This window comes from Myotis yumanensis, unplaced genomic scaffold (assembly GCF_028538775.1).
Source record: "Myotis yumanensis isolate MYYU_CA2020_CCGP unplaced genomic scaffold, mMyoYum1.0.hap1 SCAF_1, whole genome shotgun sequence".
In the NCBI taxonomy this organism is placed as follows: Eukaryota; Metazoa; Chordata; class Mammalia; order Chiroptera; family Vespertilionidae; genus Myotis; species Myotis yumanensis.
In genome coordinates this window covers 232,399,376-232,471,464 of record NW_027223752.1, presented here as the reverse complement: position 1 = coordinate 232,471,464, position 72,089 = coordinate 232,399,376, and the positions used below count along the sequence as shown (strand labels likewise).

The following is a 72,089-nucleotide window of genomic DNA, read 5'->3' as shown; positions in this document are numbered from 1 at the left end:
TAAAAATATAAATCTTTGTTTTACTATGGTTGCGAAGATCAAAAAATTTCTATATGTGACACAGCACCAGAGTTAAGTTAGGGTTTTTCAAAATGCTGACACGCTGAGCTCAAAAGGTTCGCCATCACTGGACTATGGGATGGAAGCCATGCACTGAGGAAACAACAAGATGGAAGGAGCCGAGGTCCTTGACTGTCATGGGATGACTATCCCAGACCTGGCTTGGATTCATATGGACTGTATTATTACAGACATAAACGTCTATCTTGATTGTTATTTTGAACATTATTATAGCAGTTGAATAAATATCATAATGATATACAGATGACCACCTACTCCTGGGCAGAGATTCTAAACTGGAGGTTTGGGGATTAGATTTGGAGAGAGTCAATGTCCTCTTTGGAATTCCTAACAGCAGCTCTAGAGAGCTTTTGCTGATTTGATACCTTTTCATCCCAGCACCTTGCCCAGAGATTCTGAAATATCCCCCACCATAGTGGAATGATTGGAATAACTGTGGGAATGATGGCACTGACTGACAGGTATTGGATATGGTAGCAATACAACGGCAGGAACATCAAGACCAGTTAAGCTAGAAGGCTGACGGTCACCTGGGCAGAATCAGGAGGGCAAGAGGGGAAGAGGCCTGAACTGACGACATTGGGCTTGGACCTTCGGGGGCAACCATGTGGTGATGCCAGTCAGAGCACCCACCTTGGAAGCCTCTGCAGACAAGTCCTGCTTAATGTCTGAATAGAAAGCTGATGCACATGGAGAGGAGACACGAGAGGGAACTTACCCCGGGGGTACATCTAGGATTGAAGAGCAGAGAGGAAGTCAAGCAGATGGAGCCAACGGAAGAGATAAAGAAGCAGTAGCTGGAGAAAGGGGCAAACCAGGGCCCTGCAGAATGGCGAGGTTCGGGGTGGGAAGGAGCAAAGGAGTGCAGGCACCAAGAGCTCCAAGGCAAGGTGACTGAGGAGCACAGAGCAGGCGTGTGGGTGTGGCATTCAGAAAGCCTATGGTGCCCACAGAGGGTGTTGCTCAGGGGTATCTTACAAGTGGAGCAGGTGGTACTTTCATTTAGTCTAAGTAAAAATAAATACTGAAAACACAAGAGGCAGCTGTGAAAATAACTTTGATGGACTGGAAGATTTGTTAGTAAAATAAAGGTTATATGCAGCCCCTGCATTTGCATGATGCTTGACGCCTTTCAGGACAGGCTACATAACCTGAAAAGCCTGGTACAAAACTAGACATGGGTCCCTTGCTCATAAATTATTAAGAATTTCAAGATGGTGACAGTAGAGCATGAAAACAAGTATGTGGTCCAGTGCACATATGTGAAGCCAGCTTACTTTTAAGCAGTTTCCTTCTATTCTTTAACTTCTGACCATCTAACACATTTGGAGTGGGTAGCTTTTTTGGCTGCTCAGCAACAGAACACCCCTCCTATTTGGGGGATGGAGGGATGTCCCATTGTATTGATCCAATGGGAGACATGGTCCCTCTACCACAAAAACCCTCTTCCAGTCCCTAGGAAACCAGGGAGCAAGCATGTGATCCAGACTCGGCCAATCAGATGCTCCCTACCAGGATTTCAAGTCTGGAGGGAGTGATGCAAAGATGCAGGGGCCTTAGGGACACTTCTCTGTGTTGGTGGCAGGAACAAGGGCCTGGGGCAGAAGGAGGAGCAGTGAGTGTCCAGTGGGAACCAGGGTAGGGACCATGCCACTTTCCTGGGACCTGCTCTTTCATCCTCTGCCACTGAGCCCTCCTTCATGTTGCCCATTTGCCAAATGTCAGTTCACCGGGGCCCCAAGACCATCTTAGGTTCAATAATTCGTTAGAAGGACTTGCAGAATCCAGCAAAGCCGTCATACTCCCAGTTGTGGTTTATTCCTGCAAAAGCTCAGATTGTAATCAGCAACAAGAAAAGGGCAGAGGGAAGGGGCCAGGGGAGTTCCAGGTACCAGCTTTCTGCTGTCCCCTCCCAGTGGACTTATGGACAGCGCTCACTTCTCCCAGACCATGTGAGACAACACACGCAGTATTGCCAACCGAAGGCATCCTCCAAGCCTAGGTGTCCAGAGTTTTATGGGGCCTACCATGTAGACACAGCTGATTACCCACATGTCTGACTTCAGTATCCAGCCCCTCTGGAGGGTAAGTTGAGGCTGCTTGGCTCAAGGGCCCCACCATAGATCACATTGTTAGGGTAGACAATCTGGCATAGCCCCAGACCACCCCAGGTAAAAACACCACTCATCAGGCAGAACATTCCAAGGACTTCAGGTTACCTCCCAGGACTGGAGGCAAAGCCCACACTTTTCTTTGGGCAAGGTTAGTCCTTCACCTCACACCAAGCCTCCTCCTCCAGCTTTCCCATCCATTTTTCTGGTGCCCCAGGCCCTTTTGTAGGAAGTCTTTACCAAAAGCCCTGCTGCCCAGAAGCCTCCTGAGGCAGGCACAGGGGATGCTGTGAGCTCGGTTCCCCAAATGACTCAGCTGAGGCACAGAGATCTAGGAGTGTCCCAGATCCACCCAGGTCATCCCAGCGCTCACCTGTCGTAGGACCTACCCTGCTGACCTCTTGGCTCCCCCCAGCTCACGTCAAGTAGAATCAGTCACTGGAAAGGCCAGAGGATTGAGGTCAGCTGAACTACAATTCAAATATTTGTGGCACTGAATTCTCTTAAAACACATGCACGCCTGCTGAAATTAGCTGAGACTTAGCCATCTGACAGTATTCTCAGGAGAATACGAAGTTTGTAATTTCTGTAGATCTTTACAAGTTTCCAAAAATAACCTCCTCTCTCTGTGTTTGGGAAACAGCCAGACTTCTTAGGAGATATGGCAGCATCTAGGGTTTTCCCTGCATCCACTCAATGGGAAGCAAGCCTTCGGCACTGAGGTGACTTCCCTAAGCCACTTGTCCCCAACCCTAACCTAGAAATAATGTCCTTGGAGACACACAAGGTTGGTTTCCCAGCCAGGGGACGATTCACCTAGCCCTGGGCCAGCTGGTCACATCTGCTGCAGGGAGCCCTGGGAGAGAGGGGATTGCTAAGGTAACCACAAGGCCCTGAGGGTGGGCAGACGCAGACACACAGCAGCTGCCACTGCTGGGCACACAGCCTGTGCCCTCCTCCAGAGGAAGTCCCGGGTCCCTCTGCCAGCTGAGGCCTCAGATCAGGGGGTGCAGGGCTGCCTGGAGAGCTGCTGGGAGAGTCTTCTTGGTCACTTCAGTGCTCTTGTTGGGTCACAGAGGCCCCAGGGACCCTGGAGACCATCTCTTCCAACCGAGGAGACTGAGGCCAGGAGCAGGAACTGACATATAGCAGCAAAGCTGGGACCTAAACTCAGTGGTCCTGACACCTCCGCCTCCATTGGGGGTAACTCTAGATACAACGGGCTCTCCAGGATCCCACAGAAAGGAGCATATATTGCTGCAGCGGATGAGGCATTCATTCATTCATTTGGCAAATGTTTACTGAATTTCTGCTGTATGAGTTTCCCAGGGCTACCGAACAAATTGCCACAAACTTGGTGGCTTAAAATAACAGAAATTTATTCTTGTACATTTCTGGAGGCAAAAAGTCCAAGGTGTTGACAGGGCTGTGGTCCCTCCTGAATATGGAGGTCACAGGGCAGTGGCACCCCCTTTCCTGGGGCCATCTGGGTGACAATGAGGAGGAAGGGCCTCAAGGGGAGCAGCCTGCAACCCCAGCGGTTGCCCAGGCCATGGGTGTGTGAATTTTCTTGTGCGCCAAGGAAAGCCAAGGAAGGAACCAGACTAGAGCCATCCTGGAAAACCCCTGCCCAAGAGGGCTGCTTGTCAGGCAAGGGACTTCCAGGGTCAACTCTTGGGCAGGAGATGAAGAGATGAGAAGGACCTGTGAGAGGTCAGACAGAGCATGTATCTCCTATACCAGGAGGTCCCTGGGGATGGCAACGGTGGGGATGAGAGGAGGAGGATATCTCTGAAGAACCACAAAAGCACCCCATGAAAGAGAGAAGAGAAAGAGGGCTCTTATGGGTGAATTGTGTCCTCAAACCCCCAACCCCTGTAAATATGATCATATTTGGGAACGGGGGTGTTCTTAATGTAGTAATTAGTTAAGATGAGGTCATGCTGCAGTCCTGTGTACTGTGAGTGGTGTCCTTATAAGAATAGGGAAATTTGCCCTGGCTGGTGTGGCTGTTTGTTGAGCGCCCTCGCACGACAGAAACAGGAAAAGGCCATGTGAAGACAGACACAGAGACTGGAGGGATGCTGCCACAAGCCAAGGAATGCTTGGAGCCCCCAGAAGCTGGAAGAAGCAAGGTGGGATTCACCCCAAGAGACTTCAGAGGGAACATGGCTCTGCCAAAACCTTGATTCTGAACTTCTTGCTCCTAGAATTGTGAGAGGATAAATTTCTGTTGGCATAAGTCACCTAGCTTGTGGTACTTTGTGAGGACCATCCTAGGAAATTAGCGTAAGGGCCAACCTCCGGCCATCTACCACATAGCAGGTCTCAGGGGCCAGGTACTCATTCCAACAGGAGCTCAACTGGACTTCCCTGTTGTCACATCTCTAGCTCTGCCCATGCTTCTCCCCAGACTCCGGAGGAGCCAGGCACAGCAGGGCCTATGGGGGAGAGGGGTGGAAAGAGATGAGCTTAAGGGCACACACCATTCTGACCCACCTGAGCTGGGGGAAGGGCCACTGCTTCGAATGAGATATGAGCTGAAAAAAGAAGACAAAAGAAAGTTCGAGTTGAGACTGGACTGGAATATTTTTTGCAATCTGAAAATGACCAGAATAAGATCTCACCATCCATTTGGGCTTTCCCAGAACACTCAGCTCAGCTTCTCAGAAGTCTTGCATTCCTCTTCTCCAGGGCCCGAAGCCTAACCTGGAGCCCAGGTCACTACAGGGGAGTGATCCAGGCTTCAAGGAATTTCAAACACTCTTTTAGGCAACAGCTTTGCTTGGAGGCTGGCCAAAATAGGTCACACACTGGCCCGGGAAATGTTCTGTGTTTGGGGAAATGCTTTCAGAGAGAGGAAGACTTCTGAGCCTATGGGCTGTGGGCCAGCTGCCAGTGTCGGTAGAGCCAGCTTCCTGTTGCAGGGCTTGGGTGCCTGAGGCCAGGCTGTGGGCTTTTGTCCTGGCCGGTATGGGGAAAGTAGCTTACCATCAAGAGTAACTGCAGGCAACAAAAACCCTCTAGTGGTTTCTAGACCAGAAGCAAGACAGTGCAGGAAATTAGGTGCTTACCCAATTATCTGAAGGATGTTGAGGACAGGGTCTCTAGACTGGGTTTCCAGACGTGTTTGAAGAGTAGCTGGGATTTGTTTAACCAGGTTTGTAAGACACACCATCATGGAAGTGACTGTCATGAGGAAGCATATTATCCTCAGATCCCTGGAAACTGTAGGCGTGGGACACTATGCGGGGCCACACAGGGCCAAGGTCATCAGGAGGCAGAGGGGACAAGGGAGAAATGTGGACAAGAGCCTCTACCATGGTTTTCACAAGCCTGGAGGTGGCAAGTGAGAGTAATTGCAGTGGGCTCTGGGACACAGGGGCTGACCCCAGCTGTCTAGTGCCTGGCCTTGCATATAAGAGCCTAGAGAAGAAGTGGTTGAGGGCATGGGCTCTGGATTCACAGGTCATCCATTTGCTAGAATTTTCCAGCTCTGGGAAGGGCAATCCCTCCAGAGTCAACAAGGCTCAAGGTGTCAAAGCATCAAAAGTACAAAATAAGCCCGGCCAGCGGCATGGCTCAGTGGTTGAGCATCGATCTGTGAACCAGGAGGTCAAGGTTCGATTCCCAGTCAGGACACATGCCTGGGTTGCAGGCTGGATCCCCAGTGTGGGGCATGTAGGAGGCAGCTGGTCAATGATTCTCTCTCATCATTGATGTTTCTATCTCTCTCTCCCTCTTCTTTCCTTTCTGAATTCAATAAAAATATATTAAAACAAAACAAAACAAAATAAGAGCCCTAGTCAATATGGCTCAGTGACTAGAGCATCAGCCTGCAGACTGAAGGATACCGGGTTCGATTCCAGTCAAGGGAACCTGCCTGGGTTGCAGGCTGGATCTCCAGTGTGGGGCATGTAGGAGGCAGCTAGTCGATAATTCTCTCTCATCATTAATGTTTCTATCTCTCTCTCCCTCTTCCTTCCTTTCTGAAATCAATAAAAATATATTTTTAAAAAATACAAAATAAGAGACATGGTTAATACTCTTACTACTGCAGAATTGACCAGCTGGGTGAGAAATGGCTTCTGCAACATTCTGAACGGTGAGGAAATGGAAAGCCACACGAGTGGGTCCGAGACAGAAAAGGGAACCAGACAGGTGCAGCCACTGTGGAGAATAGTACGGAGTTTCCTCAAAAAACTAAAAATGGAACTTCCATTTGACCCAGTGATTCCACTTCTAGGACTATATCCCAAGAAACTAGAAGCACCAATCAGAAAGGACATGTGCACCCCTATGTTCCATAGCAGCACAATTTACAATAGCTAAGATTTGGAAATAGCCTAAGTGCCCATCAGCAGATGAGTGGATTAAAAAACTGTGCTGTAAAAAGGAAGGAATTCTTACCATTTGCAGCAGCATGGATGGAACTGGAGAGCATTATGCTAAGCGAAATAAGCCAGTCAGAGAAAGATAAATATCACATGATTTCACTCAGTTGTGGATTATAATGAACAACATAAACTGATGAACAAAAACAGATTCAGAGACAGAGAAGCATCGATCAGATGCTCAAACCTCAGAGGGAAGGTAGGGGAGGGTGGGGGTAAGGGAGAGAGATCAACCAAAGGACATGTATGCATGCATATAAGCCTAATCAATGGACACAGACTTCCAGGGGGGTGAGGGCATGAGGGGGGTTGAGGGTTGGAGGGCAATGGGGGGATAAGGACACATATGTAATATCTTAATCAATAAAGAAAAAAAGGGGGGGGGGGAATAGGTACGTATCAAATTATGAGCCAGGTGTGTGGTTAGATGCCGTGGGGCTCCAGAGAGGAGGAAGGGCGTTCTCAGGACAAGAACAGGTGTTCAGTAATCAGTAGTTTGCCCTGCCCTACTGATAGGTCAGAAGGTATCTCTGATCATCTCTCATTATGGGCCACTAATTTAAGATCTTCTAGGTAGTTAAGGGTCAGGGGTGCAAAATTTCTCTAGAGACCACAGGGTCTCAGTTGGTTGGCTTTAGCTCAAATAATGGCAGTTTTGCGGGAAATTACATTTTGAAAGAATTGTAACTCCCTGCTGCTCGTCCAATCCTGGGAATGTGTTCCTTTGAACTTGCTGCTTCCCCCGAAGCCTCGAAGTCTTACCTATAAAAGTAGACATGACAGAAATGTGAGTGCAGGATGAAGGAACTGAAGCGCCTACAGTCCTTTAGCGGTGTCCAGACGTGGGGAGAAACCCCACAAACACAAACGAGTCCTACTCCTTACAACCTCGCAGGCCCCTGGAACAGCCCGTGGGCTGTGGTTGCAGGCTCTTGGTGAGCTGTAAATGGCTAGTCTACTCAAAAGTAAAAGCTTATTATCCTTTGGTCAAAACAACAGAGGGGAAATGGCCCCGTCTAGGGTGACCCCCAGGGGCTAGGAGGCTGCCTTTTGAGTGGAGGCTGAGTTCATGGACACAGAGAAGGTTCTAATCCACAGTTATGGTCTCTTTTCTGCGCTGAGCAGCCACAGCCTCAGCTTTTTTAAACCAGGTCAGCCCTTGCCAGGGGGCTGTTGTGCAACCCAATTAAATAGTTGGAAGTAAAGGGACTTTTGCAAAGAGGAGGAAAGACGACATCAAGAGCAGTCATCTGTGCTAAAATGACAGCTCATTAATGCAGGCTTAATTAGGTGATCGTAGGAGTTTAATTTTCAGTGGTAGGAGGGTGTTCTCCTCAGGGGACCCTGGGACTAACTCAGGGTGGTGGGTAAGAGGCCTGGGTTTGTCTCCATCACTAGCCAGGTGTGCAGGGCCGGTTGTCCAACCTCCCAGGCCTTGTTTTCCTACTTGGAAAAATGAGAGTCATTGAGCCGATTTCCTCCATTAAGCAATGGATGGGAACACAGTCCAGAAAGTATCAGGTCCCCCAAAAATACAAGGGTTAGCATCATCACATCATGATCATTTGTTTCTCTCAGCTGGCAGTCCAAGGGAGCCCAACTTTGCCAGAGAATGGAGGTTTTGTTTCTGCTCATAGGCAACACAGTGCAGTGATTTTTTTTTTTTTGGGGGGGGGGGGGGGTTGTCTTCCTGCTTCGTTTGTTGAGTTTATGAATGGGAGATAATAAGTAAGATTCCTTTGTTCAGGGAGTACACATCTCTGCAGTGTCCACAAAATGTGTTAGATAATCTCCCCTTTACGGGCAGAGTCGCAAAGGCATCATGGGAATGGGACCCCTTCTGTGTCCATCCTCACCGACCACCACCTTCATGACAAGGAAGCTGACACCTCAAAGGGACAGGAGCCAGATTTCACTGTGCTATCAGGAGGGGGCACCATCGAAGACGCGGTGGAGTGCTCCTTCAGTGGACGGCGAAGGCCACCGGTGAGAACAGAGGTGCTTCACTTCTGAACATAAAGGAGACTGAGCCCAGCCCTCCTCTTAGGGGGTCTTGTGTCCAGTCTAGACAGAATGTGGATCATTTCGTGCCCGACTGCTCTGTCCTCAGCCTGTTGGGGTCCCGACGATGGAGGGGAGTGAGAGGATGCTGAGTGCTGTATCGCCTGGGCAGCACCCAATATGTCCGATGCTCTCCATCCTTGGCCCCTGGACAATGACTCAAGTTCAAAACCATTGGGGGAAATATCCAGAGGACAAGTGTCAGCAGAACTTGGTGGAGCATTTGCAATGACTGTGTATGAAAAGACACCAAGAAAATGTGTCCTCCAGGAGAGAAAATCGCAGGGACACAGTCTCAACGTGAGCACAGCTGGAGAAACAACGCCAAGCCAGGCGAACAGCCCTGCGGTGGGTCGGCCTGTGGGTGGAGAAATGCACTCTGGGAGGAAAGGCTGCTGGAAGCTGGGCCTCGGAACGCCTGACCCAGGGTAACTCTCTGCTATGGGCCGAATGTGTGTGCCTCTCCCCACCCCCCTCCCCCATGTATATGTTGAAATCTGTTAGTACACACAGACCCAAGAGAAGACCCCTGGCCTGAAACTCTACCTCCACAAGCAGAGGGCAGGGAAAGATGGGAGAAAGAGGCTGGGCACTCCATTCTGATAATTGACCGAGTTTATTAGGGAAACTTAGGTACAAGGCACACTTTGGCAGCTGCAGGATGAAATGGGTGTCTGCACCTCTTGGCCAGAGCCGAGGAATAAGGTAAAGGGTTGGGGGCAGTCCCGGGTACTAGTACGTGGATGCTATGAGGTGCACGAAATTACTTGACTTGTTTGACCAGGTCAGGACACTGACCTGTCCCAGGATCCAGCTCAGTGGGTGGCTGAGAGGGGGACTAGTTTATGTCAGGACGAGCACTGATTACGATCAGATACTCACCCAGCTGCTGCTGGAAAACACCTGCTCACTCTCTCCCAGCAGCTTGAACTGCTGGTCTCTGCCTGAATGAGGCTCCTTCCCAGCTCACATATCTATCACTTTTTTTTTCTTTCTCTTTAAAAAATATTTTTATTGATTTCAGAGAGGGAGATAGAAACATCAATGATGAGAATCATTGATCAGCTGCCTCCTGCGCACACTACACTGTGGATAGAGCCTGCAACCCGGGCATGTGCCCTGGCCGGGAATCAAACTGTGACCTCCTGGTTCATAGGTCAACACTCAATCACTGAGCAACACTGGCCAGGAATGTATCACCTCTTAGAGGCCTCCCTGACCAGCCAGTGTCAGGAAAGCATCATGTCCCTATTATCATATTACCTTGTTCTCTCCACAACATCCATCAACCTCCTCAAACCTCAACTGCTCCCACGTGTATTCTCTGGTTTCTCCACTGTAATACATGCTTCTAAAGAGAAGAACCCTGCCTGCCTTATGTGCTCCATCTCAGGATCCTAGAGCAGACATCACACTCTGAGAGCCAAAGGAATTCTCAAAGGGTGCTGGTGCTCACCTGCTCCACCTGGTGGACTGTGTCCTTTCCTCCGTCCTCATCTTGGCTTGGTGATCAGAGCTCTGGAGCATCATGTGGTGCCTGGACCCAGTGCTCTGTGGGCTCGGCATGGCTAGTCTGGAAGGTTCCACAGCTGTGGGAGGGGTGGAGCCTTGAGGGTATGGTGGGCGGAGCGCTGGCGTTTGAGGACATCTGGAAGCCCTGGTTCTGTCCAGTTACTTGGCCTTGAGCAAACGACATTAGTCAGAAACAGAATTTGGCCCCAGATTCTATTTCCGTCTCTCTAATCTTTCCTGTGAGAAGCAGATGGAGCTGTTTTTGGCCCCCTAATTCTCAGGTCCAGATCGGGGCCAGCGGTTCTCAAATTTGAACATGCGTGTGAATCCCCTGGAGGGCCGTAAACACAGGTGGTTGGGCCCCCTCCCAGTTTCTGACTCAGCAGGTCTGGGTGGGACCAAGAACCTGCATGTGTAACGTGTTCCAGATGTTGGGCTGCTGCTGGTCCAGGGACCACACTTTGAGGACCACTGAACTAGGCTCTGAGGCTTCAGGCAATGATGGTCAACACAACGTGGATTCATACAGTACTGTGGCATTCGTAACCCAAGTTTCAGATGCATTCTCTTTTGCTCCTCCCCAAACCCTGAGAAGTGGGTATTAGGCCCAATTTACAGATGAGCAGACTGAGGTTTGCTGTGTCACACAGAGCAAGTCCTGGCTCCAACACCAGCTGGCCCTCTCCTGTACTTCCTGGAGGAGTGAACATCCTACACATTTGATATCCACAAGGTCACTGTGCCCTACACCCCAAGTCCTATTAGTCTGGCATGAATTACGGCAGTTGCCTCCTTAGGGGGCCTGTGCTACCCCTCTTCTCACAAGCAGCATACAGCACAGAGGAATGGATGGGGTTTCACTCTGCTCTGATGGGTGCTCCTGTGTGATCTTGAACAAGTTATTTAACACTTTATAGTTTACAGTCGTTTTTTTCCATTTATCCTCTCATTTGGTAGTTACCGCAATCCAACTTCAGATTCCACTTACGCTCCCCCATTGCCTATGGGATCGAGCCCAGGATTCTTGGTAAGGCATTAAAAGCTCTCCAAGATCCAGCCCCTGCCTCCTCCTCTGGTTTCTCTGGAATAAAGCTATCCCCCTTCAAGTGTTCTCAGCATGTGGGTTGGCACTTGCCAGGCACTCAGACACGTACCATGAGTGGAGGAAGTCCAGTGCTGCTCTTCGGACTATGAAGTCCTTTTGCCTCCACGTCTCTGTGCTGGCGGGCTATACTCATCTGCTCTGTGACTGTGCACCCCACTTTCCTGAGGAAGAAGGGGCAAGGCATGGCTGTTTGGTAGAGCATCTGATCAAAGAGGACTGTGCCACTGATGAGCATGCTCAATGTTCAGCTCAAGACGGACCAGGGTGCCAGGAAGCTGACCACATAGTCATCTTTATCTTTTTCCCTAAAATCAATAGTAAGAGTATTTCAGAAGCACAGGTTTTAGAGAGTCAGGCCTAACCCTCACTCCTATGTGAAGATCTTTCTTCACATAGGGCCCTTTCAGAGTCCCTGGCATATGGACATGGGCTGTGATAGCCCCTCCACACTCCGTGGCTTGGAAACGAAGGCATGCGTTGCTCTCTCGCTGTAGGCAGAGCTGTGCGGAAGGCTCTGCATAGGCCTCCATGGACCCAGGTTCCTTCCCTGGGTGCTGAGAGCGCCAAGCATTTGTCTGCATGGCTGGCTGAGGGCACACCGCTGGGTTCCAGCTGGTGGGAAGCAGAGAGAAGGTGGAAGGGACCTGAAATGGCATACACCCCTTCAACTCCCATCCCTCGGTGAGGATTAGTCCCTTGGCCACGTGGAACAGCAGGACGGACTCGGGAAAGCAGTCCCCAACTGGACAGCTCGGTGCCCAGCTAGCACTCTGTCTGTATGGACAACCAGGGTCTTCAGTAAAGGAGCATTTTCTTATTTCTTTGTACTTTATAGAGGCACTTGAAACTGCTACTCAATTATCTTTTTAAAGCAAATTCAATAGGAAAAAAAATAAGACTTAACTTACATAAAAATGTTAAACAACTGGATTTATTTCAGAATGAAACCAGGCGGAGACCACCTGGGCTTAGCTGTCTCCAGCACACTAGTTCGCTGACGCGTTTGCTATGGGCCTCCCCCAGGAGGACAGGGACTTTGTCCATTGCTGATCGCAGCATCCAATAGTCCTGACACTCGGGCGATTAATAAATCTCCACTGAAAGAAAAAATAAAGCTGAGACATTTCACAATGCAGTGGTTTTAAATTATTTTGTGATGTGTGTGCTCTGCTGAGTCACCGAGAGCAGAAGGAATATTTTTGAGGACCTAATGATAAGAAGGTTCTACCATGTGTAAAGAATATAACATCCACATGCTAGACAAAATACAAAAGTACCAAGAACAAGAAGATCTGCACAAGCTCCTGAATGACCCTGTGTTACATTTCAACTCCAAAGGAAAGCTAGTAAGAGTCTGACCTTATGTTGTGGCTGAGATTATTTTTAAAACCAAAGTACTGTCTTTTAAAAAAATATATATATTTTTATTGATTTCAGAGAGGAAGGGTGAGGGAGAGATAGAAACATCAATGATGAGAAATGATCATTGATCAGCTGCCTCCTGCAACGCCCCCTACTGGAACCATGACTTCCTGGTTCATCGGTTGATGCTCAACCACTGAGCCACACTGGCCCAAAGTCCTGTCTTAACTCCCAGATGTGAAAAGCATAGTGTGACATTCAAAACACTTGTAAAATGCAGGTCCCTTCATGTACTGACAGATATTAAACGGTCTATGATCGAGACTCAGCCTTTTGTTTTCTAAAGACAAATTCAAACTTTTTGCCACCATTATGACCAAAAGAATAATTCAAATTAGTCCTGCCACTTGTAAATTAGAAATAAATTCTCACAGAATGGGAAATTCACTCTACCAAATATAACAGTAAACATCATGAAAATAAATTCAGTGACCTTTTTAAAAAAGATTACAAAATTGAATTTATTGAGTTTCACACAAGATGCACTTATAAAATTAGTACTGAATGCCATTTTGACAGAAGAAATGAACATCATTCCGAACACCCGATATATCCTGCAAAGGAAATTAAAATCTTGCGGAATTGACAGCACAGTCACAGAATAATTCGAGCTGAAGTGAAAGATACAACCCTGTCATATTCTTGCTCTGATTAGGGCTCTGTTTGGCAAAGTTTTCCCCAAAACTATTCCTATTCATTGTGGACATTGTTCTTTTTGGTGGAGAAGAGAAGATGAGAACAAAAAGTAATTCTAAAATGGTGCTTCATTGAAACACACAAAGCAACTTAAAAGTCTTTTCATTTTTAACGCGAAGTACTTCGCGGTCTCACAAAAGCATTTCTGTACAGTTTCCTTTTATCCCACGTGAACATTAACCTTCAGATTTCTTCACTTAACGCAAAACATTAAAATTCACTTGTATGTCACATGAAAAGCCAAAGCATTCAAGCTAGCTTTACGTTTCACCCAGGAAACAAACCCCCTAAAATTTACCTCTGCACGTCATGTGCCTCAAATAGCAGCACAGGAGCCGAACTTCAGAATGAAAAGGTCAAAGGAAAGAACAGTGACATCTGGACGATCTGAAATTGGAGGCTGCAGAATTTCTATAAAGATGCAGGAAGGGTTCTCAAGCTAAAATGTAGTGGGAAACAGCTTGTCTTATGAGGCAGGCCACAAACTAATAAGCAAGCAGACATGGAATCTTGACCTCAACCAACCAAAAAGCACCTTTTGGTTGCTGTTCCCAATATCTACACACAAACTCGTCCCCACTCCCAGTCAGCTACCCACACCCCTCACTGGCTTCCTCCCCCAGCGCAGGCACACCAGGCAGTGCCATCCCCACACAGACGCTCCCACAGGACACAGGCCAGCCCAGGCACAGGCACAGGCACTCCAGACAGAAAGGCTAATGCACTTTATAAGCCTGAGCAAGACGGCTGCTCAATCCACTTATTTACTTTAAAATTGTCACTTAAAAATCTCAGTTACAGGTTGACACCTTTGAATTGAGTACAATTCTTTAGCCGATTCAACACCAAATCCTTTTAACTGTAACAATTGATGAAGCAATTAGTTTTAAAGTGTAATCAGTTATCTATACATTAAAGTTAACCCTGCTCTGCTTTTTTCAGTATAAAAAGTACGTCTTTGTAAGGTAATTTCTATTTCATCCACTGCAATTAAACAATACACGGCTCACATTTTGCTTTAAAGAGTAAACTGAAAAATTATAAACATTTTCTCAGTGATGCATAACCTTCATTAATTAATATTTTTTAAATAGACAAAATGGCTTCGGGCTTGTTTTCCCCTATAAAATGCTACTATTCATCATGTCTTATTTAAGGTAGCCTTTTATTCTGATTAATTCAGATACATCTTCCAGGATTATTCTGTGGTGAGAATATTTATCTTGACTTAAGTGTAATTACTTCTTTAAATGCTTTGGCAGATGAAGCAGTTTGAAACTGTCTGTGAAACTAGTATGGGACAGGGCAGGTAACGTTGTGGGGAAAGCTTCTGTTTCCCAGGTAGATCCCCTTACACTGCAGAGGCCGGCGGCCAGAGCAGATGTTCTGGAAGCACAGACGGACCAAGCTGAAGTGATTCGAGTTTGTTCCCATCGGGCCGGAGTGACTGCTGCTTCTTGGGGGAGAGGGGCTCCCCACGCCATCCAGGCTGGAGGTCACTGCTGTTCCGTGACCTGACCTTCAACCAGGCCACATTACTGGAAGAAAGCTACTCAGATTTGCTTTCTGTTAATAATTTAAGTTTTAAATAAATATATAAGTGCCACGTTTCGCATCTGTCCGCCCCGGCAGCACTGTGGCTGCCCCAGGCCTCGGCGCTCGGCACAGGGAGCCGCAGAACTCAGTCAATTCGGTTTCCGCAAATTGTGAACCTGTCTATGTCCAACAGATCTTTCTTTGAGGACCTGTGCTTCAGTTCAGAGTTTTCCTGCGTTATGTCCTTCTCTTCACCGTCTGGAGTTGTCAGGAACTGGTCAGAATTACTTGTCACAAGTAACGGTATGACATTTTCCTTCTGATGGCTAGGCTGGTTGGTGACAGAGGCAGACAGGGTTTCTTCTGTGGAAAAACAGGGCTTTAGTTAGAAAAGGATTTCCTCCAAACATATACTAAAGATGAGCATACCAATACCATGGTACTGAACAAAAGTGTAATGATAACCAAACAGCACATTGCAGAAGCAGCCATCTATCCTATATAATAAAAGAGAAACCTGTAAATTGACCGTCCCTCTGCTATGCTCACCAGCCAATCAGGAGTGAGTATGCAAATTAACCTGACAAAGATGGCAGGTTAATTTGCATACACAGGCACCGGGTGGAGAGCAAAGCGGGAGAGCCGGCAGCTTGGGGGGCCTTGGCTCCCTCAATCGCTCCCCACAAGCTGCCGGGTGGAGAGCAGAGCAGGAGAGCCGGCAGAGTAATGGAGCAGCTTGGGGAACTTGGTTCCCCAATCCGCCAGATGAAGAGCAGAGAGGGAAAACTGGCGGCTTGGAGGTCTTGGCAGAGTGGGAGGTCATGGGACGGAGACAGAGCAGGAAGGGAAAACCAAGAGCGTGGGTAGCACCAGGAATTCTGGGAATAATTCTGGTGGCAGCCCCAGGACCGGAAGCGGAAGCCCAGAGTGCGGGGAGCACCAGGAATGCTGGGAATCGTAGTCTGGTGGCAGACGGATCTCCTAGACACTAGAGCAAAGTGAGCCTGGAGCAAATTACCTTTGGGGTGGGGGATGGAGGGAAAGCAAAGGTGAGAGACATCAGTAAAATCAGAGTGTCTAGGAAAAATTAAAGGGAAGATATCCTAAAACTTCCAGGAAATCTCTACCAATGAAGCAAAGAAAAAAAAATGCCACTATTATTCTGTGAGCAACAAACCAAACTGAGTTGGGGTCTCAGACAATTCACTCATATGATTGCAAAGACAGACAGAAACTCCCGATTGGAGAGGGCTCTCCTGAGGGCTCTCAGATTGGAGAGGGTGCAGGTCGGGCTGAGGAACCCCACACCCTCCAGTGCACGAATGTTGTGCACCGGGCCTCTAGTGTACATATATATAAAAGGCTAATATGCTAAGTGTCCCTCCCACTGTCCAACCAGTCACTATGACATGCACTGACCATCAGTGGGCAGACACTCAACACAGGAGCTGCTGAGCTGTAGTGACTTGGCAGTGGCAGTTCTCAGGTGACGCACCCCGAAACCAGAGAGGAGGGAGTCCAATTCCTCACGGGGCTGCGTGATTCTACCTTCGGCTGTGGGTTATGTTGTTGCTGGGGCACTGTCAGCCCGAATCTGGTTTACTACACACTTGTGTTTGCGTTCCACACCCTGTATGACAGCAACTTTGCAGAGTGCCCTCTCACACTCCGGGACCCCTCGGGGGATGTTGGAGAGCCGGTTTTGGCCCGATCCCGCAGGCCAGGCCAAGGGACCCCACCTGCCGGAGGGACCCCTCACTCTGCAGACACCCGGGAGGGACTGTGGGAGGTTGGCTCCAGGGCGTGTCTGGCCCATCTTGCTCAGTTCTGCCCCGCTGGCCACCTTTTAATTAATTTCCTTTCAACGTGCACGAATCTGCACACTGCGCACTAGTAATGTATAATGGAACGCAGAAGCCACGCCATTACTATTTGTTAACCTGCGTTACAGGTGCTCACTGATGATCCACTGAATCTAAAAACTCAGAGCACTGCATGGGGTGATCTGTGATGAGATCTAAACAGAAACATTAGCAATAACAACTAATAATATGAAATCAAACCCTGAAAGCACTGCTGAACGTTGGAGGGCAGTGATTTGTTACAGGGAGAGAGAAGACAGTAACTCTCCGGAAGATGATGCAGAGAAGCCATGAGAAGACCCCGCCTACCTTGGGAGGGTTTGCACTTGCTCTGTGGTTTACTGGACGGTTTGCAGGGAGTGCTGGAGGGGGGAGGGTCAAACAGCTTCTCTTCCATTTTGGCTTCCTTCACATATTGGCATGATTTTCCCAGCAGCACAATGCTATTCAGTACTTTCAGGGATATCAACCTAAACGCAGAAAGAGACAAGAGACCACTGTTGGAACTCATCTCAATCGCAGCGAGTGCCACCCACCACCAGGTGAACAGAGGACCCGGGAGTCAGAGGCCCGAGTCTGAGACATCCCACACCGAGGGCCTAGCGCCGCGCACAGGTTTCCCTATCACGGGGGAATCTGGGATAAATGCCTACTTCTCATGTAAGAAGCAGTCATATCATTTAAAAGTTATACCTTCTGACTATTTAACATTTATTTTCTTCCTATATCACTTAGAAGTTTCACCTTCCAAATTATTTAATTTTTCTCTTACTACGAAACAAATACATTTAGTAGCTACAGATGAACAAAAAACATATATAAAATAACGTATAGTTCCACTCTCTAGCGATGATCCCTGGGACACCTGTTGCATCCCGTTCACCATGCTGCTGTGCGCACACATCTATTTGAACTTTTCCGCTGTTTGGAATGGGGCTACGAAGCAGGAGGGGCTGGAGTTTGGAGTCAGAGCACAGACCTGGGGCCCAAGAGTTTGAGTTCACACCTGACTCCACTGCCCCAGCAGTTCTCAACCTGTGGGTCGCGACCCCTTTGGTGGTTGAACGACCCTTTCACAGGGGTCGACTAAGACCATCCTGCATATCAGATATTTACATTACGATTCATAACAGTAGCAACATTACAGTTATGAGGTAACAACGAAAATAATTTTATGTTTGGGTCACAACATGAGGAACTGTATTTAAAGGGCCAGAAGGTTGAGAACCACTGGCCTAGAAACTGCGTGGACCTGAGTTGCTAACCTGTCAGTCCACTCGCCTTTGATGAGGTGCTCAGAGCAGCACCAGGCACACAGAAACGTCAACCAATCTTGTTATTTCATTATCATCATTGTTGTTTCACATAAATAGCGTATGATAAATATTTTCCCCTATCAGTTAATGTTCTTCAGGGGCACTACTAGTATTTTAACGGACCTAATTGTGCTGTATGTGTTATCATATAACAAAGCCCCCTCAAAGCTCCTAGTCTCTGGATATTTAGATTATTTTAAATATTTTTCTTCTATTAAAAAGTTTCTGATTAAGAACACTTACATTAAATCTGTATTTCCTCAAAATAAGTTCCTAGACAGCTATAATTACAGAAGTCAGATTTCTAGACCAAAGGTACATAATATTTTCAGGTACCTGACACAAATCTGGCAAAAAATCTGAAAAAAACAAAACCAAACCAAAACAAAAAGAACCCTCTTCCTATTGGAGTCTCCTCACCTAGGAGGTCCTAAATGGCCCAGCACCCAGGACCTCACTGCCCTGGGTAGGGAGTGAGGAAGTGGGCGCTGTTTCTGAGGTCTGAGATGAAACCTGGCAACGACAGGAGGTCACAGGCCAGGGGGGCAAGCGTGAGGCAGGGCTTAGCAGGCCCCTGTGGACTCCACACCAGGAGACAACGCTCCCACCTCGGGCCTCACAGCTCCTTGGCCAGCTAGCTGGGGAACGTCTAACTTGTGAAATCCGAACCAGAACTCTTGATTCCAGCCCTAACCCTCCAAACACAAAACAAAACGAACCCCACATGTATATGTCACAGGCTTCCCCATCACAGAAAGTGGCAATTCCATAGCCCTAATTGATTGGGCTCCAAACTCTGTACTCACATTTGATTCTTTCTCATCCCCTCACACCGCACATCCCATCAATCCCTCCACCAGTCCTGTCCAGCTCCACTTGCAAAATATGCCCCTGACAAATCCTCCCACTCAATTCCAGCTACGGCCACCGGCCCTGAAAGAACAGTAACAGTTACCTCCTGACCCAGCCGGCTTATGCTCCTCCTGTCACCACACTCATCCCCTCTCTGCCCAGCAGCCAGGGTGGTCCTGGCAAGAAGCCAAGGGAAGTGGCACTTTCTTCTGCACAGGACCTTCCAGGGCTCTCCCTCCTGTGGAGCTGAGGTTCGGGCCCTGCCAGGGCTGCCGGGTCCTCTCCCGTGTGCTCCTGGCATCAGGCCTGCCCTGTGTCCCCTCTCTGAGCCTGCATGGCCTTCCCCTTACTCCATCCATCAGCACAGAGAGGCCCCTGCTCTCTCCAGGGCAGCCACCTCTGTGGCTCTCCATCCGGACACTACCATGCTTTTCTTCCTGACACTTGCTACCAATGGTCACTTCACAGCAATGTGTCTTTCTGGTGGTTGCCTACTTTCCCACTGGAACTTAGGACACAAAGGCAGGTCCTGTGTTCTTTTCAGTTGGTCCCTAGACCAGCACTGGGAGCAGCTGCGAGCTGCCCCACAGCTCAGTGAGAACAGTCTGGAAGCATGTTCCTGACTCATGATGCTCCTGAGACAATGACAAGTGAGAGATGCTGTGCTCCTGTGGCAGGAGCTTCCGGGCACCTGCCATGTGCCAGGCACCGGGCAGGGACAAGGTAGGAGACGCACGTGGGAAACCAGAACAACACAGATGTCTCTGGGAAGCAGACCTCAGCCCAGGGGATGATTCTGAGTGAATCTAGGGCTGAGGTTACTACTGTCCTGCTTGGTCTCTCTCCCTTTTCTCTTCGAGATACTCAGTTCTGACTGTCTACCAGACCAACACTCGCAGCATAACTCTTCGTGCTCCACTGAAGCCAGCGCAGGAGGGTCCCTTTTTCTTTCTGGGTAAGTAAATCTAAAGCTGGGCTCAGCTGCTTTATCATAAATTCACTTCTTGAGAAAACTAAGGGAGACAAAAACTTCTCTTTATATTGTTATTTTCTTATCATTTCTCTTCCCCAACCAGAGTGTAAGCCAAGCGAGACCAACAAATTTGCAAATAAAAATTCAGCCAGTCACAGGCAGAGCAACTACATTTCTGCATCTTCTGTAGGTTTCTATGACATAGGCCTCGAGTATGCTATACCATTAACGTGGCAAACACAGTAGAAATTCAAAGAGGTTTTCGTATATAGAGAAATGTTTGAATGCAATGGCAGATTTTATTTTATAAAATATGGGTAAAACTTAACTTGTAAGCATAAAGAGCTTTAAGTAAATGATTTCACTAAAGGTTAAAATAAAATCTAAAGTGCTATTAATACTACTAGCAAATAGCAGCGATTTAATTGAACCAGAGCTTAACTGAGTCACAAACATATTGGAGGTACAAGCTGTTATGGGGCCCCAGGACAGTTAGAATGGGTGTAGTCTGACTTGATTACATCTTGCATTTATACTTTAATGTATAACCAAAAACACATTCAAGAATAGTTCATCTTACCCAAAATAGAAGAGTATGACACAGGCATAAGACAGGATTCCTTGAACTTTAATTGAGCTTGTTACAACTCTGATGAGCTAGCCAGAAACAGACCAAAACAACAAAAACACACAAACAAAACACACAACCAAAGAGTTATTAGTTCATATTTAAGTAAAGTCAACTATACTGATTTTAACACTTTAGGCACACACCTGTAGTCTGTCTAAATCCAAGCAGGCAGTTCTAGATCTGTTGATTCCTAACAAACTATGGCAACTTGTGAAACCTTTTGTGGTAGATTTAGGTGGTTCAGGCAAATCTAGGATGCCCATAGCTAATGCCAACCATTCAGACACTGTGCCTAGTTCATAAATGACACGTCTGCCTGGCCCTAATAGAGAAGCAAATCCGGTAATTTTTAACATGAAAAATTATTCTGGAAAATACACATGGATTCATCATGCTGTTTGTGTCCCCGCCACAGCTAGATCCATTGAGTGGGCATTTCCATTTTTCTTGCTTTTTTTGTTCTTTGTCCTCTGACTCTTTTTAAGAATCTTCAATGACTCTCAGGGATCAGAGAGAAAAGGGAACCTTAAAAGAACTAAATACTACTGCAAAATCAATTATGAGAAGATTGAACAACTTCTGTCTCTTTTGGATAGCTGTGGTTAAACACCCATTTTCTTTTTTATCTCACAGAAATAAAGCAGTAAGATCTTGATCCTGGGAAGCCTGCTGAGCCAATGTGGTGGGATCTGTCACTGCAAAACACTCAGCTATTATAGCTTTGGCGGAAAATGTGCCCATATACAGGCATTCTCCGCTTTTCAAAAGGCCACTTTACGCCACTTTGCTTTTACAAAAGACCACGTTGGTACTTGTTTTCACTAACCGAAAGAAATCCAAAGGTAATTTTTGCTTTTACTATAAAAAGCATTTGATATGCGGGGAGCTGACATAGACATAGTTCACACCCTGAGCAGCAAGAGCGGCCGCCAAGCTCCCTTCCAGGGAACTACATCAGCATCTCGGCATCGGGCCACCACAGCTGAGCCCTGTGTCTGGGAGCATCTGGGCTTTATCTTCATTTTTTTGTGTATCTGTTAGCAAGATGTGCCCTTAGTAGCAGTAGAACTCAGAAGGGTGTTTACATTAAGTGTAGAAGTGGACATAATTAAGCATTTTGATCATCACGGTGAGCAAAATAAACATGTAAATTAATGTCACCTGCTTCTTTGGTTTACGCTATTTAGGCATACGAGAGGTTTCATAGAAACGCTCTACGTTCAGATAGCAGGGAGACTGTATCAGGGTCTGGGGGGACTGCTACATGGAAATGGAAAGTCAGGGAGAACAACAGACCTTATCTAGTTAGTGTTATTACCATCTAAAAGGGTTTATTAGGGTGCCTTAAAAAAACATCATAAAATACATTTTGAACGTATCTTTAAAATGCTGCCAGTAAAAGAATAATTGGGAGGACGCAGAGGGATGGATTGTCACATGTTCTATAAAGTTTTGTTATGAGAAACTGACAAAGAAGTCCTCATCATTTCCTCTAATGAGGAATGGCCTGCTGTCCAAACAGCTGTGATGAAGCTAACGTGGCTCTAGGATTTTATTATTTTACTAGAGGCCCAGTGCACAAAATTTGTGCACAGGGGGCGGGTCCCTCAGCCTGGCCTGCACCCTCTCCTATCTGGAACCCCTTGGGGGATGTCCCTCTTGCAATCCGGGACCACTGGCTCCTAACCACTTACCTGCCTGCCTGATTGCCCCTAACCACTCTGCCTGCCTGCCTGATTACCCCTAACCACTCTGCCTGCTTGCCTGATGCCCCTAATTCAGCGGTTCTCAACCTGTGGGTCATGACCCCTTTGGGGGTTGAATGACCCATTCACAGGGGTTGCCTAAGACCATCGGAAAACACATATAATTACATATTGTTTTTGTGATTAATCACTATGCTTTAATTATGTTCAATTTGTAACAATGAAAATATGTTCTGCATATCAGATATTTACATTACGATTCATAACAGTAGCAAAATTACAGTTATGAAGTAGCAATGAAAATAATTTTATGGTTGGGGGTGACCACAACATGAAGAACTTTATTAAAGGGTCGAAGCATTAGGAAGGTTGAGAACCACTGCCCTAATTGTTCTCCTGCCGGCCTGATCGCCCCTAACCACCTCTGCCTGCCTGAACGCCTCTAACGACTGTGCATGCCTGCCTGATTGCCCCTAACTGCTCTCCCCTGCTGGCCTGATCGTCCCTAACTGCTCTCCCCTGCCAGCCTGATCACCTCTAACTGCCTCTGCCTCGGTCCCCGCCACCAGGTTTTGTCTGGAAGATGTCTGGTCTAATTAGCATATTACCCTTTTATTAGTATAGATAAGAAAGGTTTGCCAATGACCACATTCAAGGCTTAAAGGACTTCATTTTTATTTAGTATATTATCAGGCAACTTTAAGATACATTCATCCAAAGCCTCATTTCCATGAGACCTTCATACATGATTTCTTTTACTTTTTGGGGGTATGAATTCACTTAAGGACCTAAGGTAATAAGTTTATAAGTAAGCATTGCCTCTCTTGGGCCTTAAAGAACTGATCCCAAGGCCTCGGTAGGTTCCTCAGCGTCGGAAACGTCTGCTGGAGGTCTGCGAGAGAAGCCTGCAAACCCTGGCCACTGGACCACTGCACAACCCCCTGCGAAAACGCAAGCTTTCCAGAGGGTTTGTTAACTATTCAATAAGCTTACATCTTTTGGTATAACAACCATAAAAACTCATTTAAAGAAAAAAAAATCTTTAAATACCAAATTAAAAACCCCATACGAATCATGAATAGAGTTTTCTGGCAGATAAGTTACTAGATAGTTATTATTTAGCAAAGCAGGGCCATATTCAAATACAATCATCTAACCAATATTTTTAGATAATAATCAGTCTGGCTAACTAGATTTATACTCACATTGTATGTATCATGTTTCTAGTTGTAGAAGACAAATGTAGAGAAATTCATATTCTATTTTGTCAAGCTTTTAAACGTTTAACAAATAATTATTTTACTCTTTAAAATCCTCCATTTTTCCAAAATTCTAGGAGTTCATTTTCCCAAGTAAAAGAAAGCTATATTACTATATAATAAACTACCAAGATAATTGAAAACATTTAGGATGTGGTTATCTGGAGAGCTGTACTGAAATTTAAATAACATGAACTCTATTGATCATCAACTGGACAAGCTGGTCTATGTTGGTATGACCTACAGCTTCTCTCTCCACCTCTTAGGTGATTCCGTGACTCTGCATTAAGCGAGAACTCCAGGTGACCCCTCGCAAAAAGTTCGCTGCCTTTGTTTTGAAGTGAGAACAGGTAGCCAATAAGGAATATAATGAAGTATGAGTGCAGCCAGCCAACCTTCTTAACGAACATTATTAGAGCCTGACGTGGCCAGTAACTATTCACAAGGCTGTGCTGAGCAATTCATTAAGATATAAACTTGATGACATTTTTCATGGGTTTAGTAAATTTCAGTGCTATCATTTAAAATATACATAATTCCTAAATATAAGACTAGAAAATGTCATTGTAAAAACTTTGGAAAATGAATACAGAATATTTCTCCATTTGAACATTTCATAATTTAATCTACTTCATTTGTTTCCAAGTTTTTGCTATAAATGCCACTATAATGTGTAACTTTGCCTATAAGTCATTATATGCCTTTTACAGCTATTTCCTTAGAATAAATTCCTAGAACTGGAATTACTCCATTAAACTGTCAAACTGCCCCTTTAGAGGCGCTTAGATTAACTTACACTTCAACCAACATATGTAATACTTGCCACACCCACGCCTACCACCAGGTATTTCCATAAAAAAAAACTTTGCCAAATGAATAAGCAGAGTATTCTCATTTTAGAAAAGCCATTATGTAAAAACAGTTCCTGATATCACTTATCTATTGGATGACTCACATGCCAAAAGGATAACAAAATTTCCTCCAAGTCATTTACCTTTCATTTTTATATCATCCTTTTGAAACAAAGTTATTGATAATCCACTGATTAATATTCTATCATGATAGTCATTGCATCATTTAAAAAAATAAGAAAGTACAGACTTACTAAAACAGCTAGTGGGAGAGGAATGAACCCCATCCTCCGTGCCACGGAGTCGCTGTAATCCGTGTACGCCTAGACAGAGAGGGGAGAAGGGTTCATGGGACTTAAAGCACATGTATAAAGTACCATTCACTCATCGCCAGCACATTTTCTAAACAGGTGAAGTTACGCGGAAGAAGGCACCTGGCACCTATTATGTAAGTTAGCAAAATGATGTGGATATTTAAATGTTCATAAGAAGTTTTAAATACAAAGCTGTATAACTGTTACAAAGCTGCAAAAATCATACCCTATGTATGTTAAGTATTAGTATTATTTTTATTAATTTGTGAAAATTTACTGTCAAGAACAGGAATAAGTAAGAAGTTTAAGTTGATGTAGCTTTCCCTTAACCAATATTTCGAGCTAAATTAAACCACCGTCAGTTAATTTCAGATTCTGTCTTTGATATAATACTCACATTTTTCTGTCGACTACTAACAAGGTCAAAAGCAAGGCTGGCTCTATATTCACTGTAGACCTAAAAACAAATAAGAATGCAATATTAAGTAATATAGTGCAAATATCTAAAGTGGGAAGACTTATACTTTGCAGATCAATATGTTTAATAATTAACCAGTAAAAAGGTCTTAATAGCCAAGCAGACATCTGGGTAGTGTTTCTCTATTTGTTTTCCTACAACAAGAGTAAACAGCTTCAAGTCCCCCAAATGTTATGTTCACAAACCTTTTAAAGGTTTCTCTTGAAAGAGAGATAAATACTAGCCCTGGGATGGGTGGCTCAGTTGGTTGGAGCGTCATCCTATACAACAAAAGGCTGCAGGTTCAATGCCCGGTTGGGGTGTATGCAGGAGGCAACCGATCAATGTTTCTCATATTGATATTTGTCTCTCTCTCTCAGTCCCTTCCCCTCTCTCTAAAATCAATGAAGGAAACATATTCTTGGGTAAGAATTAAATTTAAAAAAAGGAGAGATAAATACTCACTGATTATAGTCCTGAGAGTTTAGAGTTTTGGGAATAGTGGCTATTTTAAGTAGTATAACATATATAATAATTTGGAAATTTTAAATAAACAGTTTAAAAATTATTACTCTATATCTAATAATAATGATGCCTTGTTAGAAAATAGATGCTGAGCAAGATATAAAATTGAGTTTTGAAAGCCTAATGTTTTAATAAAAACAATGTGATTTTTAAAAGTTTAAGTAAACAGGTAATGACAGATTAACAGTTTATGATGATTTTGATCTCAACTACTAGTCAATCCACACCTCCACCCAAAAGTGTGGAACCAGAATTATTTAATACTGAAATACTATACTTTCAGTTGTGTAATAATTTTTAGAAACTTAAAAATATAATTCTAACTTTATAGTAGCAGTACTCTTCTATTATCTTCATAAATGCAATAAACCTAAACTTGTTCTTTTACAACTGTATAATATTAAGTAGAAATGAACATCAAATGCTAAATTGCTTTCGAAAATACATACATCTGCAGTAATGTCGTTGAACTTAGTGATAAAGGCATGTTTTACAATATCCACAGCAATTTCTGATGCAATCACCATACAGACATCTGGAAATAACACCCAGAGATGATCTATAAAGTATAGGAAAAAAAAAAACAATTAAACTACTTAATATAAATAGAATCCAATATCATAGGCTATCACAGAAATCCAAAATTCACAGGGCAAAACTGTAAGTTTTCAATAAATGATAATAGAGACAAAACTAGCATCCAATAAATTATCAAAGGAGCCATATTTTATCAAGTGAAGAGATAATTCACATACAGATGCTGATTCTGCACTTTCTCTGTGCCAAGCACTTCAGGGAGGACCCGGTGTGAGCAGAGCCTCGACCTCCCTGCCTAGAGCCAGCAGGGACCACTGGTGGGTGACTAAGTAAGCAGGCTCATTATATCATTATAAACCCTTCTGATTCCAGAGCTGCCTCAGGGGGACAGTAACAGCTAGTAGGGACATGTGCTGAAGGCAACGGAACAATTTCCCCTTCTCTGATCATGGTGACTTAAAGATATAGCTCAATCATTTATTTAACTGTCATACAGATGTAATTTGTACACCTTTACATGTATAAAAATGTCAATTTAGTACCAAGTACTTGATAAAAAACAGCAAACAGATAAACCCCTAAGACCTTGAAGAAGGGTGTAAGAACAGGACTGGGCAAGAAGAAAGTTAGGGACACTGACAAGCAACTGAGGACCCGGGCAGCTGCAGGGCGGGGTGAGACACTGGCGCTGGGGCTACACTTGCGGATGGGCAGTGCAGGGGTCTCAGTGAGTCTGACATCAGGCTGAGGTTGGGGGGATCAGGGACCTGATTTTATGGTTTCCACAAGAAAATAACTTGTGGACATAGATCTCATTTTATATCTGTTTCTGATTTTTCACAGATACCTGAAAACTAGCAATGAATCAAAACAAATTAACGGGAAGTTATTAAATGCCTAGAACATGCATGGCACTCAGGTAATAAATAAAATGTAAAACATGATCTCATTTCTTAAGAAGAAAGTTGTACAAAAATGTCTGACATTAGAAAACTCTAAGTTACTTAAGACACCTGAGCATGTGGATCATTGCTCACCAAGCTCACTGCAGCATTGCCAGACGGTGTTGTAACTACCTGTCTACTTCTCTTGTAAGCCTGTGAGTCCTAACACATGTTACCACTTTTCACATGTGCCACGTAGCAGACAGGCAGTGAATGTCTGCCAACTGCATGGATGGTGAAAATTCATGGAATCCTGACAACTTGTCAGCCTCAATTCAGAGCTGTATAAAAGTAACACTTTATTGCTTTACATTGCATTTCTTTAATTTATCATTATTCAAGATGCTAATAGGCAGCAAATAAAAGACAAAGGTTAGGAAAGATCAGAAGTTCTTCTGGTGAACCCCTGAAATGTAAAAGTCTGACTGCATTTATATAACCACGCTCACCTGGAAGCTGCAGGGTCCACCACCCACCGAGAACACAGCCCTGGAGACACTGTGCTGTTTATGGGCAAGGACTACTGCACATGCTACGTCTCCCAGCCACCAATCCTCTACTGAGACAGGGACTGCTCACACCCAGAGTGAGCAGCTACAATGCTGAAAAGTGTTCTGCCTACACATTTCAGTCCATGTAAAAGAGTAATATTAGACGCCACGGTATTTGTGAAAAGTTACTTACCTGGATTCCAAGAAAACTGTTCCATGTTTCTTAGACACACTATTAGCAAAAGCACATAATTTGTGAATCGCTCTTTAATATCTGAAAAAAAAATTTCACATATAAATATATATTGCATATAAACCATATAATAAAAGTGTATGTATAAAATTATTTCTTTTAGTGAGAACATGAAATTATGTTATGTGTAAGTATCTGTACAATAAACATACTATTTTGTATACAGAATGTCGCTACATTGGTAAGCCATTTACTTCTCTCACCAACACAATTCTAGCAAGCAAATTCCAGTTTTCTACAAATTTCAAAAAATGTTCAAACCATCAGTCTGCTCAGATTGATTCAGATTCCCCCACTGGACTATGGGGACTTACAACTGTTTTCATTTCATAGAAGATTTAAAAAATAGAAGCAGAGAGTGAAGCACAGGACTGGGTAATGTGAAACCCTTCTATAGCAGAATACTTCCAATTTGCTAAATAGTGAGTATCCAGCACTGACCTGACAAATCCTTTAGCTAATAGTGTTACAATTAAGAAAGCATTTCTTAAGATATACGTAGAACTTATGGGGGAGGGGGAACAATAAGGTTTCATATTTATCATGTTACTAAGCACTATCATCTTGGTCTGAATGAATTTAATAAAAGCAAATAACTAAATTCCTGCTAAGAGCTAGTTTACACTTCACTTTGTAAGCTATTTTCTTATTGCAGTCTAAGATACTATGTAATCAAGAAATGAAAGAAATCCATGTCTGCAGTAAGCTGGCACACCCGTGTGGGTGGGGCTGTGGCCAATGCAATCACTTACCTAGTAACCCACTTCAAGGCCTGTATATATTCAACTGTCGTTTCCCTAATATTCTAGCATCTCAATAATTCTGGGCCTCACCTTGCCACTCAAATGTGGGACCCCCTATAGCCCTCTGCATTGTAATTTCACCTTGGTGTCCTTCCTCCAATTGTCTTGTCTTCTCTTTTCTTTTCATTTTTAAAATATATTTTATTGATTTTTTTACAGAAAGGAAGGGTGAGGGATAGAGAGTTAGAAACATCAATGAAAGAGAAACATCGATCAGCTGCCTCCTGCACACTCCCTACTGAGGATGTGCCTGCAACCAAGGTACATGCCCTTGGCCGGAATCAAACCTGGGACCCTGGAGTCCGCAGGCTGACGCTCTATCCACTGAGCCAAACCGGTTAGGGAGGCTTCTCTTTTCTTATTTCCACCTTTCCCTGCTACTCTACAGCAAGTGATCTAGACTTTCATTCTACAACTAAACCTTGGTCTCCAAGTGAGGTGGCATTTCCCACATGTGCATTCCCTAAATGCCTAAACTCTGTCCAGTCAGGGACAATACGTTCTCCAGGGTAGCACAGCTCTTAGCCCTTATTTGTGAGGGGCCTGGGTTGTCATAATTCTGCTCTTGGTAGCTTAGTGGCCTTGGCCAAGTTAAATTACTTTCCCTGTGTTCTAGTTTTCACATGTATAACATGGAATAATATCATCTGCTGCAAATAAATTTCTGGGTTCATGAGAAGTTTTTAAAAGTATTGATAAGGTGCTATACAAATGTTTGTAATTTGTTATTATCTTAAAGATCCTGAGATTGCAATAACCAAAATAATAAGCAAACTTGGTAAAGATGTTGAGAGAGTAAGAGAAAGCACAGCTTCAGTCAAAGAAACAATAACCCACAGGAAATGTGACATTAGAGTTTTAGAATAAACTGCAAAATAATATGCATAAGCTGCAAGTAGAGTCTAACTGTACATACCGCTATTTGACATTTGAAAAAGATTGTTCTTCTCAAACTTCTTGAAAACACTTCCTTTAATTTCAACAAACTGAAATAGCAAAAGAAAATATTATCCTTACCATTATAACTGTTTTAAACACGAATATAGTATATATAAAACTTCCTGAATAAATAATGTTTAGAAAAAATAATTCATCCCATCTAGAAACTGCTGTTAGAGTACCCATCTAACTTCAGAAATGTAAAGTAAACCTCATACTCACATTATTAGACATCATGATAGTGAGCAAGGACTTGTTGTGTGAGTTAAACGCTACGTTGAGAGTTGTTGCTTGAACCATTATAAGAATTGCATGCAAAACTAGCAGTAAGTGATGTCAAGGAAAAAAACTTAAGTCTGTTTTCAGATAATACTATACAATTTTCAAAGTGAATAATGTGGGGAAAGATGACTATGTTTTCAAGTCAAGTTTTACAGAAGTACTTTATTCTTTGTAATTTTTTATTAGGTGATCCAAATTGGACTGGATTACGATATACACCACCATATGAACCAAGCAACAGAAGAAATGAACCGCGGTGCACCATTCAAGTGGACTGTGAGTCCTGTTCTTTCTGGTTCTCTGGCATTTGGCTCAATGCTTGGGAAATAGGCCCTTTAAAAAGTTTCTTAAATAAATAGAATAAATTATGGTAAATACTGAAAGAAGACACTTAGCAATACACATTCTGAATTAAGATCATTTACATTCTAAAACAGAAAAAACACAAAGCAAAAATCTGGAAGTGATCGTCCTCTCCTGCTCTTCTGGGGATGAGGAACATAGACAATAAGAATTGTCTGATAATTAAGGTTCGCCTTCATTGTCTTTTTTGAAGACATCACAAGTTGCAGAATTATATTAATATTACACGTGGAATGGTTTATTTAAATTAGAACAGTAACTTTTATTCCATTATACTTGGAACAAGCTTTTACTCTATAGAAATCTTCCCACTTAAGTCCTTTAACTTTCCAAGTATTAATCTGATTTTTTCAAGTATCAGTTTGAGAGAGAGTATGGAAAACCATGTGGCACATTCCTGTGAATGAATCTGACCCCACCCGGAACATGCAGGCATGCACGTGTGTGTAAATATATATGAATGGGCACACACACTGTTTATATGTAATGAAGCCTTTAATCATTAAAAAAAGAAAGCTTTAAAAGGGCAGTGAGAGGGGAGAAAAACCTCCAAAATTCCTCCAAACCAATTTCAAATTTTACTCCTAGATGAACTGTATACATTTTAAGCCCAGGTTATAACAAAGAATCCACAGGCTTAAAAAAAGATAACCTTAAAAAATTCCATATAAGTATAGAAAGCTACACAGATGTTTATAAATGTAAAGTATATATAATACCCTTCAGTCAAAAATCCTTCCACAGAACCAGTTGCACGGAGAACAGAACTGTTAGCAATTCACAGCAGCATGCACTGAGGCTCTTTAAGTTAACATACAATGACTCTTATAACTAATTTCTCCAAAGAAAGCAGACATTTCACACAATGCTCAGGACACACATACACATACCTTTAAATCAGAGAAACAGCTAACCAAATAAAACAATGCAGAATACGCATTGACTGCTACAATGTCTGATACGTCAAAAGGATACAGACGTAGAGAACAGCCATGAGAAAGTGAGGAATCACCCCAATGTGAGCTCTTTTTCTTTCTTTGGGCTCTGTTGCTGTCCAATAGAGAGCATCTAATATATCTTGACCAAATGATGAAAACAGACGATCTGCTACCTAAAGAGAAAAATGATTGAAAAGATGTTTCTTATTATTCCATTCAAACATGTTACTAAAATTCAGAAGCAACTCAAATACTAGGGCTCTGCGTTTATACAAAAATAAACACTTATAAAGTCCCACCAGAAGGCCAGGACCGAAAGAGCAGGATCTGTGCACTTATTAGTACCCACGACCACGTCTTTATTCCCTGACACAGCAGTGCTCCGATCCTCGTGTTATATGAATGAAATTCTGTCTAATCAGCTATGTTTGTAATGGAACAAAGTCTTACTACATGCTGGCAAAAATCAAAGGGAGAGGACACAGCAAAACCATAGTTCCTCTGGCTTTAACTCTCTAAATTCAAATTCAGGATTCAAACTTAAATCCTTTAGGACAAACATATCATTTGATCCATTCTGTTCATACCTAATATTTGCCAACAACAGGAGCTGTAATTTGTTTGAGGTTTATTATATAGAATAGTAGAGGCCCAGCACACGAAATCATGCGCGGGTAGGGTCCCTAGGCCTAGCCTGTGATCAGGGCCATCTTCTCCCCACTCGCCAGTCCCAAGTCCCACCCCATGGCCACCCACCCTGGTTCCCTGTGGTTCCCCATTCGCCATCCTGTGATCGGAGCCTGCAGGCCTTAGGGGAGACCTAGAGATGATCAATACACCTCATAGCGACTGGTCAAGCAGTCGTTCTGGTCGTTACGCCGTTATGGTCGCTGGGCTTTTATTATATAGGATAATATGAAGATTTACTTCTTAAAGACATTTTCAGGTACTGGTCTCCAAAATATAGTATGATAAATAAAATGAAACACATAAAAAAAAAGAAGATATATCATTGAGGATTCAGCTGAAATGTCACATTCTGAGAGAGGCCTTTCCCAGACATCTGTCTCCTGTGGCTCCCACAGTTGGTAACGCATCACCCTAGTCTTTTTCATTGAGGCATGTAGCATTTCCTAATACCTCCTGGTTTACTGTCTATCTCCCACCTGTAGAATATAAGCTCCAGGAGACTGGGCTTTGTTCACCACTGGATCTTCAGGGTCTAAGGCAGTGCTTGGCATACAGAAAATGTCAATTAAATATCTGCTGAATGAAGGAATGATAGCTACCATTTAGGGAGCTCTCACCACATGACTGGCACTGTGCTAAGCCCTTCCGTGTACTGTCTTAGCCCTCACAATTCCCCTAATATCTCCAATTTACAGACGAGAAACTGAGGACTGGAGACATTCAGCCACCAGCAGCGTGGGCAGGGTAAGCGGGATCGCAGCAGTTTCTCTCTGCACGGGAGCCCGACTCTTCTTGTCCACTGGGCGTAAACCACACCGTCAACTGCAGTCCATGGAGTGAACAGCAGTAAAACCATTCTGATCAGCAATTCATGGGTCCTTTTTCTTGACCCATTTTATAGTAACAGCAATACCACCTTGCAGAGGGCTTTGTGAATCAGGAGGCACACATCAAGTTGGGGGGAGGTAGAAGCCCTGGTCCCCTGCAGTCCCTGGAGGGAAGGCAGTAACGGAGACCAGTGGGACTATGGCATGAAGAGCCACTCAAACAGGGCTTCTTTCTGAGAGGAGAAGGGGAGCAGGAAGGTGCTCTGCCTTACAAACTTGATCCACACCCACCATCTGCATCCTATCCACCAGGCAAAGCAAGTGCAGGGCATGAAGCCTGGAGTCAGGAAGCTGGGGGTGGCTTGAAACCATCGTAGTCAATGAATTTATTTAGCCAGGATGGCCCGAGTGCCACACCGTCTGTGACGAACTGAGAAGTCCTCGGGCACCATAGCAATGCAGCCTGAGAGAGAAAGGCCAGCAGCCCCACATCCCCCATCTGCCCACCCATTAGGAAAAACCCTTTTGTGCCTCATTTAAGATAGCAGACCTCACTTATGTTCCTAAAAAACAGCATAGAAAAATGCAATTTGAATCTCAAAAATGTATTTTACAACATAGAGTAGCTTACTATTTAAAAAACTTATTAAGATTCTGCCTATAAATAAAGCACTTTTTTGCTTTGTGTAACTGTTTATTTTTGTATAAATGATTTTCACATGCTGACTGCTCTAAGTTTAACATGAGATAGATTGTATAAAAATGTTAAGTACTTAAGAGATTTTGGAAACATATGTTTACTTGCTTGATGTGAAAAGTTCAAAGCAATCACACATGTAAATCTATTATAGCAAACATTTTCTTCGTAATTTTTAATGTTCTAGCATAAAGAAGACATGGGTTTTCAATGAATTTGCAAAACAAATGTCCCTGAAGTATGACAATTCACTTTCTCAAGGGGCATTGACTCAAACATACCCAGGCAGCAGGTAGCTCTTCCTTCCTGCACACAGGTAATGCTTGACCTGCCACTGTGAGTCCCAGGACCAGCATCACAGTACCATCTCGTCAGAAAGACAGATTCCCCAGCCTCAACCCAGATCTACAAGTCAGACTCTGCATTTTAACAAGGCCCCCAGGTGACTGGCCGAGCCCTGAGGGCCCGAAGCACCCTCCCTAGAGCAGGCAGGAAAGTGGTCTGTTGGGAAGCCTGGGCAGGGGGCTGGCTGGCCGGCGGGGAAACGAGGCCCCTCCTCACCTCCAGCATGTTGTAGATGATGTAGAGCTTGATGACCGACTGCCCCCTGATCAGGTGGTACATCATGGAGTAGTCGACATAGTGCATCATAAAGTAGCAGATGACCAGAATGACACCCTTCAAAATGTCACACACTTGGGCTGGCTGCAGCAAGCGCCTGTCCCTGCAACAAAAGAAGTAATAAAAGCCCGAGTTTTACCTCCTAGGTTCTCAAAATGCAGAATCTCTGCTGGACATACACTGGCAGACACTGGTAATGAGAATTAGGTTCATCTCCTAACAAGGAGTGCTAGATATATAACTGACTACTTGAGAGTGTGGAATTTTCTGCCAAGTACAGAATACAAAGATATCCAACCAGAATTACTCTGAGAAGTGGGCAACCTTCACAGGTGAGCACAGTGGGCAGGCATCTGTGGATAGATTGCTTTAAAGCGATGGACTTCCAAGATTATGACACAAGCCTTTCGCCTCACGATGAAGCCCTGTCACTGCTGACCGGCCCCTTTCACACACGTTCGCATTCCATGCACACTGGTACCTGGCACTTTTCATTTCACAGCCTAACCGATTTTCCTACCGGTTCGTAAGGAACTCCTATTTCTACAACAGTGTAATGTTCCACTGTGTGGATGTACCATACATTATTTAGCAAATCACTGACGGATTTCCCGTCTTTAGCAACTGCAAACCGTGACAGAATGTACATGTCATGCTTCGTATATGAAGGTATATCTATAGGTTAAATTCCTAAAATTGGAATTTTGAGGTTATGTTCACTTGACAGTCTGCCCTCTGCAGAGGCTGCACCAATTCAACCTCAACTAGAAGCCGACAAGAAAGCCAGTGGCCCGCTGGCGAACACTGGTATTCAGTGCAGTGTCAGGCTAATTTCTCTCGCTGGGACACTGACATCTTAACGTACTGAAGTTACTTGTATTTTCAGTGAATTCTTTCCTCATATCTTTCTCTTGCTGGTTTGCAGAATAGCTTTTATTTACAGAAGTTAGCCCTCTGTGACATGAGTTGAAAACAGTTTTTCCCTAAATAATATGAAATCATTCCTCACTTCTGAGGTCAGAGTATGAAGTGCTAAACCTAAATTGTGAGTAGAAACAGCTTACTTCCACACAGAAAAAAATATGCTACAAAAAGGTTTAAAATTTCTTTCACTGAATAGGAGATCCTGTGTCAGATGGGTCAGCAGCTTTCTCCACACCACTGCAGGCTGATTCCGCAGAAGGCCGGCGCAGTCTCCTGCGAGGGCCGCTTTCCTGTCCAGCGCCATCACTGTAAAGCCCTGAGTATCATCTTCCTTGGAGCAGGACTGCCTCATCCCCGCCCAACGTGATGACGCTCTAACCCCAAGGCTGGCCCTCAGTGTTCTGAGCTGAATACTGACAATACTCGGCCTTCCTCCCTATTCTCTGCAGCGCTTTCCTAACCCTCGTCCACATTTAGGTTGGGGGCTCCTTTCCTCCAAAGATCCTTGTAGAGCTGAACCAGGAATCTGCGAGTCTTCCTGGGTTACGTGGGACACTGTTACACGAGATAACGAGGATGCAAACATCCTGAGAAGAGGCAAGTTCTGTGAAGACTATGTCCAGGAAGGGCTGAAGGGAGATGGGAAACACTGGGCTGAACCCAATGGGACATGGGGTCAGAATTCGTCTAAGGCAGACAAGTCCTGAGATGGGGAGGACAAACAGCTGAAGTGTTGGGTAAAACTGCACCAGGATGAAGTTGAGCAGCCTGTCGTCAATTCCCTGTCCCTTTCCTCTGCGCTGCTCCTCTCTCAGGCAGGCTCTGGCTCGTTCCTCCCCCGGAACCCAGACTGAGCTGCATCTCCTACCTCCAACATCTAGCCCAGAACACAGACCTCCGCCTGGGCTATTCGGCTATAAAGGTAATTAATTCTGTGCCTTCACCCTACAAGATTAAAAATGGAAGAGGGGTTACATTTGCCCAGAGTTGGAGCTAAACATACTTTTTTCTTTTTTAATGTGTTTTTTTGTTTGTTTGTTTTTTTTAAGAGAGAGAGGAAGGGAGAGTGAGAGAGATAGAAACATAAATGGGAGAGAATCAACATGGATCAGCTGCTTCCTACTGGGGACTGAACCCACAACCTGGGCATGTGCCCTGACTGGGAATCGAACTGGTGACCATTTGGTGCATGGGTGGATGCTCAACCACTGAGCCACACCAGCCAGGCAATGAACATACTTTTAATTCAAACAATGAGAGGAGACACTGAACACTCTTGGGTTCCTGGCCTGTGTGAGGGTCTCCTTGGGTACACCCAGGGGACAAATGAGGCCTCAGCAAGGTGCACCACCCACCTCCTCCTCAGAAGTGGGCACAGCTGGGCATACGGTGACAATCACAAATCCCTCATAGTTGTGGGCCTTTGTATTGATGTTTTATGAATTAAAGAAAATGATAGGAACAAAAAGTAGGGTGGTTTTAATGAATCTGCATTAATTACCAAAATGATTTTAATAACTAATTAAAGTACAAAGGTATACTTAGAGCTTTTGGCACTAGATTGGCAACACTACTAGTAAGTTAAGTGATCCCATTTAAAGCTATTTTACTTTATAGATAAAGAGCTATTTACTGTATATACCTAATTGTATTTCTTTATAAACATTTGCAGCAAGACTGATGTGTTAGTGTATCTATGAAGAACTATTATATTTAACATAAGTCATTGTTAGAAATTAGAGTGACCAAATAAAAATGATAATAAATTAAAACTTAAAAATTTAGCATAAACAGTTTTAAGGAGCTTTACTTGCCTAGGAGTAAACCTGGCTGTTAAAACAACAGAAAAGTGGTGGAAACACCCAGGCTGCAATCCAGTCACTACGTGGCAGGCACCACGCCAGGCTCTCTGCACTCAGTGTTCACAGTAACCCTACGAGGGCACATCATCACCCCGGTTTTAAGACTTCAAGAGGAGGCAGAGTAGCCCTAACCAGTTTGGCCCAGTGGATAGAGCGTCAGCCTGCGGACTGAAGGGTCCCAGGTTCAATTCCGGTCAAGGGCATTTACCTTGGTTGCGGGCACATCCCCAGTGGGGGGTGTGCAGGAGGCAGCTGATAGATGTTTCTCTCTCATTGATGTTTCTAACTCTCTATCCCTCTCCCTTCCTCTCTGTAAAAAATCAATAAAAGAAAAAAAAAAAAAAGAAGAGGCAGAATAGTCAGGAGTGTACCTGCAGCGGGTCGGCTGGAGGGGGTGGGGCGGAGGAGTGGGATCTGAACCTCAGCCTGGCTCCAGGCGTGCTCCTCACCACCATCTACCTTTTTAGAGTTTTCTTTAAAAGAAAATTTAAACTTACAGGAATCAACAACTCAGTAGCTTTTATCTTTCAGCATAATTTAATGCTGTGTAATTTATCACTGTGCTGTCATCACATTTAGAAAAACTATTGTACTAAAAAGCAAATACATCTATCATTTTTGCTCTTTACTTCCAAAAAGAGAACAAATAGGACACAAACTATTGGACCCACTGTTTTCTGAGCTCCCGCTGCTCTGGTAAAAGTCTTCTATCATAACTGGTTGCTACAGAGATGAATCTGATTTTCAAAATAAGGAGTATTATTCAAATAAAAAATACAAGCAGAACTCTTAAGAAAAAGGGTTTTGTTTCCATATAAATGTACATGTTAATGAAAAAGAAAAACTGCAAAAAAACCTGTTTGCATGGTGGCATCTTAAAAGACATGCAGGAAAACAACTAACTCCAGAACAGTTCACCTGGTTTGTAAGGACTGGAACCGCCCCAGTATTTGTTTTCTTCTCTGCCAGGGTATTTTTAGATAACACTCTGATAAGCATTTCCAACTCTGTAAGAAGCTTATCCACAGCCCTGCAATCAGCTCTAAATTGGCTTTAAATAACAGTTTCAGGGCAAAGTTCTTCCTTATAATGCCTGTGAAACTGTAGTCACTGGCAGGTCACTTTGCAAATGCTGACAACCCCACATGAACGCAGAAACAAGTGAATACGCTGTTGAGCAGAGTGAAAAACCCACTAATCTAATTTACAGGCTGGCTGTGAACACCGGGAATATTAAACAAGACATTAAATAGAACTTAAATTCGTTTTAAATTTCCAAGTTAAACTGCTCTTGCAGAAACCAGATTTCCTACATGTCTAAATTTTATCTTTTACTCATTCAAATACTTCCATTAGACTTGCAGCAATACCAACAGGGCTCACAGGTTTATGGGAGCACAGTGAAATTGCAGACAGGATGATCAAGGGCAGACTTTTTTCCTCCCTGCTTAGCAGAAGACAATCTGCTCTCCAGTAAAAACTGGTCTCAGACAGAAAGATCAGGAGAGGAGGCAACACAAATGAGCAAGAGAAATGGGTAACCCTGCCTGGTTCATTTTCAAATCAGTATTGAAACATTCCAAGGTATCACCATGGGATATTTCATTATAAAATACGTAGGCTGGGTCTTTCTTTCTTTCTCTCTTTCTCTATCTGTTTAAACATTTTAAGCTATATGTGGTATGACAGAAAGAAAAAAGAACTATAGGGACTACTGAAATGCAAAATATTAAATATGGTTCTCATTTTTGAAAGGTAAGTCCCTTTATAATTTTAAAGTTAAATTGGAATAAAGTACTGAGATTAAGATATTTTCCTTGATTGGAAAACTGAAAATGAACTGCTTACATGGAAGGAACAGGGCTCAGAGACTGCTGTGGGCTTGGGCAGGTTGTGTTTGCTGCTGTGAAGTCTGGCCTGAATGTGTCATCCAAGATCATTTTACCGGGTGACTTTCCTGTGTTAGGTGAGATCATGGTCAAATCCTGTATAAATGTGGACAAAGCTTCACCAGAAAGTACGGCCGGGGAACCACATTTTCTTCATATGTGTGCATTCCCAAAAGGGTATGTCTGCCTATGCTGGGGTTTGTTTTTTTCATTATAATTAATATTTGTTTGCACTGATGTCAATTTGGCCAAGAGAATAGAAGGAAAAATCAGGGTTTACTCACCACAAGGAGTCCCTGTGACACCACATTCCACTCTATAAAGGAAGTGAAAGTGCTCCTCCCTTGGGTCTGATTCACGAGAGAGAAAGAGAGAGAGAAGGTTGTAATGTTGCTACGCTACTGAGAGCGCCATGTGAGGGAACAAGGGACAACAACACCTGGCACTACGAAGACTCTCTAATAAAACAAATACACTGCTCTCTACAAATCAGCCACGCAGATCAGCCCTGGTAGAGGAAATAACAAACTTGTTTCCCCAGACACGGGTACCAAGAGCTCTCCCTACATGTCTCCAGGGATGGCATGAAGCACTGGGGCAAAATTAAGGCATAGGTCTAAATAGAGAAAAATCGTGAGAGTGTGTGTGTGTGTGTGTGTGTGTACACGAAGTCAATTTCAGGTAGCACTATCTTGAAGGAAGTAGGCATATAGAGGAAACTCAATGTTAAGAAACCCTCAAGCATTTTAAATTCATAATTCTTCTGGGAGATAAGAGCTTTTCTAAGAGGCAAAAGCTCAAGAAAAAAAAGGACTTTATAGTCTCTTAAAACAAAACAAAAACCCAAGAAGCCTCAAATAAGAGTTATGCCTAAAAACCAGGGTGAAATAACCAGAAAATTTGCTTACGTATTTCAGTTGCTCTAGAGTAAAAGAAAAAATAGTCTAGCACGTAAATCTACTCTACAGTTATTACTGTCTAAAATGTTTTTAAAAATAACAAGCAGATCTTGGCACCAGATATTATCATTTTCTCTACAATGGCCCTCAATTTTTAACTCAAATGTGACCGAGAATTCTAACACGCAAAATGAAGTCACAAGATTTAGGAGGAAAGAGGGGTCACAAAAATGCCAGGCAGATCAAAAACACTGATACAACTGGTTATGCTATATCCTCTAAGTAAATGAGTAAAAACTAGGTTTGATACCTGTCTTAGCATAACAGAATACTTTAACACGAATATTTTATTTTATTTTTAACACGAATATTTTAATACTTTATCCAAGACAAACGGATACCTTATATAAGGAATCAAAACTTAATTTTGTTTTCCATGTCCTCATCATTTAACAAATTATCCTGATTCAAGTAGTATCTGGAATGTTTTCCTAAAATGATACTACCCTATCTGGGAGAGAGGGAAGAATACATACTGAATCTGCTTTGAAAGAATATGGGTGTTTATTTATTTTAATCTACAATAATAAAATATTTGGGGGCAAAGATTTTTCAAGATTGTTCAAGTTTTCAATGGAGTATTCTTGAGATTACTAAGGAGAGACACAAACTTTTATGAAAGCAGTGCATCCTTTGCAGACAACACACACCACTACCAAGCTAATTACTGTCAATGTCATAAAGTGAACAACATCTGAACTGTCAGAAGATGGCGAAGTGCCCACCAATGGAGCACCGTGATGAAGGCTGGGTTTCCATGAGGGGCTGCGGAACCGCCCTGGCCTTTGGCGCCCTGTTCCTCAGAGACCCTGGCCCTGGTCACAGAGAAAGATAGAGTCCTTGTCTACTCACTTAGCTGACACACGAACAAAAACCCAAACCCAACCCCCAAAACCATAGCAAGGTCACAGAAGATTTAGAAATAGGTTCAAAGAATGAATTCTACAGCAGAAAATTCGGGAGGCTGCCAGTTTTCAAAAGCCTCTCATAAATGCTGTCTCAGATAGAACTCTGCAAGGGCAGGAGGTGAGAACACTAATCTTAGATAAGAAAAGGCGGCAATAACGTTTATCCTAATACATATGCGAGATGGAAAGGAACAGTACTAGACTACAAAGAGTTACTGTTTTCGTGTCAGCATCTGGATTCCTTTGACAAATATCTCTTTTCCCCCCTTTTTGGGGAATAATTTCAAAGAACTAAGAGACTAGGAAGAGAGCAACTTTTTCTTTTCTTTCATTCTCTCTCTCTCTCTTTACAAAAAGAAGACTGAAATAGAAGAGAGTGAGAAAAAGAAAACAGATAAAAGAATGTAGTCAACTTCTTTGCTGGTCTCTTTAAGTTCTTCTTGTCCCTTTGAAAAAACAAAGTCAGACTGAAGGAAAGAGCATGTTTTGCTGGCTGAAAAAGGAAACCTGATACAGCTATAGGCAAGGCAAATGAAATAAGCTGGTAATGGGAATAGAGAATGTTAGAAGAAAAGCTATAAGAACGCAGAATTTGGCTATTTCTTAGTAACAACACTTTTTAAAAGTAAAATGTATTTTTATATTCCTAAAATATTTGAAAATTATTAGGCCTAATATTAATAATAGCACAGATTATTTAAAATAGCTGAAGTTCTACTGTATAATTTTAACTGCATTTCACATTTCACATATAGCATATATTTATTAGTGATGGCATAAAATGTAATTTTTCAGTTGATCCAAATTGTAGAAATAGCAAGAACTATTTGGCAGAGGGAAACTTATTGGAGTCTTAAATGTAGGATGTAACAGTTTGCCCTCTAGTGTCATTTTACCTATAAAACCTTGAAATTAGAACACTTGAATTTTATTTTTAAATGTTACTGAAATTCATTTAGGTTGAGAAGTATGAAGTAATATACAAACCAATCATCTTTATTTAAAAAACTACAACTATCTTAAAATATAGAAAAGATTGGCTCCAAGGACTACTGGCCACTCACAACAAAGCAAATGGAAGTAGAGGACTGGAGATTTCCCAGCTCCCCCCTAAACTTCTTTTAGTTTTCAGGACAAACAATGAAAGACTTCTCAAATGCGACCTTGGTGTCCTGCTTCCCCAAGTGACATAGCAATGACACAGTTTAGATGGCAGTACAACAAAAGGAGTCTTCAAACAAGAGCCCTGAAAAGGAAATCCTCGGGAAAATCCCCACTCAGTGAACTCCACTGTGTGCTAACAGACCCAAGGAAGAACCCACTCCAGAAGAAGAGAGTCTTTAGGTTATATATCCTCTCAATGTTTTACCTCATCATGCCAACGCCAAATACAACGTATGTCTTAAAAAGCCGGTCACTTAAAAATGGCTAGAACACAAATTTGACTCACATTGTTGATCAATGAATAACCAAAAAATAATCTAGCTCAACATGTAGATGTGAAAATCCCTACATGACATTAGCTATTTTGTCAGGTAGCTTCACCTGGCTTTATCTGCAGGTCCATGGGTCCATCCTTTCATGTCATCACAAATGACGATTTATACTTAGTAATGTCTTATTAGATTTTTTTGTGTCTTCTGAAAAAGTAACTGAAATAACCATGATTTTACCGAGCTCCCAATAGTGATAAAAAAAAAAAAGGTATAGAAGTTAGGCTTTGTTAATATTAAAGTACCATGCTACAAATGTCTTAAAAAAGGTTTGCCAATAGGGCCTCTTAAAAATTCTTCCAAACGTATAAAGGATGCACTTGAATGCCTTAAAGTTGATGGTAAATTACTAAAAAGATTATCCCATCTGATTAACATGTAATTAACAAAATATGGAACAATTATCTCATTCTGAAAAGGGGGACTAAGATTACAGAATGAAAAGTATCTACACTAATAAAAGAGAAACATGCTAATTAGCGTACGACTGCTAACCTTCCCATTGGCTAATCAGCATATCCTTATGCAAATTAACTGTCAGCCAAGATGGCGGCCGGCAGCCATGCACTGAAGCGAACAGGGAGGCTTGCTTGCTCCAGTGACTGCGGACTCCAACGTTCCCCGCCTGACTTGCCGGCCTCTCAGCTGCAACTCTAAGCAACTATGTTGCAAATATAGAAGCTAAACAAAACCCCAGAAAACGACTTTCAGTCAGCCGGGCTTCAGTCAGCCGGGCTTCAGCCAGCCGGACCGCAACATTGTACCAAATAGAGAAGGTAAAGGCCAGAAACCTGCTTTCAGCAGCGAGGCCTCAGAGATAAAGCTGGCCCAGAATAGAAAAAAAGAAAAAAGAAAAAAAGGAGCAGTTGGGAGCTTCAGTCACCCGCCAGCTTGAAAACGGCCCTCAGCCCCTCACCCAGACTGGCCAGGTACCCCAGTGGGGACCCCCACCCTGATCCAGGACACCCTTCAGGGCAAACCAGCCGGCCCCCAAAGGGTAATATGCCTCCTGGCACCAGGATCAGCGGAGCAGGGAGGCTCCCAGCACCGGGATCAGCGTGACAGGGGGCAGCACCCAAACCCCTGATCGCCCTGCAGCTCTGTGTGTGACAGGGGGCGGGGCCACAACCTCCCTATCTGCCCTGCTCTCTTCATGACAGGGGAAGGCGCCCCAACCCCCTGATCAGCCCTGCTCTGTGCCTGATAGGGGGGAGCTCCCCAACCCCCTGATCGCCCTGCGGCTCTGTGTGTGACAGCGTGCGGCACCCCAACCCCCTGATCGGCCCTGCTCTGTGTGTGACAGGGTGCAGCGCCCCAACCCTCCCCCCCACCCCCCCCCACGGGCCCTGCTGTGTGTGTGACGGGGTAGAGCCATAACCTCTCCATCGGCCCTGCCCTGAGTGTGACAGTGGCAGTCCCCCAACCCCCTGATCGGCCCTGCTCTGTGGGTGATAAAGGGCGGCGCCCCAACCCCCCTCCACGGGCCTTGCTCTGTAACGGGGTAGAGCTATAACCTCCCCATTGGCCCTGCCCTAAGTGTGACAGGGTGCAGCGCCCCAACCCCCTGATCCACCCTGCTCTGTGTGTGACAGGGGGCAGTGCCCCAACCCCCCAATCGGCCCTACCCTGAGCGTGACTGAGGGTGGCATCACAACCTCCCAATCTGCCCTGCTCTGTGCATGACAGGGGGCGGCGCCCCAACTCCCCAATCGGCCCTGCTCTGAGCCTGACCAGGGGCTGCACCTAGGGATTGGGCGTGCCCTCTGCCACCCAGGAGCAGGCCTAAGCCAGCAGGTCGTTATCTCCCGAGGGGTTCCAGACTGCGAGAGGGCACAGGCCGGGCTGGGGGACTCCCCCCTCCCCACCCCCCCCCTCCCCACCCCCCACGAGTGCACAAATTTTTGTGCACCGGGCCTCTAGTCACATATAACAATGATGTGATCTTAATTCTTACAATTGTTTTATTCTGTGCAATTTTGCAAAAAAAATTGTACTCTTTTCACAATATGATCATCATAATCAATAAATTCTTCAATATATACTGGAAGGATTTCGTATATGTTTTATTCAGTGCTTACTAAATATTAAGTATATGTTCTTTTACTACTTTAAAAGAGCATCTTCCATAACTTTAGTCTTCCCAAAACATCAACATATAATTCTGTGTATTAACCAATATTTTGTAACTCTGTTTCTATGGTTAGGTTACTGATAATAATTTTATTAATTATGTATTTTATCTATCATGGAATAGACACCTACTTTATAGTTAAATGAAATTTTACATGTTATTGTCCACTTCAGCATTTTAAAACTTTCTCGAAATGAAATGTATTTAGAAAAGAGATGCATGTGAGAAATGTACCACAGGCAGCTATGCTAAGAACTATATCATACTGTTACAGGGAGTGAGCACACAGAGTGGAGACATGTTGCCATAACTATACAAAGACAGAAAACTGTGAAACCCAAGCATCTTCTAAGCTCAGGCCCAATAAAGCATCAGGATTCGCATAAGCTTCACATTTCATCTTACTGTTCCTAGCTTTGGTAGAGAAGAAAGGGAAGGAAACTAATATCTGTCCCAGTCTACTGTGAACTAGGCACTATTCTGGGTATTCTTTGCACGCTTCCCAATCTCTGTGGTGAAAGATGCTGGGCTCTCAATATCCCCTTTTTACTGATGGGGAAATGGGCTTAGAGAAGTCAAGTAGTTGCCATAACTCAGCAGCTAATCAATGCTGGGTAGGGCTGTCTGATGCTTCCCACTCAGACAATGGTCTTCAACAGCTAGGCCCTCTCACAAATCAGAGGGAGTCTCACCTATAATCGGTCGCTAAAGATCCCTAGGCCACAAGACAGTTACTCTCAAAAGGGATAGAGGAGGAACACCTATGGTAACAGCTCCTCAGGAGATTCTGATACCACCTGGCCCCCAGCTCCCCGCCTAGAACCCAGTCCTCACTTTACCGACCTTGCCCAGATAGCCAAGGATCTTCAGGAAAATTGAGGTACAGGGTAAAGTTGCACAGTGGCAGTGAGGTCATTGACTCTCAGGTCCAAGGCCCTTCCTATTCTTCCACCCACATTCTTAAAACATTCGTTTACTGCCAAAGCAAGGTTCTGGTTCAGAATCATTCAGAAAATAAATGTGTGTACACAAAGTACAAATATTACACAAACGTATTATATAATAGTCGTTAAAAAGATAAACAGCATTACTTTATGCATGAAAGACCAAAGTGTGAATGAAAGTGTACGAATTATCCCTATTCTGCAAAACTTACCCATGTGATTATTTAGTTTAACAACTACAAATAGTAAAAATAATTTACCACTGAAAATAGTGATGTTACACTTACCTTAGGCCATAGCAAGGCAGAGTGAAGAGCCTGAACAGCGCCAGGAACACTCTTAACGGAAGCAGCGTGAACACATACAGAAACGCATCCAGGCACAGGAAGATCCCAAAAACCATGAGCTGGATTTTAAAAGGAGAGAAGAAAACAACACGTAAATAAACATTCTTTAAATAATTGTAGATCAAAATGTAAACAAGGAATTTTTGAACTTTGTGGGAAGTTCATATCTTGTAACTTGGCGATGAGAATAACAAATTGATAGTCCTACTTGTGTATATGAGCCATATTTTAATGAAAAACCTTTTTCAAAGTGTAAATTTGTACTTCTTCTTCCAGAGCCTTTGGTTTACCACCCACAGAAGTCAATTACTCAAAAGATAAGTTGCCCTTGACCGTGGCTATGAAAGATCTGATTCGGCTTTCTGAGTACTTCCTCAAACTTTAAAGATATTGTAGACAACTTTCAGATAAAACTTTGTAACTGTAACTTTAATCTTTATAAATTTGCTATTTCCTGTTTATCAGAGTGCTTCATGGATGGGAAGGATTGGAATATCCATTGAGTTAAAATATGTAAATTGTTCCTAATTTTAACACAGTTTCGTGTGTATCTGAACTTGCTATATTCAGAAGGCATTATTCTTAATTGGAGGAGTAACTGCTAATGTATCTCTACCCCTTTCTTGTATACTTCAATCCTTCCTATTTTTTGTAACAATATACACTTTTACCCATTAAATGTAGGACTATATTTCATAAAAGGAGGGTGTAGTCTTTTGATGGCATGGAGAAGTTGACACACCCAGGCTCCCAAACTCTGCAACTGTAAGAGCAGGGACTTCCGTATGTCTGACACACAAACATGATATGCTGTACATGCCCTCACACATGACGCTCCATGTATCCTTAGTCAATGAACTGCCTACACAAATGTAGGAAATAGTTAACAATCACACTGTTACTGGTAGAACTGCATCCCCTCCCCGCAAATTCATATGATGAAGTCCTTGCCCCCAGTACCTCACAATGACTGCATTTAAAGATGGGGGTCTTGAAAGAGGTAGTTCAGTTAAAATGCATTCATGAGTAGACCCTAATCCAGTATGACCAGTGTCCTTAAGAGAAGAGAAAACGTGGACACAGAGACCGATACAGGGTGGGTGACACAAAGACACAAGGAGACAGCTGTCCACAGGCCTTGACCTTCAGGACTGCAATCTGGAGGCAGCCAGTCGGTGGTACTTTGGTACAGCAGCCCTTGCAAACTATATCACATCGTTAGAAAGGACAATTTTATCAATTTTTTGCAAGATGTCTCAAAAATATATTTCCCATCTATATACATATATACAAATACCTTTGTGTATATATGTACTCTATGCATACATATACATATATGTGTGGATATGTGTATATATATATATATAGCCTTTTAGAAAACAGTCTAGACTCATGAACAACCAAGGAAGTGCAATGTCAGTGCTCAGACCACCCTTTTCAGTCTCCCGACCACGACAGTTGTCAGAGTCGGTCACCCACTGTGACCAGCACAGCCAGGGTTCTGCACGCTGCCTTGTTTTTCACCCTTACAAAGGAGAGCTGCAGGAGACTGAGAGCCGTCCGTGTGTAGCAATGGTAACTGATCCCGTCCCTGGTCGCCGAGAAGCCTCTCCATTTCAGTGTGCATGTGTAAGGAAACAGCGCGCTGGGAAGGAGTCAGCGGGTGTCTTTCTGATGACCTGACACTGGGGATGGACGCATTACTCATTCACCCAACATCCACGAAGCTGTTCACAGGACCAAGCCCATGCTCAGCCCAGCTGCACAAAGCCAGGCAGGACCACGGGAGGGGGCTCCTGCCCTCAGTAAGCTTACTCAGGTTTCAGCAGAGATGCCAGCATGTGGGTAACAGACAGGGACGTGGTAACTGCGCCGCAGCAGAACTGCGGATGCAGGGAACAGCGGAGTCCTGGGGAGAAGACAGCCAGCCCAACTTGGGGAGACTCAGAAAAAGCCCCATATGAAAGGAGACCCTTTTAACATCTGAGAAGATGAAGAACTACTGCCACATGGAGAGGGTGGACTGGATAGGAGGAGGTGGTGTGGGAGATGGGGAGATGGGGAAGGAAGCTTGCCAGGATCGGGAGGAAGCATGAGCAAGAGCACAGAGAAAGTAATGATGAAGACAACCTTTTCTTGCAGAATAAAAGTATAATCACCTTTCTTTGGCTTAGAGCAGTGGTTCCCAACCTTCCTAATGCCGCGACCCTTTAATACAGTTCCTCATGTTGTGGTGACCCCCAACCATAAAATTATTGTCGTTGCTACTTCATAACTGTAATTTTACTACTGTTATGAATCGTAATGTAAATATCTGATATGCAGGATGTACTTTCATTGTTACAAATTGAACATAATTAAAGCATAGTGATTAATCACAAAAACAATATGTAATTATATATGTGTTTTCCGATGGTCTTAGGCGACCCCTGTGAAAGGGTCGTTCGACCCCCAAAGGGTTGCGACCCACAGGTTGAGAACCACTGGCTTACAGGAATTTGCATTAGTATTGTTTATAGTAAACAACAGTAACTAAAGTCTAAGGGGCCTTCCCTTCACATATTAAACCAGCCCAATAAACTCGGTGGGCCAGCAATCATCTCACACTGTGCCGACCTCGTAACTGGGAGCTGTCAATACCATAGATCCCACATTAAAATGGAAGGGAAATAGTGGCTGAGACCTAAGAAACTGCAGCTGGGTGGAAAGAAACCATCCTTGGATGTTGGAATACACAGTACACAACCAATAGAAACTCCTTTCAGGGTTTATAAAAGCAGAGAAGTGACCCAACTACTGTACCTGTTGTTTGAATGTTACCCTTTCTCATAGGTACAGCATCTTCTAAATTCTTTACAAATGAAAATAAGATCATTTCCTAAAAAAGTAAACAAGACACAACCCTGAAAACATTCATCCTTCCTTGTAGGTCAGAAAGCCTGTGCTGGTGTGGCCCGAGCCTGGCACCCAGCGAGATGTTGAACCAGCATCTCTAAATTACATGGACCCAGGACTTGGAAGGGACTGTACAAAGCATGTCTCCTATGCCATGGCCCTCCAGGCAGGAGTAAGTGCTCCCTCCTCCTTCCTCCCAACAGCTCTGAGTGGTTACTGTCGCCCCTACCTAACAGCGAGGAAGCCCCAGCTCTGGAGGCGGGATGCCTGCCCAAGCTCGCTCTCACCCACTATTTCACCAGGCATAGGGGTGACTGTCATTGTCTTTGTGCTAACTCATCTGTTTCCAGTTTGCCTAGTGTCATAAAAAATAGGCATTTAATGAATCAAACTTACAAAAGGCATGAAACTGTCACACATTTCTATTTACGGCTAGCTTTGAAAAGGTGTTAAGAATTAAAAGCTCCGAGTATACATTACTATTGGGAATAATGTGTACTTCCATACCTTTGGTTCCTTTGTGTGGCATCTTGATAAAATAGGCAATCACTATTTCATTTTATTTGGACCAAATAACTATAAAGTATTCAAGCAGTCTTAAGTAATATCTAAAGAAAATTTCCCCTGAAATATACGAGGTGTGACAAAAAAGTAATACAACAGTGTCATATGTCACTCTGTTTCCCTTTTGATAAACACAAAAATCTCTTGTCTTTCTTTAAGTGCCACTTGAAGTTTCAAAGTAAATGCAAGGTGTGGCTAGAGTCAAAGCAGCGCAATGCTTGTGGAATATGCTTCCTTATATCACGACGAAAACCTGTTCTATTGGTTGACAGCCAGGCCTTTTCCCTCTCTGGTCCCACCTCCCTACTTCCGCCTCCTCTGGTGCTGCCACCACCCCCACCTCACTTGACAGTTATCTCACTTTTATGGGGAGGCCATAAAATAAATATTTCCTCTGTTTAGACTGACCATGATAGAAATAACAGAAAGTAGAAAACCAAGATACGGCAAAGAACTAAAGCAAAAGGAAAATGCCTCAACAAGAAATCACACGCTGGAGTTTTTGGCTTTTTCCACTTTCCTGGGGACGGAAGACTCATTCTTTGGTTTGTTCCTCCTTTTTCCTCTGTAGCAAACACTTAGTGTGCAGCTCTAATGTGGCAGAGACCGACATATGTTCACTGTTTTAAGAAGAGCAAACAGTCTTAGTAAGAAGCCCAACACCCAAAGAAGAGGGTTTAATTGCTGACCACAACTTAATCATTAATACACTTTACACTGCAAGTCACTACACACACACACACACACACACACACACACTCAAACACCCAAAAGAAAACTTTCGCTAAAATAATACTTTTACTCCATGAAATACAGATGAGTATTTTCTACTTCCTTTTAAAAAAACAATGCTGGTCTCATTAAATTCATGACCCACCAAAGGGTAAGAACTCCTGTCCGAAAAGAGGTTCCAGGACGCGCAGGCGGGATGGAATTCAGTTCCCTCCCTGGCAGCCACACAGCAGTGAAGACAGTCCAAAGTGGCCCCGAGGAGCTTTGCAGAAGCATCTGCACTGGCAACACTGCAAAGGCCTTTGTACAAAAATGTATGAAAAACAGGGATTTACAAATTTCAGCGATTCAATTTAAAATGTGTACTCAGAGTAAAGTTTTATAAGAATTTACATGAAAAAAATAATTATTTCAAAATAACCTTCTGTTTAATTAATAAGGCAGTTCTTGTTTGTTTGTTTGCTTGTGTTTTTTTGGTTAATCCTCATCTGAGGATACTTTCCCATTGATGTTTTTAGAGAGAGGGAAAGACAGAGAGAAACACTGATGTGAGAGAAACACATCGATTGGTTGCCTCCTGCATGAGCCCCTATCCAGGGCCCGGGCCGGGGAGGAGCCTGCAACCAAGGTACATGCCTTTGACCAGAATCAAACTCGAGACCCTTTGGTCCACACTCTATTAACTGAGCCAAACCAGCTAGGGTAATAAGGTAGTTCTTGAGAGTCTTCTTTGGAATAAAAAAACAAAAGTGAAAACAAAGGGCAGAAATGGTCACTGACCTTTCTGTGCCACAGGAGATATTATCTGGAAGGACTTCAGAAGCCTTCTACGGGTAGCGGGCACCAGAGTACTAGGCACTGTGGGTGGGCTGTGTGCACGGCCCCACCTCCACTCTGCAGACTCGAGAGCCTGCCCGAGTTCATGAACAGAAGAGGCAGGGCCAGACTTCAGTGGGTCTGCAGAAAGCTTGGCTTTGAAAACTGAAGCACTTTTCTAGTAATGACACCTGTCACTCTTCCTTCCAGCCTCAACCTTGCCACTGGATTTGACACCTTATATATTTAAAAAAACATCAATGTTAAGAAAAGCACAAAATGCCAATAATCCTATAACACTGGAAGTCAATGGAAAACCCAGTTCCAGTGAAAATTTCCATAACCAGCTCTTACCACATTCACTTTGAACGTCCTACTATTGCTTTTCATCATTTGAACAGTACTAGGCTCCAAACAAAGCAATAAGTAAAAAGGCCAGCCTCTCTCTGTGGAGAATGGAGCAAGGCTTACCTTTAAAAACATCTATGTTTACCTTTCGGACAAAAATGTCTTTAATGCCCTTTGAAATTTCAAAATAAATCAAGTGTTATATCTAAAAGTAAGACAGCACAACGATTCTGAAATAGGCCTCTTGGAATCTGACAAACCACCTCCTGACAATTCTGAATACCATCTTGCCACTATGACCCCAACTGCCACCGGCTAGTGGAGGACACGCCAGCCGAAGACGCTCCCCGGCTGGTCTGGAGTGTCAGTTGGCAAGAAGCAGTAAAGCGGGAAGGGGCATTTCCCACCCTCCCCCTGGTCTCACTTTCTGTAAAGCTCAGTTCTACAATGGGAGGATGAAAGGCCACTAGGAAGGACACCTTCCCCAGGGAATGCACAAGCCAGTGAGCTGGACACAGGCCAGTGGTCAGAGCCTGATGAATGATGTGCCCTAGCAGCACTGGCCAAGAGAGTAGGTCTGTGCGGGGTGTGGTGTGAGTGGAGAGTGGCATGGGGATTGTGCATGCAGGGAAGGGGAATGGAGTCAGCAAAGATCTCCCAGAGAGGAGACAAGATGGCACTGGATTTTGCCAAGTCAGTAAGGAGGAACAGACTTCCCAACAAAGAGAAGAGTGTGCACAGGTGCAATGTGAGTGCGTGGCTGTGTGGCCAGAAGGTAAACATTATACAAGAGGGACAGAAATCACCTTCAGTTAATTACTAAGGAGCGCCACTCTTTGCTCTACGTTCCAGAAGTCCTCAACAAGCCCACATGCAAGGATTCATGATTAGAAGAATGTGAAGGAGAATGAGTGATCAATAAGAAAGTTTACAAGTGACTGACTTTGAAAGCAATGATGGCAGATTCAAGGTTGTCCCTATAATAAAACAGTTTTAATCACCTGAATTAAAAAATTCATGTCCCCAGGAAGTTTACACTCTAGGCCAGCGGTTCTCAACCTGTAGGTCACCACCCCTTTGGGGGTCGAACGACCCTTTCAGAGGAGTCGCCTAAGACCATCGGAAAACACATATATAATTACATATTGTTTTTGTGATTAATCACTATACTTTAATTATATTCAATTTGTAACAATGAAATTGGGGGTCACCACAACATGAGGAACTGTATTAAAGGGTTGCGGCATTAGGAAGGTTGAGGACCACTGCTCTAGGTGATGATGTACAAAGGGATTACCTCGAACCAGGGACTTTTATGATAGGCCAGGTTACAAAAACATATGTAACCATGGAAAACAAAGTAATGTTGATAAAAGACTTGACAATAATTACAACTTATATCTGACATATATTTAACACAAAGAATCAATTTAAGATGTTAATATGTGGAAAAACTATTATGGGGCCAAAAAACTACTTTTCCTCCCACCTTCTAAGTTCGTCTGGCTGATTCAAATTGACAGAGGCAGATTAACAGGAGAAAATGTACGTTCATCACGAATGTATATGCTGGGGCCGGGGGGGGGGGGCGTTTCGCAGGATATGAGACCTGAAACGGACTGGGGAGTTCAGGTTTAGAGGCCACTATGGACAAAGGAGAAAGGGAGAAGAAGCCTGAGATTTCAAAGGAAACAAGCATTTTACAGGTAGCTGAGGAAGAGTGGGACACGTGTGCTGGGCAAATTCTTGCTAGGCAACCCAGAAACAATGGGGGTAGAGGGGATGTCTATCTACCAGGCCCCAGCCTGCAGCCTTCCTACCTACTGCTAAGGTGAGGGTGTTGAGATTTCCTTCCTGGAACAGGCCTTTTCATCTGAGTCTCTTAGGCAGGAAAGGAGAAAGGCCACAGGTTCTTTCTGAGTCTTCTGTTTTTGAATAACTAGCTTAAAACCAACATCCCAAAAGGGACCGTTTTGGGGTGGCAAAATTCTGGTCCCCTTCACTATGCACATGAAAGGTCCTGAGATTTTCTTGCTTCTCTTAATTCCAATCCATGTTTGAATACAGTTATTTTGTAAGCACTGGACCCACATTAATTTATTTAATCCTCCCAACAACCCTGGAGGCAAGGACCATTCCGTGGTGTGTGGCAGGGACAGGCAGGGCTGTGCGCTCCTGCTGAGAGGTTGGAGCGGGCAGGAGGCTGGCTGTGCTCTCGGGACCCCATGGCACGTCTGAGTCTCACTAAGGATGCGAGGTCTTTACTGTAGCTGCCATCACAGGCACAAGTCTCCTTTTCAGGGAGCAGTCAGCAAGGAGCATTAAGGCAGACTGAGTGCAAGCAGGAACAACAGCTAAGGACAATAAAACAGTCTGAGTGACAGCTCACAATGGCCTGATACAACAAATGGAGAGAGAGGAAAAGAGATTTAAGACTGTTTTCAAAGCTGAAGTGACAGAAGTAAGTTACTGATTCAAAAATATAAACATCGCCCCACAGTGTCAAGTTCACAAACTGTCCTTTAAACATATCAGTGAATCGGGTGGAAGTCACGGCTGGCTGGCCCTAGAACCATCTGATGAGTCCTATGTGCCCAGTAGGTAGCAGGACCTACACTAGGCCAAGGAGGCCCTGGATGCCCCAGCCACTCCCCCATCACCTCTAAACCCGCTTCTGGAGGGGGCTTCTGTGCTGCTGCCACTAGCCCTGTGCCCTGTGGTTGAGAAAAGTAAGAGGGCTGCAGAAGGAATATGGAAGCTGCTGTCACCACCTCTACCAGCAGGGGGCGCCAAGCCTCCGAGGGGAAGGGAGGACTACCAGACAAGGCAGTTGAGAGGGTGAGCTGGGCAGGTCCCCACCCTTTCCTGCTTCTCAGCAGCTGTGTGGCAGGACATCCGAGTCAGGGTGTGTAACAAAAGAGGGCCACACCATGAGAAGAATTTAAAGGGATGGTGCCCCCAAACATGTTTTCATGAAATTAGAAACCGAGCAGGATGCCCAAGCATCTCTGCCACCAACGTGGGTCTGAGTAAGCCCTTTATTAGTTTCACAAGGAAATCCAAGGACTGTTTACTGAACCAGGGTGAGACAATGGCCATGACTACACTTTCTTAACACATACCTCACAGTGAGAAACAACCAAAAGGCTTTATATGACATTGTCATTAAATTCATTAGTTTGAAAGGAACTTTTACAATTATTTTTCCTAAATGTTATCTTCTCTGACCCTCAAACAAGCAGAACGAAGTTCCTTCACTTTTATGTAACTCCGCTTTCTGGGGTCTCTCCATGCACCCCATTTCTCCTGTTTCTCATATGCAATCATCAGCCCTTCTGAGATGACTTAGTTCAACCTTCTAATTTTAGATGAAGTCAAAGCCAAAGGAGGTTCCAGGCTCGACTGGATCACTTGGCTATGCCCTGCAGACCTGAGATGAGAAGCTATGGGTATTAAATCTTTACCGCAAATACTCCCCTGTGTGACAGTAACCTTTCTCTCTTTCAATAATAATAATAGCCTATGCCTAAAAATAACAATATTCTATACCTACAGCAATACCTATATCTTCAACCTGACAAACTTAAAGTTAAAAATAAAAATTCACTAGATTCTTAAGACAGCTAAATAGTTGCATTTAAAGACTAATCAGCTGAATTCAATTTTAAAAAATGTATTAAGTAACTATAATATACAAAGCATAGTAGTAATAAGGGATTGCCAAAAAGCATAGAATTACAATGTAAAAAAAAATTCAAAAATGTATTTTAACTTTTATGACAGGCAAGGTTACATAAACACACATAACCACAGAAAATAAGTAATTTTGAGAAAAGGCTTCCTACTAATCCAGCCATGGGCAAACTACGGCCCTCGGGCCGGATCCGGCCCGTTTGAAATGAATAAAACTAAAAAAAAAAAGACCGTACCCTTTTATGTAATGATGTTTACTTTGAATTTATATTAGTTCACACAAACACTCCATCCATGCTTTTGTTCCGGCCCTCCGGTCCAGTTTAAGAACCCATTGTGGCCCTCGAGTCAAAAAGTTTGCCCACCCCTGTACTAATCACAACCTACACCTGACATATAATTAACATGAGGAATAAATTTCTTAAAGGTAAATCAATCAATGGATTTTCATTTGAAGAAGGATATGCACATGGTGAGATCTTGAGATCTTCTTGCTTCTTTTACTTCTAATCCATGTTGAACACTGCTACACTAATTTTTCAGAAGCATAGCTCTGAGAGGTGGCTAATCCGATTACCACCCTCAATCCGTTCTCCTTTTGTTGGCAAAGCAGAGCACTTACTGTCCTTGTCTCCCATGCAGCTGGGGACGAGTGTATAACTCAGCTAGGCCAGTAAGATACAAGCAGAAGGAAGTCTGCTGGGCACTTCTGGGAAAGCTTTTAATTCTTTATAAAAGGAACAGTCAGAGAGGGGACTGTCCATCTCTTCTTTCTGCTTATTATGCAGATGTGATGCCTGAGGCTGCAACGAGCAAGAGGACCAAAAGCCAATTTGCCAACGATGGCAAAATACTGGTAGAGGGATAAAAAGGTTTGGTCCCTGCTGGCTTCATTAATCTAATGGAACAATTGAGACCTCCTTCCTTGAGACTTGCTAAAAAAAATCTTATTTATTTAAGCCACTGTTAGATATCCTATTACATACATAGCTAACTGTTAGTATTCTGTTTCATACACAGCTCAAAGTACGCCAAAGAAATCTATTTTAGCCCTAACCGGTTTGGCTCAGTGGAAAGAGCATCGGCCTGCGAACTCAAGGGTCCCAGGTTCAATTCCGGTGTAGGGCATATACCTTGGTTGCGGGCACATCCCCAGTGGGGAGTGTGCAGGAGGCAGCTGATCGATGTTTCTCTCTCATCCATGTTTCTAACTCTCTCTCCCTCTCCCTTCCTCTCTGTAAAAAAAAAAAGAAAGAAAGAAAGAAAGAAAGAAAGAAAGAAAGGAAGAAATCTATTTTAACAGTCCTCCCAAAGCCAGTCTAAACTCCTTAGCTTCACCAGCCTGGATCCAGCCTGTCCTTCCAGTGTACCTGTCCTTTCCTGTGTGTACCTCACAGATTCCCCTCCCCACACACACTCATAGGCCCTACAATGCACGGACAAAATCTACCTCTTTTTTCTCATCCCCTTGCCAATTACCTTCACAAGTCCTTCCTCCCTGTAAAAGTACCTGGAACATAGTAAGTATTCAAAACAAAGACCGGGAAAATAAACAAATAAATGAATAAGTGATCTATTATTTCTCTACCTTAGCATTTATATATATGAGGCAATTTTAGAAAATACTGTGATTTTTTTTTTTTTTTTTTTTTTTTTTTACCATTTGCTGCAATTTTAGATTCATACAGATGACAAAATTAGCCCTTGGACAAAAATCTGGGATTTTTTTACATTAGTAAACAGGTTCAGTAAGAGATATTGAATTGATCTTTCTCTTCGCTTGAAAGTACAAACGTTAGTTGCATGTTTTATAGTACCATGCGTGCAACCCTTGTGGAAGCAAAGTGCTCTGTAATCAAGTGTCTCTCCCTCCAAAGGCTAGGAGAAAATGTCATAACGTTTACCGAAAACAAGAACAAAAATGAGTAAGGTGTTATGTATTAGAATAGACAATGCAACCAAAAAGGAAACCAATAAACATAATTTAGATTAACATGAATGTCTAGATATTCTCCCAGCTCTTATAAAGAAAGCCCGAGGTGAAACACTACTCATAGAAAATAAGGGCCACAGGGGTATCATTCATGGTTAGGAGAGATATTTAAGCCTGAAGTTAAACTGAAATCTCCCTCCACTCTAGGTTTCCCTTAGTCTTAGAGGTGAAGAATGCCTTGAACTGAAATGTATGACTTCCTTTCCTGCATTTTAAACAATAAAGCTTCTAGAGTGTTGCTCTAAGAGACTAAATCAAATTTTCCCAAATAGGCCTAACACCAACACCCTCCTTCATGGGAAGCACGGTTAGAAAGTTATGACAACTGTGCATGAACAGTATTAATTCAACTTTCCTGACATTCTACATTTTACATACATACAAATGAAACCAAAGTTTCACACACACACAAAAAAAATACCCTTAGTATAGGCAATGTGCTGTAATACTTCTATTCTTTTCTTAAAAAAAAAAATCCATACATATGGGTTACCCATCAGTGGTTCTGTCATGGATTACAGTTTGAAAAACACTGATTTATACTTTAGTCTTATCAAGACCTGTAGGCATTTTCCCCAGAAGACAACTTAATACTCACAATAACAAACATGAAACGCTTATAAGTTTCTATGAGAAATCTACTAAAAAACTTGCTTGTTATTTCAATGTTACCAATAAAGAAGAGAGAATGATGTGTATTGAACTGCCTCTGATGAGGTGATAGAATTATAAAGGGATGCTGTCACTGCTCATTATTTGTGTCACAGGAGGGGTAAGACAGGGTCAGACAGACAGACACCTCCCTGCTCTGAAGCAGTCCCCTGGGTGTGTCCCTGGCCTGGCTGTGGCTACAGGCAAATCCCTCTGTGTTCTCCCCAGAGAAGAACGGAGTCCAGATCAGCTCCACCAGGTGGAAGAAAGCACTTCCCTGCAGAAAGCAGGTGGGTAAACTGTCTGTGGCTGGACAACGGGCCAACGTTGTCCTGACAAGAACATGGCCCCAGCAGACCCTCCCTCCAGCGGACTCTGCAGTATGTCCACACATTTCCACCTCACGGCTTATTACTAGAGGAAAAAAGTGAGCTTTGAAAAGCAAGTTTTTTAAAGTGTTCTAAGAAGGATCCAAGAATTAGTTTAATCTTTCTTTTTGCAAGCATAAGAAACATTACCCACCACCCCTGAGGAAATCTTACATAAACTCCAATATACAGAACAAAGGCGCTGCTGCAAGAGGAGGCTGCTGCAGAGAGCGCCCGCACACCCCTCCACCTCCCTTCTCATCCCCCAGGCCCTCGGCTCCCCTGGGGACCCTAGAACTCCCTAGAACAAATAAACCAAGCACAATCACTGATCCTGACCTAGGGTAACACAGAACTGCACTGCCATGTGTGTTCTCTCCCAGACTCTTTGCTGGTTCCCCAGCTCTCCAATCTTCCCAACACGGAACTTCCTAAAACTTCAGCATGTAACATGCCACCAAGAACCTAGGTGAAGCAACATTTCTCAAGTTGTCACTCTACGCCTGACTCATCCTTCTACCCAACTGATGGACAGTCATAAAAAAAAAAAAGCATCAGCCAAACCAGCTGATCCTCGCTTCTCACTGCCTACCACACCTCTTGCCATTATAATATGTGATAAAACAAACCAACAACACTCTTCTGACAGCCAATGGAACAGATAATATGGTTCTAAGGAAGTGACTGAAATATTTTAAGTTGTATCTATATATATAAAAGCCTAATGTGCAAAGTGTCCCCTCCGGAGTTCAACTTGAGACCTGGAGTTAGATCGCTTGCTACAATGTGTGCTGACCACCAGGGGGTTGTGTGGAAGGAAGGGAAGGCCCAGCCGGCAGCTGGCTGCCACTAGGGACCCTACCCGTGCACGAATTTTGTGCACTGGGCCTCTAGTGTTACTATAAAACTATGAAAACATGTTTTAATATAGCTAAAGCTGAATTATTTCTTCTTTCTTTCTAGCAAGAAATATGGAAGTGCTCAGAGTCACCAGCTCTAGCAATGTAGAGGAGAGTGGCTTCCTGCCACATCTGATTGGTCTAGACAGAGACACAATCGAGGGAACATGGTGTGTGTAGACACGGAGCTGTCATAACTATGCCAACCTATGATGTGATATTCTCTGTGATGAAGGCAAAATGAACCACCTTTTTCTTGAAGAGACTATAATTTATGTTTTTAAATATGAAGGCTGTCTGAGAAACTAAAACCTTAAAGAAGGCTGACATTAAATAATTTATTATGCTGAATGGAAAAAAGAACTGTTTCTAATAAAACAAAACTGAAGAGAACTAACGGAATAAGTGGAGATTAATTCCTTGGAAAAGGTTATTTGGATGGGACACACATGGAAATAGGGTAAGTTTACTAAGAAACAAAGTTAAGAATCATTGGATCTCACACTAAAAATATACTCTTTAAAGCCTCTTTCTTTATCCTACTCCCCCAATATATTTAATTATTTCCAAATATTTAAAAACTCAACTCAAACTGTTCACTATTTTTTTTTTTTTGTATGATTAGCACATTGACATAACTTTCAAAATGATGTCTGGTAATAGAAAAAAAAGGTACCTTTTCCAATTCTCTTGGTATTCGCATACAAGTGTACACTCTTTCTCTTCTTTCTGTGTACTTGGCCTCATTATGTTCAAGGAAGTACCCTCTTGTTAGTTCAGCACTGAGGAACCTCAACAATGAAAGCTCTACAGAAAAAGAAAATGACACAAAACAAAAGAACAGTATTTATCAAGGAACTTATATGTTAGCTGGGGCCATAGGTAATACATATATAAAACAACGATGAAAGAATAAAACAAAGTCATCTATAATTCTGTGCCCAAAACTGAACTATACATAAATCATTAGCAAAGACTGCAGAGAAAACTGCTGCTCTGTGTGGTATAAACTGAAAATTCCACAGGAATACAGAAGAGACAATTACTATGAGCCAGAATAGTCTGAAAAGTGTTTTGCAAGAGCCCAGTCCTGTGTCTTATAGGTTACATAGAACTATGAAGGCAGGTAAGAGTACAGTCTATATATATATATATATATATATATATATATATATGACACAAATATGACATGGAGATATACATATATGTACATATGTGTATATATACACACATATATCCATACATATATATATATATATATCTCCATATATATATGTATGTTTGTTTTTTTAAAGGAAGTCAAGTCATCTAACAGACATTGCTTCAGTCCAAGAACTATCCTGGGTGAACTTCATGGATACTGGTGTAACCTCAGCTTCAGAGATCCTGCAAAAGTGCTAGGTGAAGGCTTACACAGGATGCTACCCATGGTGCAGGGGAGGAAGAAGCTCTCCCTACCCCCAGGTTCTATCAGCTGGTCTAATGATCTAATAAACAGGAGGCAGATTAGTAAGAGAAAGTGACCAAATTCAAATACATACGCATGTGTGGGAACCCCCACATACATGAGAGGTTCAGAGACGAAAAGGGAAAATAGGGTATACATGACATTCTGAGCTAGAGTTCAGGTTAGGCACCTTGGGGCTTCAGAAGGTAGCTGCCCGAGTTCAGTAATTATGAGTTTGCCCTGCCATGTACATACGTAAAAAAGTTACTTCTGGTGGTAACTCTTAACATAGGCCAGGCCCCTAATTTAAATTCTTCTAGCTCAGTGGTTCTCAACCTTCTGGCCCTTTAAATACAGTTCCTCATGTTGTGACCCAACCATAAAATTATTTTCGTTGCTACTTCATAACTGTAACGTTGCTACTGTTATGAATTGTAATGTAAATATCTGATATGCAGGATGGTCTTAGGCGACCCCTGTGAAAGTGTCGTTCGACCGCCAAAGGGGTTGCAACCCACAGGTTGAGAACCACTGTTCTAGATATTTGGGAGGGGGTGGGGGTAGGGGTGGCAGAAGTTTCTATTGAGCTCACAAGATCTTGGTTGCCTTTAGCCCAGAATAATCCGCATACCACTGAGGCACATCTTGGGCTGGCTCGTACCAAACCCCTACAATAGTAAGTCATATCAAGCAGAACTTCATCCAGATCTGAAAGACCTCCCTTTCCTTGGCTCTTTAATTTGCCACCTGTTTCCTCTGTCCCTCCACAGCTAACACAGCCCGAGTCTTCTCACCTCCGATGAGGTGAGTCAGGCCAGGGGAGGCTGGGATTTCCCACTTGGCTACAACTGACCGACTAGAGACAAGAAGCCAAGCTGGTAATGCTTGATCTCAGCTATTTCCATCCTGTCACACTCCCTCCCGGCCCGTCGCCTCCTGGACCTCTCAGCACCCCTGACTCCACGGACACTTCCCCACTCCTTCTCCTGGGGAGGCCCAACTCTCTGCCAGAACTCAGGATACCAAAGGTTTCAAACTGCCCTCTGCTCTGAGCTGGCCTTCTGGTCCTCTCACCAAATGCAGCAGTGGTGTCCCCTCCCGAAAATTACAACTAGAGGAGGTGATTTCGTGTCTGTTTTTCTACTTAAGGAGTTGCATCCTATGTAAGGTCTGCATGCATTTATAATCAAAAAGACCCTTGCAAAGCCCCTAGGAAGACTCAGAGGCAGGCCTACTATGTCGACGGGCCTAAGACAGCTTACTTCCTCCAGCACGGGAATTGATGGCTAGTTCTTTAGGCATCAAGTCAGGTGGCTTGCTTATGTTTAGATGTTATTCGCCCCCGCACCCCCCAAGTATTACACACACACACACACACACACTCACACATTTCTTTAAATATTGGATTCATAATCTGTTTGAAGAGTTGGTGATACCATGAAAGGTAGCTCCAGCCCAGCGCAGGATCCTCAGAGGCCCCGAGCATCAGACTCTCAGCATGCGCACAGCTGAAGCCATGGACAACCAGACATCCCATGAAAAGGCCCTGTATGCCCAGGTCCATGTGGAGTAAAACTTTTGGTGAGTAACTTTCTAATCTGTTGTCCGCTGGCTAAAACCAGAACAAGATCTGCTATCTGAAGGGGAGGATAAGAAAGGCTTCTGAGCTACTAACAAGAACAGCCAAAACTGGTGAAAGAGCAAAAATTATACCCACACTCCATTCGGTCAGATTTCCAATTAGAAAGAAAGACTGTCCTGATTGGCTCGTATCGATAAGTACCGGGTGTTTCATGTAAAAACCGAGAAGCAACGGGACACAGAGAACAGAAGATACGGCACCTGCACACGCTGTCCCAGGCGCCAGTGAGCTCTGAGTCACGCACGGGAATCCAAGCAGCCTCTGCCCAGGGTGTCCCTCCTCCTTCCCATGGCAGACTTTTCTGTCCTAAGGCTCTTTGGCAGCTCCTCCTCCTCATCATCACCCTTAAGTGTTTGCTGGTGGGCGCTCCATTCACTATACCCAACATGAGTCCCAGTAACATGCTGGCCATCCTTTCAGGCTGGTTTTCTCTGATGTGTCCTCAGTTACCTTCTCTCTTTTTCTTTTCTTTCCCCCTATACATACGCTCCTGGAACAGTCTGAGGCTTTAACCATCATCTCAATCCTAAAGTCACCATTTCTTTAGCTCTGGCTCCTGAGCCTGGATCCATGTTTCCAATCGGTCCTGAGCAACTCCACCTGGAAGTCCCACAGGCTCCTTTACCCTGCAAAACGGAGCCAGGACCCTCCCCACTACTCCCCTGCGTGCAGCCCGACTTTAGCTCATGGCACCAGCAGGCAGTTCTACGCTAGAAGGTGACGATGCCTCGGCCTCTCTCCTCTCACCAAGCCCTGCTGATTCTTGCTCTGAAACACTGAACTTTCCCTCCTTTGCACACTCCAGCTTCGTTGGTCCTCATCCTCTCTCTCCATGTTACTGCGAGAGCTTCCTAATGCGTGCCCATCTTCCCGTCTGCCCCGCTTCAGCCCTGACTTGCCTAGCAGTGAGTCAGCAAGCTCACTCACCGGGGACAGCCTTCGCGCCTGGCTCTCTGGCTCTTCATTACCTCTAGGTAAGGTCCCACACCTCAGCGAGGACACCAGATCCCTTACAACTTGGCCCCTGGCTATCTTTTCAGCCGTGCCTCGCACCTGCGCACCCTGAATCTCTAGGTCACAAATCTCCAGTTACACCACTTTTCATTTCTTGAAAACATGTCAGTTGGCTCCCACTCTTCGTTGGCCTGAGATCCCCTCCCAGTTTCTACAGGTGAACAGGCACAGCCACGCCTGCGCTGTGAGGACGCTCCCGAGTCGCCAGGTGAACCATCCTACCCCACTCGGTGCCCAGGCATCACCCTTGCCTGTGCTTCCCTGCGCCCTATTACACTCATTTTCCTGCCTGGCTTTCTCCCTTACTTTTGCCTCCTCGGGGCATAGCACCTAATAGGCGCTCAACAAAGGCTTTGCTAAAATAACATGTAGATCAGAAAAGAGGAAGGCAAGCCACAGAGATGTGTGGCAGAGAACAGAAACAAAATTGGAAATCAGAAATGGCAAAGGCCGAGATACCAGATCCTGGAGAAGAGCGCTAGTGACCAAGACAGAGCTGTTCTGGAGGGGGGGGGGGCGGGCGGGGGGAATAGGCAGGAAAAGCGTGGAAAGCTCCTGGTGCCTCTCTAGACACAGCAGCCATTGAAGATGAGGAGCTTCTCCTCTGTGTGTAAGTGACTGTCAGGGTGACCTGGCAGGTACCTGAACCTCCACCCCTAAAAGGGCAGTTGCCATGACGCTGTCACAGGCAGTGAGTGCCCTGGGTTGCGGCAGGCGAGACTGCATTATCCACAGTAGGTGCAGGGAGGGACGCTGGGAAGTCACCAGTATGTCAGCCACATCAAGGAGATATAGAAACGGGTAATCGCACAATTTTCAATCTAAAAAAGCAAATTACATTCAAAGACTGAGATAACTACACCCTTGTTCATTCAGATTAACATGATGTTTCCCCTGATGACGGCAGCTGCCTGAGCCTTTACAGAAGAAGCGTTTTGTTATGATCCACCAGAACCACCACGGGACCAAAGCCAGAGGAAGGGTCCTGGCGCCAGCTCTGGTGCACGTTTGTCCTGGGACCCTCCTCAAGCCTCAGAGCAGAAACCGAGGCTGAGAGCAGCTTACGCCGGCCACCTGCCTGCCTTCCACACCGGAGGGCTGAAGGGCTGAGAGAGGGTTTACGTGAAAGCATATGAGAATCACAAAGCATGACACAATGTCTTGAACCACTTACTATTAATTTCACAAGATCTGTACATTAACCAATTCTAGCTGGTGGTTACCTAATGTTTACTGATGCTACTTCTGCAATCCTGTTTCCATGGATAAAAGGTAATCTGACAAACAAGTATATTGCACAACTGTATAACCTACGTAACTACTTTTCTGTAAAGCAGTTTTACAATATAAACCTATGAAAGTGTTTTCACTATATTATAAATAAATAAGAAAACTGCTGTGTCAGGATTCCACCTCTAGAAATGCAAGAATTTTAGTTATAAACACCAATCTACATTCCACAAGGGGGAATTTTAAAGTAAGCCCTTAAAAATCAAATGATAAAAATGTTTTGAGTGCAGAGCTCTCAAAATTATGAGACAGGTTCTACTGTGATGTCCATTTTGTAGATGACGAAACCAAGGCACAGACAGGTTAAGGAAGCCTTCAGCATCACACAGGAGTAAGTGGTGGAGCCAGAATTCAAAATCAGTCTATCCTTAAAGCGTGGGCTTTTTGGCACTGGATTCTTTCGACTATCATTGTCTTAAGTGCTTTTGTAACAGGCCACGGTGCTTTCTGGAAAACTGGGCCGTCCTCCCTTTTCTGTGCTCCTGTAGCCGTGGGTCTGCTTCTAAGTTACACTGCTAACTTGCTGGCTCCTTGACAGCCTGGAGCTTTCTGAAAGCAGGTACCATGTATCTGAATCTCCCCAATACCCAGAACCCGGGCGGTCCTGAATCCAAGGGTAGTGTTTGTGTACAATTCACACCATACTAATGGGCTGGGGAATTGTTTTACAAGATACATTAAAGCAGTACTAACAAAAGAACCACGTTTCAGAGAGCAAAATGTCCCAAAAGCTTTATCTCACTTCCTTCTCCCACCCTCCTGGAGAACTGGCCCCGTTTAAGGATTAGGATCCTCCCTCTATGGCAGGAGACAGTTTATGAAGATCTTGCACATGCTACCTCATAAAATCCTCACAGTTCTGAGAGCTGAAGAGGGCAGATAACGGTGCTCACATTTTGTCAAACAAGAAACTGAGGCTCACAGAAACTGGTCCAAAGTCACTGAAAAGTTAAGGGGAAAGCTGGGAACAGAACCTAGGTCTTTGCATTGCAAGCCCAGCGAGCTCTCTACTCTGTACCACAATTATCATCCGTCATCTGACAATCTTAAGAGAGAAGATAACCTAGTACTACTCTGGCTTCAACCATCAGAAGGAGCCCTGTGTCTCATACTGAGGAAGGGGACTGTGTTAGCCCGCTTGCTGCCCTGTCAGCCCACGCCCACCTATCCCCCGGCTCTGGTCATATTTTACAGATGCCACTTAATCTTCCGTTTCAAAGTGTAGCTCTGTTACAGTATTTCCGTGTTGTTTTGTTTTTTATACATTGTTAGCATTCTACAGGCTTGCCTGCACTCACTTGTCCTGTGCTCCTGGGTATAGTTGCCTGACCAATTACGTAGGAAGGCTGTTGTTCTTTTACCTGGGGGCACCACTCTTCAAGAATCCTCCTAGCCCAGTGATGGCGAACCTATGACACGCGTGTCGGAGGTGATACGCGAACTCATTTTTTTGGTTGTTTTTTCTTTGTTAAATGGCATTTAAATATATAAAATAAATATCAAAAATATAAGTCTTTGTTTTACTATGGTTGCAAATATCAAAAAATTTCTATATGTGACACGGCACCAGAGTTAAGTTAGGGTTTTTCAAAATGCTGACACGCAGAGCTCAAAAGGTTCACCATCACTGTCCTAGCCAGTGTACCTTTTCCCATACTGTGATGGCATTTCACTTCTTCTGAGCAAAAGGGTAATTCTCATCTGTTGTACTCAACATCTGCCTTTATATTTTAAGAGCAAATTCTTCTCCAAAGTAAAATAATAACTGTTTATATTCTGAACACTAACTTAACTTTTTAGATGTCAACCAACTTTAGTTCATTTATCTAATTCTCACCATGAAGAAATACCATTCAGTAAGTCTCTTTAAAATAGAAGTATTTTACTATTTAATTGTAAAATATAAACAAGTGCTTCTATGTTAGAAGAAATAAGTTTTGTCCATTTTGAATATTTAATGTAAGGAAAATAATACCAATCATAAATACATTTCAATTTGTCCAGAGTGTTTTTAATCAATATTCATCTCCTACCATAGAAATGCTCTATGATCTGGTATCTTAAATTGAGAAAAAGTATAGAAAACATTGCTTCTTCCTCCTCCCTAAAAGAAGTATTATCTTTTAGTCATCTACTGAGATAGCTTGTTTTAGAAATAAGCCAGGATGGGAAAGTATTAATTAAAAGTGATGAGTAATCACATATATTTATATGTTCAGTAGTATGTCTAAATATATCTTTCTTAAAATAGCGCTGACCATTAAAAAATTGGAAAGTAATACTGGTTAACTGTTAGGAAAATATTATGAAACATACAACTTTCCACAGTCTTAAATAATGTAAAACTTAAATAAATTTTACTAAGATTACACTAAATATTAAATGTAAGTTTATTACACAATATAGAGGCACACCCTTGAATAAGGCAAACCAGGAATCAACACAACAGCAATTCTGCCTTCTGAAGTCAAATGCTGTAAAGGTACCATTCAAGTTTTAAGACCCTCTAACTGTTTGTATTGAGGGAAGAAAGAGGTAGAAAATTTGTAATATCATTATTCTGACATTCATTGCTATATAGTCTTTCCAAAGACCTCTTTCATGCAAGCATTCCCCAAATTGGGCCACAAATGAGCTGCGAGGGCCAAAGTTAAACATTTAAAAAAGCCAAGATATTGACCTGGTCAAAGACCAAAATGAAAAACTTCTCACTGCTTGTTTAGTTTACATGTACTAGTTAGGGAAAGCAAGAGAGAGCTTTAAAGCAGAGTCTAGTTTGTCAGAAGAGAAGTTAATTTTACCTTATCTGTAACAGGGTTGTGGTTACTCCAAGTAATTTCCCAGCCAGTTTTATAGTTACTCTCATTTTTCTTTGCAAATGAGAAACCAAGCATTGATTCTGGAGCATAATTTCAGAATCATAGCCTTTAATCATCCATTAGGTTGAGTCTGGGGCCACAGAGATACTATGTAAGATATTCTATGGAGGATGAGGACTAGTTAAATGAAATTATATTTTAATAAAAATGTTATTTATAAGAAAAGCTTAAGTTTTTAATTACACAAAATATAAGGCACAGGAAATATGAACAGTAAAAATCTCTGTCCCACTCGAAATCTTTGGTGGGAGTTGCTAAAAAAGATCAATTGGTTTTCTGGGTTTTAGTCTTTTTTCCTGCCTAGAGATCTATATTGGGTAAAGGCAGAGAAGAGATGAAGCAAAACAGATGGTAACAAGCTTAAGCAGAAGTGAAGTCGCCATTTAAAAAGGGAAAAAAATGGCCCCACAGTACTGTTACAATCAGAAACAATACTGCCTACCCACCCCTTACTTCAGGCTCTTGTTTTATAAGCAATACCCATCCCTACACAAACTCCAACACCTGCATCCTACAGGTATTGTTTCGTCCTCACCAGTAGGTGTTATACTTATTTTACACCACGTCTTCTACTGTTAAGTCTCCATGGTCACTGCAGCCAACTGAGATACTTCAGATACTGTTTAGCCGTGGCGTTATGAAACACGGCCAAATGCATTAGGCAAGCCTAGAGTCTACAAGGCAATTCAACAACAGAACTGAGCCAAGAACAGATTGCCTAATTCTGAGTCCAAGGTTGACTTGCTAGACCTAGATTCCTAAGTGCGAATATGGCCATGCAGAAACTCTCCCATTTAGAACTTTTGCAGATGAGTCAAGTGGGGAACAAGCACAAAAACGTGGTAAAACGTATTTACTATCTGGTCTTACGTCAAAAAGGACCAGTAAAGTTCTAGGGCCATAAAAAAAATGTCCCCTCGCACTCTTCATTTCTAACAGTTATCTGTATAAATATATGAACAGTCTGCTTGTTACACTATGCTGGTGATAGAACCTGCCTCATGTTTGTAACATTCGCACTAAGGAGGTCTTGTCCCTATCAAATAGGAAAGGGATCATTAGTCATATTTTCACTTGTATATTACTTCCTCTTTTTGTCATTCAATGAGGCAGTTAAATGTTTTTCAAAAAAGGACAATAGCAGTTGGCATTCTTTTTAAGAGAGGAAGAAAAGAAGGCAGAGGAGATGAATCTGCAGTTCCTGATGACCACTATACCCAGAGGCCAAGACCTGCGACCACTAAAGGCCGTGTGGAAAACCCAACGATCACTCTGAGAGCATGAAAACAGGAATGAGGAGCGGGATAGCAACTTCTAACTATGTTAGGGTATAAGTATTAGTTAAGGTGTAAGTTTCAGTCCAATGCTAGGCAACACATAAGCTAAAAAGGAAGTTCAGAGAACCAAGTGATTAAGAGAGCTTGAAAAGACAAACAAAAGCAAAGCATAGGCTTAATGTGGATACACCTGTAGGTATATACATACAGCAGTGTATACACAATAATATTCACATTTATCTTCTATACACATACATTAATAAGGACAGATATTTTCAAAAAATGAATATCAAACACCATGTTTTGCATTATTTCCCTCTGACAGGGGGTGGTTTGGATTAGCACCTAATCTGTATATTCATTTATGGAGTCCTAGGGTCTTAGGACAGGCCGACAAACATCTTCATTTATAAGAGCCCTAATACCTTGGGAGAAAGGCTAAAGGGGACTTTGCAACTCACTGGTGGTCAGGTCCCCAAGACACCACAGGAAAGACAACGGCTGCTCTAGTTTGGGGAGAGGGCACTAGGGAGTCAGAGGCAGCACCAGAACATAAAAAATAACTAGGCAACACCGACCTTGCAAGCCCCTCGGCTGGGAAGACTGCTGATTCTGGGAGAAATGCTTCTCACGGGAGCTAGGTGGTGCCGCTCAAAGGCTGAGTGGCCCCAGCCAGCCCCTCGGGCAGTTTTCTAATTCTGGACAGAAGACAAGGAAAGGTTACCCAGCAGAGGAAGGGAGCAATGCTGGAGGGTCAGGGTGAATGCAGAGGCCACTGGCAGCCTGGGCATTTGAGGGTGCTGGAAGAATTCTAATCTCCAGGGGGGATGTCTCCAACCCATGTGGCACCTGAGTTAGAGGGTGGGCACCTGAGTGGCAAGAGCTGTGTGACAGGCAAAGCAGAAACAAACATGGGAGGAAGAATAAGGGGCCCACAGGGAGGCCCAGATGGGCCAGCACTGGCTGGTGACTCCAGCTGAAAAATTCCTGGGGTTCTCACCTAAGTCCCGATCCCCAAGTGCTGCCACTGTCCTCTCTCCTCACACCTAAGTCAGGGAGTTGGGGAAACAAGGACCACCCACCGACTAAAGCTGGGCCTGTTCTTTAATAACTACTTTTTGCAACTACGGGTTAAAAGCCCAGCTTCAAACATGTTAAGGAAGAATGGGTGTGTGGTGTGACGAAGTCTATGAAAGTCCATGGGCACCCAGACCCATCCAGGAAGGGCCAGGGAAGGGGTGTTAGGGGTTTCCCCAACGGCCCAACATCTGGCTCATCAAAAGGTTCCTGACAACTTCATTATCTGTGCATGCAAAGAAACAACAATAAAAAAAGGCTCTTATAATAGAGGCTTTCCTGAAACTCAGAAATATTTTAAAGAAATTATAGTGACACCTGGCTAATTTATTTCTATTTGCATCAGAGTGCTTTCTTTTTTTAAAATTTATTTATTGAGAGAGAGAGAGAGAGAGAGAGAGACATCCATTTGTTGTTTCACTTATTTTATGCTTCATTGGTTGATTCTTCTATGTGCCCTGACCCAGGATTGAATCTGCAACCTTGGCATATAAGGCTGAGGGTCCAACCAAATGAGTATCCAGGGCCCAGAGTGCTTTTTAATACTCAAGTCTAAGTAAGTAAACAGACAGCTGAGAGATTTAATACTTTGTCTTACTTAGACCCTGCCAATTCAGAGAGAACTCTTGCAAGCAAATGTTTGACTGACGACTAAACCAAATAGAGTTGAGAACTTTTAAGTGGTTAACTGAAAAAAAAACTGAACAGGGTACAGTCTGCACTTAATTTTTCAAAGATATGGACCTCTTCAAATCTAACCTATGTCCCCTGTCAATTAGCAAACCCATCAGGGTCTCACCTGATCAGCCTACATTTTCAATACCCCCCTACAATCAATGCGGAAGCCTTATGACTTAAACATTTATTTGTATGAACTGCAGAAAATAACGGCTAATAAAGCCCTTATTGTGCACCAGAAGCTATTTTTTTGCGGGGGGGATGGGAGGGAGAAATTTAACAGAGTTCTGGTTTGGTTGCTGTTCAAAACTCAAACTTATGTAAGAATTACTAAGTTGTGACCCCTCTACATTCATCTCAAAACCTTTCGGGTTGTTTTTTTTTTTCCTTTTAAGACTACTATGCAACAGCAACATCCATGCAAACGCAATTTTTAAAAACATGCTTTGAAAACCAAAATAAAACCCGACAGCTGCAAGAAATAACAACAATATGCTTAAATCCCGTCATTGACAGCAGGGTTCGCAAGTGCATCCTTGCAGCCATTTTTTTTTTTTTTTTTTTTTTAAGTGGCATAAGTTTCTGTTTGGGGAAAGTTCACAGGTTACATTTTGAAAAGCGCTCACTATTTCGGTTCTGGGCAAAAGTACCGAACTTCACGGTCGCGGCCACGGGGCTAGAGGCGGCTGCGGAGGGCGCGGCGCGGGGCGCGCTAACAGGTTTCTGGGGCTCAAGTTCGCTCAAATGCACAACAAAAGTCACCTTGGCGGCGGGAGCCTGACAGCTGCCCGGAGCCTGGCAGCCGGAGCTCCCGGGACCCGGAGATGCTCGCCGACCTGCCGGGCTCGGACCCGGGTCTCACCGGAGGAGCGCAGGGCGGTGGCCCCGACCCGCGGGCCGGGCTGCAGCCCCCGCGCCGACACACCTGCCGGGCTCGCTGCGGACCCGCCCGGGAGCTGTCAGCCGCCCCGGGGGCCTCGGCCCCGCGCCCACCGCCCCGGGGGCCCCGCCCGGCGCCCCCGCCGCGGCCTAGCGCCGCCCGCCGCCCGCCGCCCGCTCACCTGCGCGGCCGCGGCGCCGCTCCCGCCGCCGGTCGCTTTCGTAGAAGCCCAGCGTCTCCGTGCGCTGCGGCGCCGGCGGGGGCCCGTGCCCGCCGCCCGGCTGCTCCGCCGTCCCGCCGCCGTCCCGCTCGGGGCCGTCCGCGCCCCCACGGCCGCCCGCCGCCGGCACCGCGTCGCCGACGCCCGCCATGTTCCGCGCGCACACCAGCCCCGCCGCCTCCCGCCAGGAGCCCGCCCGGCCGCCGCCTCCGCCCCCGGCCGGCCCCCTCGCCGCCTCGCCCCGCCCCTCGCCGGAGCCCGGGCCGCCGCCGCCGCTGCCCTCCGCCGCCCGCCGGCCGGCGCGCTCCAGTGGCGTCAGCGGCGCTGGCGAGGCCGCCGCCGCCGCCAGGGCGGCCGCCATCTTCTTCCGGACGTCGGCGTGGCGCGCGGGCTCCATGGCGCCGGGCCGCGCGGCCGGGGACGCCGGGCGCCGGCGGGGCTCGGGGCCGGGGCCCGGCGGGGGCGGACCGGGAGCGGCGGCGGCGGCGGGCGGGAGGTCGGCGGGGCAGCCCCGGGGGGGCGGCCGCGGCGCGCGCTGCCCGCCGTCTGCGAGCTGCGCGTCCGGCCGCCCGGAGCCCCTTCTGCCGGCGCGGTGCCCGGAGTGCGACGGCGCCGCCCGCCCCGTCTGGGCACCGGCCGCGCGGCCGTGGTGGCGGGGGCCGGACTCGGCATCCCCGACCCCCGCCAGGCCCGGCCCCCTGTGTCCGCTATTCGGGCTCCCGCTCGGCTGCATGACGGTCGCCCGTCACATTCCCTGGCCTCTGGGTTTCCGTGGACAGTTTCCAAAGCACTTGGGCAGGAAGGCTCTTGGGGAGGCTGCCCAACAGGTGCGGGGGGGGTGGGTGCGGAGGGGAGCGACGGGCTTCGGGACTCGGCCCAAGAAGCGGGGTGCTTTGTGCTTTTCGCGTGCCCGGGTTAGGAGACGGCTCTAGGCTGTCCCCTAGGTGTCCCCCGGGTTAGGAGACGGCTCTAGGCTGTCCCCTAGGCTGTCCCCCGGGTTAGGAGACGGCTCTAGGCTGTGCCCTAGGTGTCCCCCGGGTTAGGAGACGGCTCTAGGCTGTCCCCTAGGTGTCCCCCGGTTAGGAGAGGGCTCTAGGCTGTGCCCTAGGTGTCCCCCGGTTAGGAGAGGGCTCTAGGCTGTGCCCTAGGTGTCCCCCGGGTTAGGAGACGGCTCTAGGCTGTCCCCTAGGCTGTCCCCCGGTTAGGAGACGGCTCTAGGC

General features: G+C 44.4%; 1 protein-coding gene across 1 annotated transcript; it reads right to left on the bottom strand.

The window, feature by feature from the left end:
- Positions 1-13,120: 13,120 nt before the first annotated feature.
- Positions 13,121-71,020, bottom strand: TAPT1 (transmembrane anterior posterior transformation 1). The gene is made up of 14 exons (XM_070399023.1): positions 70,831-71,020; positions 59,142-59,272; positions 45,447-45,565; positions 33,990-34,152; positions 31,252-31,387; positions 29,854-29,951; positions 29,609-29,678; positions 27,830-27,910; positions 26,114-26,223; positions 25,080-25,139; positions 24,623-24,691; positions 20,502-20,578; positions 17,090-17,250; positions 13,121-15,281 (listed from the first exon to the last, which is right to left on the bottom strand). The coding sequence occupies exons 1-14, from the start codon at positions 71,018-71,020 to the stop codon at positions 15,064-15,066; spliced, it is 1,683 nt and encodes a 560-aa protein (XP_070255124.1). The 3' UTR covers positions 13,121-15,063.
- Between the last annotated feature and the right edge of the window lie 1,069 nt (positions 71,021-72,089).

What these genes read in the sequence shown, in the direction of transcription:
- TAPT1 (XM_070399023.1), bottom strand. Translation starts at nt 71,020, where the DNA reads ATGGCGGGCGTCGGCGACGCGGTGCCGGCGGCGGGCGGCCGTGGGGGC. An exon ending in TTTTCAAATGTCAAATAGCG is followed by an intron (nt 27,911 to 29,608) that starts GTATGTACAGTT and finishes TTTTTTTTTCAG; the next exon opens with ATATTAAAGAGCGATTCACA. An exon ending in TTAGTAGTCGACAGAAAAAT is followed by an intron (nt 24,692 to 25,079) that starts GTGAGTATTATA and finishes CTCTCTGTCTAG; the next exon opens with GCGTACACGGATTACAGCGA.